This window comes from Triticum urartu, chromosome 5, assembly GCF_003073215.2.
Source record: "Triticum urartu cultivar G1812 chromosome 5, Tu2.1, whole genome shotgun sequence".
Classification (NCBI taxonomy): Eukaryota; Viridiplantae; Streptophyta; class Magnoliopsida; order Poales; family Poaceae; genus Triticum; species Triticum urartu.
The window spans coordinates 462,834,230-462,906,318 of NC_053026.1; positions in this window are offsets into that span (position 1 = coordinate 462,834,230).

Here is a 72,089-nt window from a genome sequence, read left to right on the forward strand (position 1 = left end):
TGGTAAATCCATAAAAGCTCCTGGGGAACTCCGAACCCAGGTTAGTAAAAGGTATTGCTTCTTCACATACTTGCTTTGCATCTTAAATGCCTTACCCGCCGTGATCTTCTTGGCCTCCTGGATCTCCTGGAGGGCGGCCTAGGCCTCATTCCGTGCGGTCTCCGCGCTCTGACGAGCCTTGGTGAGTTCGGCCCCTTGAACCAACGCATCATGCTCCAAGGCCTCGCATTTTTTCACCGCATCCTGGAGCTCCTGCTGGACTTCCTTGACCCGGGCCTTGAGCTTCTTATGGGCGGCTTGCTGCTGGACAACCTTCTCCTCGGCCTCGCCCAGCCTTCCTCAGAGCCTCGACCTCGGTCGCGGCTCCTGCACATATTACGACACCATGGTCAATATACAGCGCCTACTCCTTCCGAACACACAACAAGTCGTTACTCACCTTGCTTCTCCTGGAGCCGAACCCTAACCTCACCGAGCTTGTTCTCGGTCCGCTCCAGCCTCTACCTCAGTTCAGAGACTTTGGCAGCATGCGAGGTTGTGGCCAAAAGCGATGCCTTCTTATCCATCCATATTACGTTAGTCTCCTATAACAAAATATTGATCCTCAGTCTGGTTCCTCTTGCCGAACACTGGACAGTGTCTCAGGGGCTACTGTCTACACAGGGTTTTTCACTTTCTTACCTCAAAACCTGTCAACAGGCTGCTGCAGTCTTCAGTGGACTGAATCTTCTCGATCACTGCACCCATAAGGACACGGTGCTCGTCCACGACGGAGGCGCCTCGAAGCGCCTCCATCAGGTTATCCGGCGCCCCTGGATGGACAGGGGCCACCGGTGGAAGCGGTGCACCCCCCCTCCTTCAAACGGGGCTGCTCGCCCGACTCCGGAGCCGTATGGGTCTCCGGAATCATATTCGGCTGAGGGCCGAACTATATGCGGCCCTTTTCGCCAGTCTCCATGGGGATCGGTTCCCCCATGTGTCCGGCAGTGGAGGTCTCGCCTTGTGGCGCCTCCCGGACGGTGTCCTGGGCTCCTCCTCGGTTCGGAGCGGCCCTTCGGGATAACACTTCAGTGTCGTCCCTGGCCTCGGGGGAATAAGCAGGCGGTGGCGACATGCTCACATTCTCCAATGGAGCCAACGAACCTCTAGATGAGGATCGCTGGATAAGGTCACGGGCCGGACTGCAATAGTACAGTTAACTATGTCAAAATAATGAAGAGAATGGGTCGGATGTGTGCATGAGTGAGCCATGTCACTTACGATGCGACCCGGGGCTTAGTGCGAGGGCGTCATTCCGGACTGCTGTCAACGTCCCACGCGGTATTGACCGCTGGGACGCCCTTCCCCTTCTTGGGTATTTCCGCCTCCAGATGCGCCGAAGCCGCCCTCTTCTTCCTCCTCTCCTCGGGGGAGGGTTGTTTTCCTCGTCCTCTTCCTCGCCATTGTCCTCAGGGACAGAGGAATGAGCTTCGTCGTCTTCAGACATCACGTCCGAAGTGCCCTTGCGACGGGGGCCACTCTTGGCCCCCTTGTCCTTCTTATTGGCCTTCTTCTCCAGCGCCTTATAGGGCGCCTGCTACCTCTTGAGCACTGCGTTGGTTTTCCCTGAAGAGGAAGGGATGATGCAGCAAAGTAGCGTAAGTATTTCGCTCCGTTTTTGAGAACCAAGGTATCAATCCGGTAGGAGGCTACGCGCGAGTCCCTCGCACCTGCACAAAACAAATAAATCCTCGCAACCAACGCGATAAGGGGTTGTCAATCCCTACACGGCCACTTACGAGAGTGAGATCTAATAGATATGATAAGATAATATTTTTTGTATTTTTGTGATAAAGATACAAAGTAAAATAAAAGCAAAGTAAAAAGCAAAGGAAATAACTAAGTATTGGGAGATTAATATGATGAAGATAGACCCGGGGGCCATAGGTTTCACTAGTGGCTTCTCTCGAGAGCATAAGTATTCTACGGTGGGCGAACAAATTACTGTTGAGCAATTGACAGAATTGAGCATAGTTATGAGAATATCTAGGTATGATCATGTATATATGCATCACGTCCGAGACAAGTAGACCGACTCCTGACTGCATCTACTACTATTACTCCACTCATCGACCGCTATCCAGCATGCATCTAGAGTATTAAGTTAATGAAAACAGAGTAACACCTTAAGTAAGATGACATGATGTAGAGGGATAAACTCATGCAATATGATGAAAACCCCATCTTGTTATCCTCGATGGCAACAATACAATACGTGCCTTGCTGCCCCTACTGTCACTGGGAAAGGACACCGCAAGATTGAACCCAAAGCTAAGCACTTCTCCCATTGCAAGAAAGATCAATCTAGTAGGCCAAACCAAACTGATAATTCGAAGAGACTTGCAAAGATAACCAATCATACATAAAAGAATTCAAAGAAGATTCAAATGTTGTTCATAGATAGACTTGATCATAAACCCACAATTCATCGGTCTCAACAAACACACCGCAAAAAGAAGATTACATCGAATAGATCTCCACAAGAGAGGGGGAGAACATTGTATTGAGATCCAAAAAGAGAGAAGAAGCCATCTAGCTACTAACTATGGACCCGTAGGTCTGAGGTGAACTACTCACACTTCATCGAAGGGGCTATGGTGTTGATGTAGAAGCCCTCCGTGATCGATGCCCCCTCCGGCGGAGCTCCGAAACAGGCCCCAATATGGGATCTCGTGGATACAGAAAGTTGCGGTGGTGGAATTAGGTTTTTGGCCCCGTATCTGATCGTTTGGGGGTACGTAGCTATATATAGGAGGCAGGAGTACGTCGGTGGAGCAACAGGGGGCCCACGAGGGTGGAGGGCGCGCTTGGGGGGTAGGCGCCCCCCTACCTCGTGGCCTCGTCTTTTGTGTCTTGACGTAGGGTCCAAGTCTCCTGGGTCTTGTTCGTTGAGAAAATCACGTTCCCGAAGGTTTCATTCCGTTTGGACTCCGTTTGATATTCCTTTTCTTCGAAACCCTAAAACAGGCAAAAAATAGCAATTCTGGGCTGGGCTTCCGGTTAATAGGTTAGTCCCAATAATAATATAAAAGTGGATAATAAAGCCCAATAATGTCCAAAACAGTAGATAATATAGCATGGAGCAATCAAAAATTATAGATAAGTTGGAGACGTATCAAGCATCCCCAAGCTTAATTCCTACTCGTCCTCGAGTAGGTAAATGATAAAAACAGAATTTTTGATGCGGAGTGCTACTTGGCATAATTTTAATGTAATTATTCTTAATTGTGGTATGAATATTCAGATCCGAAAGATTCAAGACAAAAGTTCGTATTGACATAAAAATAATAATACTTCAAGATACTAACAAAGCAATTATGTCTTCTCAAAATAACATGGCCAAAGAAAGTTCATCCCTACAAAATCATATAGTTTAGTCATGCTCCATTTTCGTCACACAAGAATGCTCTCATCATGCACAACCCCGATGACAAGCCAATCAATTGTTTCATACTTTAGTAATCTCAAACCTATAAACTTTCACTCAATATATGAGCGCGAGCCATGGACATAGCACTATGGGTGGAATAGAATATAATGAGGGGGGGTTATGTGGAGAAGACAAAAAGGAGAAAGTCTCACATCAACGAGGCTAATCAATGGGCTATGGAGATGCCCACCGATTGATGTTAATGCAAGGAGTAGGGATTGCCATGCAACGGATGCACTAGAGCTATAAATGTATGAAAGCTCAACAAAAGAAACTAAGTGGGTGTGCATCCAACTTGCTTGCTCACGAAGACCTAGGGCACTTGAGGAGGCCCATTGTTGGAATATACAAGCCAAGTTCAATAATGAAAATTCCCACTAGTATATGAAAGTGACAAAACAAGAGACTCTCTATCATGAACATTACGGTGCTACTTTGAAGCACAAGTGTGGCAAAGGATAGTAACATTGTCCCTTCTCTCTTTTTCTCTCATTTTTTTCATTTGGCCTTTCTCTTTTTTTTTATATATGGCCTTTCTCTCTTTCTTTTTTTATAATTCCTCACTTGGGACAATGCTCTAGAAAATGATGATCATCACACTTCTATTTATTTACAACTCAATGATTACAACTCGATACTAGAACAAAAGATGACTCTATATGAATGCCTCCGGCGGTGTACCGGGATATGCAATGGACCAAGAGTGACATGTCTGAAAGAATTATGAACGGTGGCCTTGCCACAAATACTATGTCAACTACATGATCATGCTAAGCAATATGACAATAATGAATGTGTCATGATAAACGGAATGGTGGAAAGTTCCATGGCAATATATCTCGGAATGGCTATGGAAATGCCATAATAGGTAGGTATGGTGGCTATTTTGAGGAAGATATAAGGAGGTTTATGTGTGAAAGAGCGTATCATATCACGGGGTTTGGATGCACCGGCGAAGTTTGCGCCAACTCTCATTGTGAGAAAGGGCAATGCACGGTACCGAAGAGGCTAGCAAGGATGGAAGGGTGAGAGTGCGTATAATCCATGGACTCAACATTAGTCATAAAGAACTCGCATACTTATAGCAAAAATCTACAAGTCATCAAAAACCTCGGCACTACACGCATGCTCCTAGGGGGATAGATTGGTAGGAAAACACCATCGCTCGTCCCCGACCGCCACTCATAAGGAGGACAATCAAATAACACCTCATGTTTCAAATTTGTTACATAACGTTTACCATACGTGCATGCTACGGGACTTGCAAACTTTAACACAAGCATTTCTCAATTTCACAACTACTCAACTAGCATGACTTTGATATTATTACCTCCATATCTCAAAACAATCATCAAGCATCAAACTTCTCTTAGTATTCAAAACACTCATAAGAAAATTTTACTAATCTTGAATACCTAGCATATTAGGATTTTAAGCAAATTATCATGATATTTAAGACTCTCAAAATAATGTAAGTGAAGCATGAGAGATCAATAGTTTCTATAAAACAAATCCATCATCGTGCTCTAAAAGATATAAGTGAAGTACTAGAGCAAAACTATCTATACCTACTAATAAAGCAAGCTGCGTTTCTCCAAATTTTTCATCCGTTCACCATCGATTTTTTTCTATTCGAGGTGACTAAAGTTTTGTCCATTCGTCTATTAGAAAAGGAAAATGCTAGATTATGTACATGGGCCGCTCGAAGTGTGGCATAGGAAAGCCAGCCCAGTTATTTTCGTGTCCATGTAGATAGGAAAACCCTATTTATCGCCTCGAGCGTTAGATAGGGGCAAATTCGCCCAGCGGGGCCAAGCTGGGCTGGCCCGTTTGCTTTTTTATCTTTTATGGTATGTTTCTATTTTTATTTTTCGTTTCTTTCTCTTCTTCTTTGGTCCTTTTTCCTTTCAAGTTTTTTCCCATTTTTGATAAATTTTAAATTTTTAAAAAAGTTCATAATATCATAAAAATTTGTATTTTCAAAAAAAAAATCAGAATTATAAAACTTATTCTTTTTTTGTTTTATGTTATGTTTCTTTTTTTCTTTTTCATTTCTTTCTCTTCTTCTTTGGTCGTTTTTCCTTTCATGTTTTTTTCCTTTTTTCATAAATTCAAATTTTTCAAAAGATTTCAAAATATAATATATTTTTTTACTTTTTTAAAAAATGTTCCGAATTATGAAATTTATTACATTTTGAAAAATGGTCAGAACATTAAATATTTGTTCCTATTCCAAAATAGTCAAAATTCGCACTGGGCGGCCAATCTGGGATGAACCGGTTTGTTTTTTTGTTATGTGTTATGTTTCTATTTTTCTTTTTCCTTTTCTGTTTATTTTTCTATTCGTAATATCAAAAAAATCGATTTCTTTAAAAATGTTCGGGAATTTAAAATATATACTGTTTTGAAAATTGTTAAGAACATTAAATCTTTCTTCTCATTCAAAAATTGGTTTGAAATTTTAAAATAATGTTCCATTTTTCTTTGTGTTTTCCAAAGTTGTTCGAGATTTTTCAAAAAAATGTATTTAAAAAATGTTGCAAATACGAAAAATATTCTTGTTTTAGTGAAATGTTCGCAAATTCAAAATAATGTCAAGAAACATATTTTCAACAATTGTTCTGAATGTACAAAATATAATTCATTTTTTTAGGAAAATCACAAATTCAAAACATGTTCATGTGATTATAAAAGGTTTATGTTTTCAAATAAAATTGTGAATTTTGAGCGTTTCATATTTTGTTGTGTATTTATGAAAATGTAAAGAATTTCAAAAAATGTTTGGGATTTTCAGAATTATTCATGTTTCCAGGAATGTTCAACAATTTATATTCTTTTAACAGTTCAAAAAAATCGTTTCCAATGTGACCTTGGGGTATGATCTTAAAGGTTTGAGCTGGCCATTGGTTGGTAGAACTTGTTTCTTTGAGTGGCTAGCAGCACGTAGTCGGGCCTTTGAGGGCATGATTTTGATCCCTCAACTCATCATTTTTTTGAATTTTTTCGTCCCTTACTAACACAGGTCGTCTTGGGACCTACCAGTGTGCATCCCATGCGCTATTTTACGCAACTAGCATCATATAGTAGCCCCATGCAGTTGGCCCAAGAAAAAAATTGCTCCGTCACATAGGCTGTATTATGCCTCAGCTGCACTCCCCTATTGGGTCGTTCGAGGGAGCAATTTTTTTTCCTTGGCCCAATAAAAGAGAATATGCTGGTTTGGCTTGAATAAAAAAATTATGGGCACGCGAGCGCTAAAATAATCAAAGAGAATAAACCCTAATAGAGAAGGGACATTGGTGTCTGGTTATGCGCTAAATATGGTACTGAAACGGGATTTATACGCTACAATTAGTAATCCATCTGGTTATGTCATCGTAAGAGAGAATGGTCGAAGCAACTATGCCCCGAAGGTCACCGCATAGCTACCAAATGAGGAGGCAGACACAACCCCTAGGCAGAGGCGGACCCCAAGGGAAAAAAGGCACGAGTTGGATGGTTGCCGCCACACCGACTAACCCCACCACTATCAAGATATCGCGGGACAAACATGACCCGCGAGATGATCACAACTCCTCTCTCTATTGCACCACTATGGGGATCTTTTTGGTGGAGACATCAATTATCTCTCCCATTGCTTCTCCAAAGAAACATCTCTCTCGTTACAACGCACAGGCATATGTGCTAGTATAACTCAAAAGATATAAGCGAAGCACATAGAGAATTCTAACAAATTCCAAATCATGTATGGCTCTCTCAAAAGGTGTGTACAGCAAGGATGATTGTGGTAAACTAAAAAGTAAAGACTCAAATTATACAAGACGCTCCAAGCAAAACACATATCATGTGGTGAATAAAAATATAGCTCCAAGTAAAGTTACTGATAGAAGTAGACGAAAGAGGAGATGCCTTCCGGGGCATCCCCAAGTTTTGGCTTTTAGGTGTCCTTAGATTATCTTGGGGGTGCCATGGGCATCCCCAAGCTTAGTCTCTTGCCACTCTTTGTTCCATAATCCATCAAATCTTTACCCAAAACTTGAAAACTTCACAACACAAAACTCAAAGTAGAAAATCCCGTGAGCTCCGTTAGCGAAAGAAAATAAAATACCACTTCAAGGTACTGTAATGAACTCATTCTTTATTTATACTGGTGCTAAACCTAATGTATTCCAATTTCTCTATGGTTTATAAATTATTTACTAGCCATAGATTCATCAAAATAGCAAACAACACACGAAAATAGAATCTGTTAAAAACAGAATAGTCTGTAGTAATCTGTAGATAGCGCAATATCTGGAACCCCAAAAATTCTAAAATAAATTGATGGACGTGAATAATTTATCTATTAATCATCTTCAAAAAGAATTAACTAAATATCACTTTCCAAAGAAAAATGGCAGCAGTTCTCGTGAGCGCTAAAGTTTCTGTTTTTTAGAGCAAGTGTAACAAGACTTTCCCCAAGTCTTCCCAACGGTTCTACTTGGCACAAACACTAATTAAACACAAAAAAACACAACCTAAACAGAGGCTAGATAAATTATTTATTACTAAACAAGTTGGGTTGCCTCCCAACAAGCGCTATGGTTTAACGCCCCTAGCTAGGCATAACAAGCAAGGATAGATCTAGGTATTGCCATCTTTGGTAGGCAATCCATAAGTGGCTCTCATAATAGATTCATAAGGTAATTTAATTTTCTTTCTAGGAAAGTGTTCCATGCCTTTCCTTAATGGAAATTGGAATCTAATATTTCCTTCCTTCATATCAATAATTGCACCAATCGTTCTAAGGAAAGGTCTACCAAGAATAATAGGACATGAAGGATTGCAATCTATGTCAAGAACAATAAAATCTACGGGCACATAATTCCTATTTGCAACAATAAGAACATCATTAATTCTTCCCATAGGTTTCTTAATAGTGGAATCCGCAAGGTGCAAGTTTAGATAGCAATCATCAAAATCACGGAAACCTAACAAATCACACAAAGTCTTTGGAATCGTGGAAACACTAGCACCCAAATCACATATAGCATAGCATTCATGATCTTTAATTTTAATTTTAATAGTTGGTTCCCACTCATCATAAAGCTTTCTAGGGATAGAAACTTCCCATTCAAGTTTTTCTTCATAAGATTGCATCAAGGCATCAACGATATGTTTAGTAAACGCTTTATTTTGACTATAAGCATGAGGAGAATTTAGCACGAATTGTAACAAGGAAATACAATCAATCAAAGAGCAATTTTCATAGTTAAATTCCTTGAAATCCATAATAGTGGGTTTAGCAACATCTAGGGTTTTAATTTCTTTAATCCTACTTTTATCAATTTTAGCATCAAGATCAAAAAATTCTGAATTCTTGGAACGCCTTCTAGGTAAAGGTGGATCATATTCAGTCCCATCATTATCAAGATTCATATTACAAAACAAAGATTTGATAGGGGACACATCAATAACTTTTATATCTTCATCTTTATTTCCATAGCAACTAGAAGAACATGCTCTTATAAAGGCATCTTTCTTAGCATGCATCCTAGAGGTTCTTTCTTTGCACTCATCAATGGAAATTCTCATGGCTTTGAGAGACTCATTGATATCATGCTTAGGTGGAATAGATCTAAGTTTCAAAGAATCAACATCAAGAGAAATCCTATCAACGTTCCTAGCCAACTCATCAATCTTAAGCAATTTTTCTTCAATCATAGCACTGAAACTCTTTTGCGTAGTAATAAATTCTTTAATATTAGATTCTAAATCAGAGGGCATCTTATTATAATTTCCATAAGAATTGTTGTAGGAATTACCATAATTATTAGAGGGATTACTAGGATAAGGCCTAGGATTGAAATTTCCTCTATATGCGTTGTTACCAAAATTGTTCCTACCAACAAAATTCACATCCATAGATTCATTATTATTCTCAATCAAACTAGACAAGGGCATATCATTAGGATCCGAAGAAACACTCTTACTAGCAAATAATTTCTAAGTTTGTCCATCTTTCCACTCAAAACATTACACTACAAAAAATACACTTCCGTGATGATACGTGTTTGTCACAGTAGGTCGCGTTTTTTGTCATGCATGTACATCCATGAAGATTTTATGACAGAATCAAGATAGTCATACCTATGCTGTCGTAGAAGTGTTCCATGACATTACCAAAATTATCATCATGGAAGTGTCCACTTCCATGATGATAAATCGCGCGTCACAGAAGTGCTTTCGTCAAGGGTGACCGACACATGGCATCCACCGTAACGGAATGCCGTTAAGCTATCGGGTCGGGTTTAGGATCCGATAACCCGTTAACAGCCGCGACCAATGGGAAATTTCCACGTGTAAAATTCTTATTGGCCGGACGAAACACGTGTCAGCTCGTGAGTGGGTTAGATAGGCGCCTATGATATGTCGACACGTGCCACGGCCCACCACTGGCCCATTTAGCTTACAAAGCCAGCCCATTTGACTTGGTCAAAAGTTAACGGGCTGGCCCATGAAAAGCCTGTTAACGGTCTCTTCACAAATATCCCATTTTACGGCCCGTTAACTTACGGCCCATTAGGCCCTAAAGGAAATCGGCCCAACAACATCATGTGGGCCGTCGAATATAACACCACGCCCCATGTATGGCCCACGACGTCTTTCGGCCCATATGAGGCCTTCGTATCTTTCGGCCCTTTACAGGCCCACGGTGACTCTAGCCCATAATGAATAGTAATTTTTTTATACCCGTTAACGGCCTGTTATTTACATGGGCCGTTTCCAGCCCGTGTTAGCTTTTGGCCTATTGACGGCCCATACGTTCTTGGGCTCCTTTTCGGCCCTCGATTACTTCCGGCCCGTTACTGGCCTGTTCCCCTAATGGGCGAAATTCGGCCCATGGCAAGAGTCAGCCCGTTACTGGCATGTTACCCTAATGGGCCAAATTCGGCCCATGGCAAGAGTCGGCCCATTTCTGTCATGTTAACCCGTTGCGCCGTTTCCAGCCCGTCCTATATTCTAGCCCATTAATGACTCGTTATGCTTGTGACAGAATTAAGCCTTTGCTGTCCTACGGCCTGTTAATGTCATGTTACCGTGCTGGGCCGATACCAATTATGCCCGATTACGGCCCATGTAGACCCATTTATCCGACGGCCCGAGGCCCACTGATTACAGGCCCATTTATCGACGGCCCGTAGGAGACCCATGGATCCCACGGCCCGTATATGGCCCATGGTAGTTGCGGCCACTAGCAAACCAGGGAAAAAGAATACTAGGAAATAAATAAGGCCGAAACTAACGCTAGGCCATTAAGGCGATTGCACAGATTACATCCACTCGGCATCAAAGATCGCCACCAGTGCAAATATAGGGAACACCCTACACTATACAAAAATGGCTTGCTGTTTTCTTTAGCCGGTGGCTGCACGTTAAGAATAAATTTTGTATCGCACCAAAACAAATTACAACTATATAACAAAAGGAAGGTTGGCATAAAACTTAACAGTCTAGCAGATAAATGCACCGCCAGAAGTTCAGAAGCTTAGTTCATTTGACCTGACTGTTACGTTTTCATGATGTATTGTCCGATGGAGCACCATAACCCTCGCCTTCATTTCCCCTAGGCTCTTGAACAACATAGCAATTGTCTGATAGACTGGTTTGAAAACCATGGATATCTTGACGACATTGAGTAATGTTTCTCCTTGTTTCACAAAGGGTCTCTGTTAGGGAATGGACTTGTGTCTGGAGCGCAGATACAACATTGCTTTGAGCTTGCATATCTTGATCATGAGGCGGTTTGGACGATATTGCCTTAACAACCAACCCAGTATTACGCAGGAACGTGCTTTTGGCACTGTTAGTGGACAGGTACTGACCCACTGCAGCAAGAGCTGACATTGCGGCGGTTATAGTTGCCTCGCCACCTTCAGAAGGTGGCGGTTCCACCATTTTTTCCATAGCTCGCTGAAAAGTTGAGGTTTTACATTAGTAGTATCAGAATAGAAGATATTAAGGAGGCAGCAAAACCAAACAAAATAGCTTTGGTCTATATACATAACTTATTCTGGTGAACCCATGTAAAATATCCGTTGTATTTTATTGCAAAGTACATAATAAAACTAGGTTCCAAACATATGACCATGTACCATCGCTAATGTATTGTCTATTTATTCACATTGTATTGAGAGCTAAGGATAAACAGACGAAGTTTATAATACGGTAAGCATAGTATGACATCATTCATATCACAAAACAACCGAGAACAGACAAACAAGCAATTGTAACGTTGTGTGGGCAAGTCCAGCACGGAACTAGATTACGGGTCAAGATCAAAGGAACATCACTCCTCTCTTTGAAACCTTGTAAGGTGCAATGATACGCTAAGACAATTGTGTATAAAATTGAAAAGAGTAATAGACATTGGCTGCAAACCATGTAGTTCAAGGCACAAGTCAGAGTAAGTAGTAGTTAAAAGGCATGAGGATTGAGGACTTACAACAGCGGCTTTGACTGGTGTAGTCATGCCCTTCTTCTTGCTGGTGTGACATTCCTTGAAGATTTCCACAGCATTTGGTTCAGGTACTTTTTGGTCCTTGCGGGCTTTCCTCTGCATTTCGAACAAGTCAATATAGATCTGATAATATGGTACATCGAAAAGAGTGAAACAACAGCTAATTACAAGAGCCTCACAGTGTGCAATATAGCTACGAGATCCTCTCGTCTGTTGGAATTTCACTTTCGTACGGTTGGCCTTGTTCTTTGAACAGTTCGCCTACAAGAAGATAGATTTGTGTGGCACATGCGTAAATAGGACTTCAACATGTGATCTGGTCACATATATATAATGTACCTGATACTTCGGATCAGACCAGTGTTTAACAAGGCCCCTCCAGTCTTCATCCGATATATTTTCCACTGGAGATGTTTGGGAAAGTTCACTGTTAGCCTTGCCTTCAAAGTGAGTTTTCCTCAAGTTATACCGATACTGTCGCAGAGCAGACTTGAAAACATGGATGCAAGCTTGTCTGGTTGCATCATCTTGGCTATCCAACTTGAACCTCATCTGTTGAAAATTATGGGAGTCTCATTATCAGCAACCTAGAAAGTATGGGACAGAGCAAGATGATATTACTAGTTTCCATACATAACCATACTTACAGATAAATGGTCGAGGAAGGTGTTGAACTGGGTTTCATCTTTGTCATTCCTGTACTGAATCCATGTTGGGAGGATACGTACATGACACCTAACGGCAACCGCTGCCTCTGATACTAACTTGGCTGACTCTGTAGCATCACGTGGCCTTTTTAAACCTGCCTCAAAACGGATCTCCATTCTTCCTCCTCTAGATTTAGTTAACCTATCGAGAATTATCCCTGATGTTTGTTTCCTCTTGCGCCTAGGTGCTAGTCCAACAACGAACATAGGAAGTGTTAGTGTACATCAAACTGTGAGACTACATATAAAGAAGCATGCAACTGTAATTTGACTCCAGCAACTACCTTCTTGCTGTTGAAGCTCACAAGGTTCATCTGATATTGCCAACTCATCTTGTGTCAAGAGTGCTTGGGAAGTAGTGTCAGGTGGCAAGGGAGCTTGGGAACATGCTGCTAGCTCAGTTGACGCACGAGTAGGTCATGTAGCTGGTAGTACTATGGTAGGTGTTGCAAGAACTAGGGTTGTCTCTGCTTGTTTGGTGGCAGCTATTTGTTTCTGTTTGACTTTTTTTGCAAATCGTGTAGCATGGGATGCCGTGTTTGTAGAATTTTCCGCTGGACTTTGACCTTCTATTGCACCATCAGTACCAGTAGAATCTGCAGGATTCATCCGCTTCTCATTCCCTGCCATTCTATGTTTCTTCCTCTTTCTCTGTGCCATGTTAAGTCAAGCCGACAAGAAAAACGAATAACAATTAGTTCTTTAGAACAAATTGATGAGTGATGCAGACGAACTGAACTTCGATGTTAGACAACCACATGATAGGAGGATGTAATATGTATGAAAAATAGGACGGAAGAGATAACTAGAACTATGATGTGTAAACTAAGAAGAAGACATTTCACCAAATTAGAAGCAATGCAATGGAAGGTAGACACCATATGAAAGATGCTACAAATATCGCTCTGCCAAGTTAACAGTGTCTCATCATAAATGGCGTTTAAACAAATGTGAAGCAGTACAAGAAATAAATCATATGCAAGATGCAAACAACGTCACACTACCATGTTAGAGGTCTCTCATCATTAGTGCCATTGAATATTCACAGCATTGCATATTCACGACTTATGATGTGTAAACTAAGGAGAAGGCATTTCAAGAAATTAGAAGCAATGAAAGCTAGACACCATATGAAAAGATGCAACGAATATCACTCTACCAAGTTAAAACTGTCTCATCATAAGTGCCATTTCAACAAATTAGTAGTACAAGCTAGAAAAGAATGTGAGATGTAACCTATATCACACTCCGAAGTCAAACATGTCTTATGATAAGTGATTGTTGCAGGTTACACAACAGTAGTAATTTGATGTAAGAACATGGTGTGATAGACAGATATTGTATGTTCTAGAAACAGGAACACGTGTCTTATTCAAGTATAATGTGTAAAGTAAGCAGATGGAATTCAACAAAATTAGAAGCAATACAAGCTAGACATCACACATAACATGCAACCACATATAACAGTGCCAAGTTAGAGGGAGCACCGGTGATGCCGCACTAGGGGAGACGGGCTCATCATAAACATAGCTTTGTTGAGTGTCTATGCATGTGTTGTCTTGGAAATCATCTTGGGGTGTGGAGGAATATAAACTGTAGAGGCCCTCCGTTCGGAAGGAGCACCTTTAACCACTGCCTTGCTAACTTCCTTCTGCTTTATTGATTTTGAATTGTCAAGTAAAACCGACAAGAAAAAGTAATAAAATTCTCTCTTCAGAACTCATTCATGCATGATACTAACAATCACTACTTTGATGTAAGGCAAACACATGATACCAGGATGGAATATGTATGAAAAACAGGACGGCATGGCATGTTCACAACTGTTTGTGTAAACTAAGCAGAAACCATTCCAGCAAATAAGAAGCAATGCAAGCTAGACACCACATGAAAGATGCAACCAATATGACTCTGCCAAGTTAAAAGCGTCCCATCATAAATGGAATTTCAACAAATTAGAAGCAGCGCATGCTATAAATCATATGAAAGATGCAACAAATATCGCACTGCATATACTAAAGGTGTCTCGTCATGTTGATTGATGCGGGATACAAAAAAACAATAGTTTTATGTAAGGACATGCTTAATAGACAGATGTACTATGTACTAAATACAGGAAGGCATGTCACATTAACAGGTATAATGTATAAGCTAAGCAGACTAGCACATGCAGTTTAACCAGATTGGAAGAATTACAATCTAGACACCATATGCAACATGCAACCACATATCACGCTACCAAGTTAGAGAAAGCACCTGCGATGCTAGTGTAGGGGAAATGTTGTAATCAACTACAGAGCTACGTTCACTATCTTCATCTAGCATTTCTGTTTCTTGAGAATCATGTCGGGAGGCTGACGCTGCATTCTTTAAATGAGGAGTAGTCCCCTTTCCTGTCTGCCTTGTCATAAGTGATTAATGAGGGATACACAAGAACAATAGTTTGATGTAAGAACATGGTTAATACACAGATGTACTAGTATGTACCAAAAACAGAAAGGCATGTCATATTGAAAGGTATAATGTGTAAGCTAAGCAGATGCAATTTAACCAAATTGGAAGCAATACAAGCTAGACATCTGCTGGAGTGGTGAGCATGATCATCTAGGACCTGAGAGCCTAGTGGGAGGCGGGCTGCTTCGCCACCATCGCAGCTTTTTAGTTGGCTTCCAGGTGATGCCTATCTTTGTTGGGCTTGTCACTGGCTCGGCCAGTGCCCTGACTAGCTATTTGTCTTCTGGTGCTCACGGGATGGTGGTTCATGTAAAAAAAATATCTTTCCTTATCTTACCTACTTCGGCCTTTCGAATACAAGCTAGACACCATATGGAACTTGCAACCACATATGACACCGCGAAGTTAAAGCAAGCACCTGGTATGGTGGTTCATTGTGAGCGAGGTCGTCAACTCCAGAGCTACGTTTACCGTCTCCATCTGCTGACACTGCACCCTTTATAGCGCTGTAACGTGTCTTGCCTACCCGCATACGAAGCTAGAGCGACTTCTCTCTTTTCTTCTTGGATTCTCTCATGGCAGCAGAGTCTGAAATACCCTTGCATAAAAACACAATAGTGAGAGTAAGGGTGAAGTGTGTGCAGAACTAGTGCACTGTAAAAGTAGAAAATATCAGGTGGCTGAAAAATAAATGACAGGAGACATATGATAGCTCTACAACATTGCATGGCAAACAAAATTAGATTCTACGCCATATGATTTTGTAATATATGAGCACAGTAAATGCAGGTACTCCTCCAGCACACCACCACATGTGGTCATATCTAAGATAACAGTCGACTGAAAATAAATAGGTCAGTCGATTTTTTAATGAACCGTCCGATCTATAAGGAATGGGAAGATGGCCTTCGTCTACCTCCCGCCAGTCACTGTTGACGATCTTTCTCGAACCGCCAGCGACCACCGCCCAGACCCCTGCCTCCGTTGCCCCGCCCTCCCATCGACTTCACACCACCGCGGTGCTTGGCAGCGCCCCAGTCCATCCCTTTAATCCCGGCCGACCTCCAGATCGGGCGCCAATAGCTCTAGGCCGCACACGCCCCTAAGATAAACACCCAGGCGCTGCTTCCCCGGCGTAATAGGCGTACTAGCGCCTGTTATGCCGGGGAATGCTTTCGTTAATTGGGAATCAACTGGCCAGAAATTGAAATTCAGGGGGGCGACGGACCTCTAGCTAAGGTGAAATAGTATATGAGGGGAAACCTTATGCATCGCGAGTTACTAGGAACATCTAGTATCAAGAAGAAGCGGTCAACTAGTGTCTTCTGTGGGATGAATACCGTGCAAGCAGAGACGTAAGATTTTCATGAATAAGGGAAGAGGAGTACCTTTTTCGGTTGCCGGTGTGGTCACCTCCACATGTCGCGCCGATCTTCTTCTTTTTACCGGGGAAACCGATGTTCTGGAGGGTGCAGGCTTGGACGAACCCATGTCCAAATTGTTGACTGTGTTGTCATGGCCGTATGTCGGCGGAGGGGGAGCAGATCCGAGGTGGCGAAGGACGACGTAGCAGGAACAGCTCCGGTGCGGTGGAGGGTGGCGAAGTTGGAGCGGCAGCGGTGAGGCGCAGGACGGCATGGTTGAACTGGCTCGGCTACGGACGGCTCGACCTCGGCTTCAACTACTAGCCGTGGAGGGCGTTGCGGTTGAGGTTGCGGTGGACGACGACATCGGGGTATCGGCTCCGGCGTGATGGAGGAGGGCGGCGGTTGATGGGTGGGATGGGGTGGCGGACGGAGGACGCCGGGGTTTCGTGGCTGGTGGAGAGGTAGTTTTGGCGCCCACGGAGTACGAATGGGGAATCGGACGGGTGGGGGGAACCATGTTTCGGTCTGGGACGCGCTTGTTTTTGGCTTTTTTTAACAGAAGATGGGACGCTCTTGTTTGAAATTTGGGGAAAGTACAAACTTTGCCCTCCTCTTAAATTTCGGACCTACTGCGGGTCGGGGGTAGGATGGTAATCCCAGGTGTCCCAAATAGTGGGCGGGAGCGATTTCGGTCGCGTGCATGTGTGCTTAGGCGGCCATTGTGTATGAATGTTTTTCGGATGCGGTTGTGTGGCGTCTAGATGAAGCTACAAACCTACCCCAGTTTAGACCTTTGGATGTCGGGCCAGTAGGTTTCACGGGTCGGAGTTATTAGAAAAGTAATTTCCTTGTACTACCAAACATTGGTCTCACGCGGTTTCGGGCGAGTAAAGGCTCCTTTGGCGCTTCGTCCAAAATTTTGAAACACAAGCATTCACGTTTAGAGTACTCTTGAACTATGAGGATTGACCTAAATAGAAAACGTTATATTTGACCTTGTATGTTTCAAAACCTCATTAAATTATCCGCTTCTTTTTGAAATTTTGACACTTGAAAATCCTATAACTACGATTATTTTGGAATGGAGGAGCTAAGTTTTAATCTATTTTGTACACGACTACATATGCTATTATGTAAAAAATCAGAGCAAAGATTGGTGCCCCCATAATTTAGGTATGGTTTACAAATGCCATGATATCAAATTCAAATAATTGATGGACTTCATGTTGAATTCGATTTTTTTAAACCACCTTAAGTTGAATTCAAATGTATGCTAGTTCATAGGTATCTATTTATAATGTCCATTGTGTAACTTTCGTATGTATAATGTGCTTTACACACACAACATGAACTATACTCATGTTTATATTCGATTGCTAAAGCGATGCATTGTCTGGAGTTCAAAATACTAACTATGTGGATCAATTGTGTCGAATAATAACATAGACATGCTCAAATTCAATAGAATCTAGATGTCTGATGGATCAATGACCGCTCCTTACGCGAATTGCAAATATCATGATCCCATCCTAATATTTGGATACAATTTATATCTTTAATCAATGTGTAGAGCAGTATTTTACGTGTAGTTTCACTCTCCGTCGGTGGTCTCTCACACATGCTCACACACTCTCTCCCGAGGTGTCTTTCTCGCACACATGCTCTAGATATAACCGTTCCTCCCTCTCGTAACCATTTACAACTGTTTTCACTAACCTTTATCACAAGCACTCTTCCTCACGCAAACATACACACGCACAATCCTCATCGACCCTTTCTATATACATGGACCTGCCTACGTGTCTCATGTACGCACATTATCTTTACGCCTGTCTCTCACGCATTGTCTCACACCTCTCTTCCTAATCGACGAGTATGATTCTAGCAGAGCATTCTGTAGGATGCCCCTTAAAGTTAGGTTGGATGAATAGTAATATCAGAGATAAAGGGGTTACCTTAGTCCGAGAACCTAGGGTTACAAATCCTAGCCGGCTTTGTCAGTGGACACAGAGTCCTTCATAATTCTGCTATCTTTGTCTTGTACGACTAGTCATCCATGGGTCTTCCTAAATGCGTCACGGGGCCAACCAATGTGGCGCAGGACGGAACCGAACGAAGGGCCTCACCTCGACCCACCGGACCTCACGCGGTGACACACCCTCTGCCCCCACGTCTCATTATCTTCTCACACCCACACATACCAACACAAACACCACACACATAAAAAATTTCTCCTGGTGCCTCTATTCCCTCCCCCCTTGCATATACACACTCAAGGGAATGGAATCTCTTGTCATGACGTCATATTCATCTCTCTCTCTAGACCACTCTCATTTCTCATGCTATCTCTCCCACGCCCCCCCCTCCGTCGGCCCCTCTATCCATGCCTCTCTCGAATATGTAATACACACACATACCTCTCTAGGCCCCGCCAAATGCATCAGCTACACATTCACACATGTTACATCACGTACCCCATTGATCTAAAAAGCCCTCTCTTCATGTTTATTTCGCATACAACATTCCTTTTGAATAAAGTGTGGACAAAAAATTATTTTAGAGTTTCTACATATATACAACATTACAAAGTTATATGGAGGAGTACGAACGCTAATTTGCATTGCATGGTGCCCACAATGATATTTATTCCGCACTGTGAATTTGTATATTTTTATACTATATACAAAGTTAGTCATAATAAAGAGAAACGAAGAGCATCTCTCTCTTCATCGCATACCCCCCTGTACGCCTCTTTCACGTATGCACACAAAACTATCTCCAGGTCCTCTAAAAGTAAGCCCCCAGAAAATTCACGCATGTTTCATCTTTCTCTCGCGATATATGCAATGATGATCATTGTATTTGAAGCGAAAGCACAATACGTACATTGGACTTCAGAATCCACTCATTACGGTCACCATTTACGTTTAGTGATTATTATACAGTCATGGGCTCACCGTACAACTCTGTATTTTCTCATGACATGACTAGTTCACCAGTTGAACGCTCCACATGGCACCTCTAGTGTTGCATCACATTATCTCACTACCATCGTGCCCACCTGTCGACTTGTATCTACTCTACATCTACACTCTTATAAAATACATAAAATACACTCTTATAAAAAACAGAGTTGGTGATGATGGTGTGCCTGCCATCCTGCAATATAGGCCGTCCGATTTATATCTGACGGATAGGAAAGAAACTATGGCAATTTTGCAAAAAGGTACCCGCACACCTCTCCACATTTGCAAATAAGGTCTTCCCTCGTTCATCCTTTTCTCTCACAAGATAAACAAGTCATACAAATGCATCTTGATGCTACATGCAATGCACGGGCATCTTGCTAGTAAGAATGAAAACAAACGACAAAAAAAATATTTGGACGGTGGTTCGAAGTCATGACCGCGGGCACAGCGGACAAGGTGGCCTTGTATTGGTATGCTGAGCTGTCTGTTTTAACACACAGGAGCTAGTGTGGTGATTATACACACACGCACGCATGCACACTATCGGATTTCGGGTTCCGGCAGACCCTTGAGGTTCGAACACTGGGGTGCGCGCGGAGATTTCGCCTCCTACCTACCTGCAACCCTCCGCCTTGCTAGGATCTAAACTATCGAAAGAACAACACAAGAGACACAGGGTTTATACTGGTTCGGGCCACCGTTGTGGTGTAATACCCTACTCCAGTGTATGGTGTGGTGGATTGCCTCTTGGGCTGATGGTGATGAACAATACAAGGAAGAACAGCCTCGTGAGGGTCTGTTCTTGGCTGGGGCGATGAACTGCTGGGAGGAGTTTAGTCACCTTTCTCTCTCTCTCTCCCTTTCTGATCGAAACCCCTCTCTAAAGAGCCTCTTCCTTCCAGCCCCTTGCTCTGTGGGTGGCTGGTCCTATTTATAAAGGCCCTGGTCCTCTTCCCAAATATCAAGCGGGAAGGGAGCCAACAATGGCGGGCTAATTTGAAGGGGGACATCTAGTATCAGCTATCCTGACAAAAGTAGTCTTCGTCTGCACAAAGCTCTGGTGATGACGCCGTCTCGGGCTCCACGATGACCTCCATCTTGTAGTCCTCCTGGTCTTGGTCTCGTTGCACCGAAATGGCAACCTTTGCCTGATGCCTCGGTACTCCGCGGCTGCGCTTGCCCCCTTTGCACCAAAGAGGAAAGGAGGACACTGCGCGGGCTGGCACCCGCCTGGCGCCCTTGGTCGTCATGGCTTGCGTCACGGGCACCTCGTGAGGTACCCCGCCTTGATCTCTCCGCCTCCTCGTGAGCCAGCCTGACAAGGCCGCGCCTGAGGAAGCTCCATGTCGTTCGCCCCGCGAGGCTTGGCCCCTCGCGAGGGTCTTGGGTTTGTGTTGGTGAAGATGGGCCGCGCTAGGCCCTCTTTTGAGCCACGCCGCAGGCCGCAGGCAGGCAAGTCTGGGACCCCCGTTCCCAGAACGCCGACACACACGAACTGCATCCACGCAACACTCACACAAACACATGCACCCACGCACGCACGCAACACTCACACATACACACGCAGCCACGCACGCACGCAACACTCACACGCACGCACACAACACTCACACGCACACACGCACGCATGCATGCACACACTAGTACACCACACGACCAACACACACTCTCACGCTCAAGTGCTCAACCTACACGTGCATGCACACACATCAGGCCCTGACAGACACATACACAGCCAGGTGATTCCCGCGCACGGGTTGGAGCCTTGTCGCGCCTGCGTAAATTTGTGTTTATCTGACCTTTTGCCTATGCAAACTAACAGGTGGGATCCACAAGGAACGTCGTCAATTTAACTAGTCAACATGGCGCCACGCAAACTATTTGGCCGGTCAACAGAGTGCAATCCGATGCTAAATTGTGAGCAAGTGATTGTATAATCACTGCAAAACATATATAGTGACCGTAATCAGCTTATTCTGAAGTTCGGTGACCGTATTATGCTTTTCTCTCTGTAGGCCCTCCAAAACTACATCTCTACACGTTCTCGCATGTTACATCTAACAACTATGCAATACAACACTACTACACTCTAACACAATAAATCATATGTGTTTTTAGTTTTTACTAGATATCATATTGTTACTTATAATTATTCAGTTTGCATACATTAAAATTGCCTTTTAAATGTATGGCCAATATCATCTACCGCGCGGGAAAAATCCCGCCATTTCCTGTTTAATCGGGTTTGTATCGATGGATCATGCAAAACAACAAAACTATAGTACTATACAGTACAAGTGACAGTTCACTGGGCCGTCGTGTCGCCTACTCCTCCGTCGTAAGAGTGGAGCGCTCGCTTTCATAAATCTTCTAGTCCCTTTCGGCGACATGTGGGACATCAAGCTACCGGGTCCACGTGCCATACCGGAATATAGTGCAGAGCAGCCAGGGTGAAGCACCCCAGTCATGGCGCTGGCGTAGTAATGAGCAATGAGGCATCAAATCACAAAGCTGCACCTTTCCCGTAGTTAAGTTGTAGGGACGAAGCAACCATCATTTCACTCGTTGTTGAATCTGCTTCTCCCTCATCCTGTTCAACTTAACCACGTGTTGCTTCTGCCGTTGTTCTGCCTCATGTGGGACGCAGATCGGCTTGGTAAAGCACTGACACGTGGGACCGCATGTTAGCAAACCGCTAGGACAACGTCCTCTGAAAATAAGAAGCCTAATCCTAGACTTACAAAGGGCAACGTAGCTGCTACGTATACTTTCCATCTAATCTATATATGTCCCCCTGATTTTCAAGTGGGGTGGGCCTAATCCTCTCCTTTAATCCAATCAAATAGTCCCACATCACATCAGTTCGTAACTTTACGTAAACCATTACGTGGATGTAGCATTGCTCAAATAAGAAACCTCCTCCACCATCCGCGCGGCAAAATCACCTCCTTTTTACTAATCTTGATTCTATAATTTTTTAGATCAATATAATAGAGATTTGTATAGATAGCACACAGGAGCAAAACCAAGTGGTACGGTTAAGGGCATCCACAATGTGTAGCCAAATGTGAAAATAGATTTTGGCATCATGGGAACCATTGTGGACGGTGTTGCCAAATCCAAAAAAAATGGAACTGAAGCTCCCTGATTGATTGATTGATTGAAGGAATAGAAAAATGCAACGTCTCTCCTCTTTCTCCCATGCTTGGACGCATGTAGTACAGTATAGAGCACAGAGTCTACTCCCCTGTCCCTTCTATCACAAATCACAAAGCAGTGAGGCATCAAATCACAAAAGCACGGACGAAGCAACCATCATTTCACTCTTCGCTGACTCCGCTTCTCCATCGTCTTCTTCGAGAAACCATCTCACCGCACTAGTACTCCTAGTAGTACTAGTAAATGACTTCCTGGATGCAAATAATGTTGTCTCGGCTTGCAGGCGGTTGTCTCGGCTTGCAGGCGGTTGTCTCGGCTTGCAGGCGGTTGTCTCGGCTTGCAGGCAGCACTTGCGAACGACTTACCGTGGTCTCCCTCAATGGTGTTCTCCGTCGAACGCACTTCACCAAACCACCAAAAAAATATCGTCGACGTCACCGCAATGGGGAAGGAAGTCAAATATAGTTACTACCTCCATTTTTTTGTACACAAGGCCAGTATATCAAAATTACAATTTGCAAAGGGCCACTAACACTAATCGAGGCAAAATTGATGGGGTTAGCAACCAAGGACATTAATATCCCCTACATGCATGCGGAAGTGAGAAGGTTGGTTTGCATGGCGCTGCAATAATCAAGCGATGAGGAGTGAGATGGTTAGCTCTTTGGTCTTTGGAGAAAAAAATACGCATTAATTGACACGTGAAACGAGGATTTGTATCGATTAAATCCCGCGAAGGAAAACCCCGCCTTTCTTTTTTAACACTAGTACTCCTAGTACGTACGTACTTATCCTGTTTGGGTCTAGGCCTTGCATTGCCAAACTTCGCCACACATTTTTGCCAAGCTTGCCTAAAGTTTTCAAAATGAGAAGGAGGTACACTTGTGCACGGCTGTCGCGGTCGCACCACACCCTCACATGGTCGCTCCTGCACGCTGCGGTCGCACCGCACCCTCACACAGTCGCTCTTGCACGCAACAAACCCAACCAAGGGAACGCACCCTCACTGACACGTGCCATCGCATGTGAACAAACCAAACTCAGCCATCCTATCGCTGACACATAACTTTCTTCATAGAGTATGTTTATCCAACCGCATGTTGGGGAGTATCCGTACGGCCCGTGCGGTGGTATGTTGGGGAAGAAGAAGAGGTGAGGAAGAAGGAAAGAAGGGTTAGGAGACGTAGGATATCCATCCAACCGCCTGAAATGGTAGACTGGCCCAAGTCAGGCGACTTGCATAACAAATATATGTTTTACACAGCAAAAGATCCATAAAACAACAACATAAAGAAAAACTATCACTGCTCGCGGAAAGAGACGGCCTCGTCGTCTTTGGCTGCCGGTGCGAACCAGCCGTCGCTGCCGACGTGTGTCTCCGCACCGTGGTTGTCCTCGGCCTCCAGCTACTCGTTCAAGCGGAGCACGCGGGTGCTCTGCACGGATGAGAGCACAGCCCGGTTCAAGTCCAGGACGTCCAGTTCCGCCTGCAGGAGGGCCTCGATGGCAGCGGTATCCACGCGCTCCGCGTCGAGTCGAGCCTCCGCCGCCCGGTTCAAGTCCAAGACGTCCGGTTCCGCCTCTAGGAGGGCCTCGATGAGAGTGGCATCCGCGCGCTCTGTGTCGAGTCGAGCCTCTGCCGCCCGGTTCAAGTCCAGGACGTCCGGTTCCGCCTGCAGGAGGGCCTCGATGGCAGCGGCATCCGCGCGCTCTGCCTCAAGTTGAGCCTCCGCCGCCCGGTTCACATCCACGACATCTGGTTCCGCCTGCAGGAGAGCCTCGATGGCAGCGGCATGCGCGTGCTCCACGTCGAGTTGAGCCTCTGCCTCCCGGTCCTCCTTTAGTATCGCCATGTTGAACCGCTGGTCCGCCTGCACCATGGGGGACTCGGACGCCAGCACGAAGTCGACGTCCATCGTCTCATACCCATCGGGGGCCTTCTACGCCGCGACCTCCGCCATGAACACTGGATCGGCTTCCTCCTCGTAGCTTGGCTCCAGAGAACTCGGGGATTGGCCCGCCGCAAAGCGAGCTTGGGAACGAAGGTCTGTGGCACCGACCGCCGCCGCGATTTCTGCGTGGCGCTCCGGCGTCAGCATCTTGTAGTAAGTGATCTTGCGTCACACCATGGCTTTCCGGCGAACTAGGGGACGCTTGATGCGGGCTAGGGGATCGAAAGGTGGGGGAATGGGCTGGAGATTTGGTGTGGTTTTAGGGCAGTGGCTAGCGTAGGCCGAGCAGCGAAGGTTCTGGTGTGAATAGTGGTTCCGGTGACGACCGGTCAATCAGTTTTGACTGTACATCGCTCTTGTCGCGTTCGCATTGCAGCCCGGCACGCCGGACCCTCCACGTCGTTCACCGAATGGAACGCGCTTTGTCTTGCGTTTTCACTCGCTTGTGGGACCGTGTTGAGAGCAAACCGACGTCCCTCCCCCTCCCCCGCCCGCATCATTTATTATACCACCACTCCCTCCGTTTTATGCGGAGTAAATAAAAACAGAGGGAGTATACTATGGATGAGGATCCCCTGACGTGGCTGAACCCATTGAGTAACTGACATGCGGGGCCTAGCAAGTATGGGGTCCGCCAGTAAGTGACCGAAAGGGAGGGTAAGGCAGGGATACCTACGTCAGAGGATCCACTTCCACTATACTACATTGACCAAATGTTAGAGTAATAATATATGACATGCAACTTACACAAATGTTAGAGTAATAATATATGACATGCAACTTACACAAAGCATATAGGGTCTAATGCATTTTTCGAGGCTAACTTTGACCAAATGTTAGAGTAATAATATATGGCATGCAACTTACACAAAGCATACGGTCAAATTCGTATGTGAAAGGAGTTTCCAATGATATAATTTTCACATTATACATCTCATGTACTATTAATCTTGTCAATAGTCAAATTGGAAACCATCTCGAGTACAAATCTAGGAGTACGTACGAATCTAACAATATTGATTGGGCGTTGTTGAATGTTGATACCTTTTTGATCAAAGTAGAGATACTTTGACTACACATAAAACTTATATGTAAACTAAAACGGATAGGAGGGAGTATATTGTACGTTCAAAAATGAAACGAACATTGAATACCCTTTATATATGATTTGCGGATGCTATGATCACCGGTTCAAAATTTTGAATCCGCCTTAGGTATCACGTGCCCCCACTCGTTCCCTCTCGATTTCATCTCGGGGTCCGGAGATCTATTGAAAGAGGACTAGGGTGGGTACATGTGAATGATACTCGACGGAATGTTCAAATGAGGCATGCGGGAGGATGGACTCGACTGGAGGGCGACATGATCGATGGAGAAGAGGGTTGGAGAGGAATGAGAAATAAGAAAACGCCACATGATTATACTTGAACGTCTCAAATAAACAATAAGTTGTCTCGCTTGGCCTACATAGTGAAAGGCCTAATGCGCAACGCGGAGCACTAACACTCGAATATGGCCGGGAAAACCGGGAAACCGACATGTGGGGCACACCCGTCGGTACAACGTAGCGCAGGCTAGTCCAATGGAGGAGCTGGCCCACGACCTCCTCGCCACCGACAACCATTCATGTGGGTCGTTGGGGCCAACAACGAGGCGCAGCTCCAGCACCGCCTCTGGACACGGCGACCGCGGTGAGCGACACGCTCATATCGTCGCTAGACACGGTCGGTTTCAGTGTGTCGAGGGTGGCGTTAGTGTTGTGGCACGACCAACAGTATGTTTGGTTTGTGCCCAAGGTTGCCCCATCAAAGCATTGGGTAGCCAAAATTTTGGTTGAGGTATTGGTTGCCCATGATTTGGCCGACATTGGCAAGAAAAATGAACTAGAGTTGGCTAGAGTTCATTGGCATGCCAAAGAAATGGCAACCATTCAAACAAAGACCAATCTTTGGGTCATGACCAAAATTTTGGTTGAGGTATTGGTTGCCCATGATTTGGCCGACATTGGCAAGAAAAATGAACTAGAGTTGGCTAGAGTTCATTGGCATGCCAAAGAAATGGCAACCATTCAAACAAAGACCAATCTTTGGGTCATGACCAAAATTTTGGTTGAGGTATTGGTTGCCCATGATTTGGCCGACATTGGCAAGAAAAATGAACTAGAGTTGGCTAGAGTTCATTGGCATGCCAAAGAAAATGGCAACCATCCAAACAAAGACCAATCTTTGGGTCATGACCAAAATTTTGGTAAGGTGCACTTTGGCCACAATCCAAACACACCCCAACACCCGGCTCGTCGAGGATGCACGGGGCACCGCGACGCGTCCGCGGAGTGGTGTAACGCGGCCAACTGCATCCTCCGTACCTGAGACCATGCCGGGTCGTCTTGCTTTTTCAATGACATGCGGGGATCGCATGTGAGCAAAGGGCATCTCCAATGTTGCCACGACCGCAGCTGACTACCCTGGCACACCTAAACCCTCGTCCCTCGCGCCATCGCGTGGTGCGTTCCCAGCCGGTGCCAGCTGCCCGCATTCGTGCCGTCCGTTCGTATGTCGTCGTTAAGAGGCTCGGTGCCCCAGGAACCAACTCCGGCGACTTAATGACGCACCCGGACGCTTGGCCTCACCGGAATGCGCTACTTAAAGTGGCAACGCCCAGCTAACCTCCACACCATAGTGCATCATCCTCCTACCTCGCACCACATCCGCCATGACCGCAAGTGCGAACACTCTGCAGGAGAGCTTGTCTTCGGGGATGAAGCTCGAGGTCGCCGCCCTCGCTCAAGTCGCCTCTCACGACGCAATAGCGGCGTAGCCGGACGCGGACGCAACCGCACAAGCGGTGGCCACACTGGTGGCCGACGACGGGAGCACCGTTGGCCACGCGTCCTACTTGCCGCCGTCCAATGTCCGGCACCGCCGAGGTCGGGGACTCCTCCGAGGATGAGTAGGGCATGCGAGGCGGCAGGGCATGGTGTGCCAACTGGCCGGTCCGTATCCTGTGTTCTACTCTTCCTCGTCGGAGACCGCACCTTCACTTCACGGGTCTTGAACCCCACCCCCGTACATAGAGATCGCAGATGGAGGACGTCGGTCGCCGCCGTAGAATAGGTTTAGGGTCGGGTTTCTTTTATTTTTCTGTCCTATAAAAGTTCGAAATCTAATGAAAATCTGTCGTGTTTGCATTAATCTCGGCCGGTGTATATGACTTTCACAATAATATACATATTGTAGGAGTACTAGCAAGATGCCCGTGCGTTGCACAGAAGATCAAGATCTTGTGGGAGAAAAGGACGAACGAGGGAAAGCCTTATCTGCAAATGTGGAGAGGAGTGCGGGTAAATTGTCATAGTTTTCTTCCTATCCGTTAGATATAGATCGGACGGCCTATATTGCAGGATGACACGCACACCATCATCACCAACTCTGCTTTTTAGTGAACCGAGACAAATCTAACATGCGAAGTAAAATAAACACATAGGGTCTATACATACACAAATTATCTTAGGCACTCCAATAGTAAGTCCACTACACATTCACGCATTTCACATCTTTCTACATCTACGGGAACCTACGAAGGGTTAACGTAAATTGCCTCTCTCTCTCTCTCCTCCCCTAATTTTCATGGTGGTGGGCCCCTCCCTCCCCCAAATCTACAATCAACAGCTCACATGTTTCACATTACGTTAATTACGTAACTGGGATTACGTAGGTATAGCATTACTCATCCTAAAAAACCCAACTAAGCCAACCTCCCAGCATACCGCACGAGAAAAGACCCGGCCGCGCCGTTTTAGTCGGGATTACCGGATTACTAATAGTAGTATCGATGGATTGCGCGAAGCAACAATTTTTTTTGAGGGGGCGAAGCACCTAGTTTAAAAGGAAAAAAGGCGGTACACTCACAGCACTCCTATCGCGGTCGCATTGCACCCCACACATGTTCGGTCCTGCACACGGCTCATGCAAACGGAACGCACTTCGGCTTGCCTCTTCACTGACACCTAGGACTGCACTTGGAGAAACCGACCATGCGCCAAACTCCCCCCGCCCACCGCGCGAAAATCCTCCCCCCCCCCACACACACACCCAAAAATTCCCCCCAAATCCGATTCAACCGCCCTTCGGCCAACTAGCCAATAATATTCCCCAAACCCCCCTCCCCCCTGTCCCCCTCCACTCCATTCGCTCCGCCAAAGCCGCCCTCCCCGCCGCGCCGATACGTCGGCGCCGCGGTTCGGCGATCCTCTCGCTCCCACAGTACGCTCTCGTAGACTACCGTCCTCTAGCCTACGTTCTTGTGGAGACGCACGGCGGTCAGCGCCGCCACCGCTGGCGACGTTCGTGTGGAGACGCGCGGCGGTCAGCTTCTCCCACGGTACGCGCATTCTAGACTAGGGCCCCGTTCATGTCGGTGTAGCGCTGAATGTTAGCTGATAGACGCTGTTAATCTCACTGTTTGCCAAAGTAGTTTACTGTCAATATGTGATAACCCACAAGTATAGGGGATCGCAACAGCTTTCGAGGGTAGAGTATTCAACCCAAATTTATTGATTCAACACAAGGGGAGCCAAAGAATATTCTCAAGTATTAGCAGCTGAGTTGTCAATTCAACCACACCTGGAAACTTAGTATCTGCAGCAAAGTGTTTAGTAGCAAAGTAATATGATAGTGGTGGTAGCGGCAACAAAAGTAAAGACGGCAAAAGTAATATTTTTGGTATTTTGTAGTGATTGTAACAGTGGCAGCGGGAAAGTAAATAAGCGTAAACCAGTATATGGAAAACTCGCAGGCACCGGATCAGTGATGGATAATTATGCCGGATGTGGTTCATCATGTAACAGTCATAACATAGGGTGACACAGAACTAGCTCCAATTCATCAATGTAATGTAGGCATGTATTCCGTATATAGTCATACGTGCTTATGGAAAAGAACTTGCATGACATCTTTTGTCCTACCCTCCCGTGGCAGCGGGGTCCTATTGGAAACTAAGGGATATTAAGGCCTCCTTTTAATAGAGAATCGGAACAAAGCATTAGCACATAGTGAATACATGAACTCCTCAAACTAAGGTCATCACCAGGAGTGGTCCCGATTATTGTCACTTCGGGGTTGCCGGATCATAACACATAGTAGGTGACTATAGACTTGCAAGATAGGATCAAGAACTCACATATATTCATGGAAACATAATAGGTTCAGATCTGAAATCATGGCACTCGGGCCCTAGTGACAAGCATTAAGCATAGCAAAGTCATAGCAACATCAATCTCAGAACATAATGGATACTAGGGATCAAACCCTAACAAAACTAACTCGATTACATGATAAATCTCATCCAAACCATCACCGTCCAGCAAGCCTACGATGGAATTACTCACGCACGGCGGTGAGCATCATGAAATTGGTGATGGAGGATGGTTGATGATGACGACGGCGACGAATCCCCCTCTCCGGAGCCCCGAACGGACTCCAGATCAGCCCTCCCGAGAGGTTTTAGGGCTTGGTGGCAGCTTCGTATCGTAAAACGCGATGATTTCTTCTCTCTTATTTTTTCTCTCCGAAAGCAAATATATAGAGTTGGAGTTGGCGTCAGAGGGTCTCCAGGGGGGCCATGAGGTAGGGGGCGCGCCCCCACCCTCGTGAGAAGGGTGTGGTCCCCCTGGTCTTCATCTTTGGCGAGGATTTTTTATTATTTTTTCTAAGATGTTCCATGGAGTTTCAGGTCATTCCGAGAATATATTTTTTCTGCACATAAAACAACATCATGGCAATTCTGCTAAAAACAGTGTCAGTCCAGGTTAGTTCCATTCAAATCATACAAGTTAGAGTCCAAAACAAGGGCAAAAGTGTTTGGAAAAGTAGATACGACGGAGACGTATCAACTCCCCCAAGCTTAAACCCTTGCTTGTCCTCAAGCAATTCAGTTGACAAACTAAAAGAAAGAAAAACTTTTACAAACTCTGTTTGCTCTTGTTGTTGTAACTATGTCAAGCCAGCGTTCAAGTTTTCAGCATAGATCATAACTAACCACATTTGCAATAATTCTCAGGTCTCATAATTACTCGTATCAATAGCATAATCAACTAGCAAGTCATAATAATAAATCTCGGATGACAACACTTTCTCAAAACAATCATAATATGATATAACAAGATGGTATCTCGCTAGCCCTTTCTGAGACCGCAAAACATAAATGCAGAGCACCTTTAAAGATCAAGGACTGACTAGACATTGTAATTCATGGTAAAAGAGATCCAATCATAGTCACACCAACATAGATTAATAGTGATGAATGCAAATGACAGCTGTGCTCTCCAGCTAGTGCTTTTTAATAAGAGGGTGATGACTCAACATAAAAGTAAATGGATAGGCCCTTCGCAGAGGGAAGTAGGGATTTGTAGAGGTGCCAGAGCTCGGTTTTGAAATAGGGATAAATTGTATTTTGAGCGATATACTTTCATTGTCAACGTAACAACTAAGAGATGGCGATATCTTCCATGCTAAACACATTATAGGCGGTTACCAAACAGAATGGTAAAGTTTATACTCCCCCTCCACCAACAAACATCAATCCATGGCTTGCTCGAAACAACGAGTGCCTCCAACATACATCAGGTCCCAGGGGGAGTTTTTTTTGCAATTAATTTTGATTTAGTTTGCATAAAGCATGGGACTGGGTATCCCGGTGACCAGCCATTTTCTCGTGAGTGAGGAGAGGAGTCCACTCCTCTTGAGAATAACCCGCCTAACACGGAAGATAAGGACAACCTTGGTTGATACATGAGCTATTCGAGCATACAAAACAGAATGTTTATTTGAAGGTTTAGAGTTTGGCACATAAAAATTTACTTGGAACGGCAGGTAGATACCGCATATAGGAAGGTATAGTGGACTCATCTGGAATAACTTTGGGGTTTAAGGGATTGGATGCACAAGCAGTATTCCCGCTTAGTACAAGTGAAGGCTAGCAAAAGACTGGGAAGCGACCAACTAGAGAGCGACAACAGCCATGTACATGCATTAAAATTAATAAACATTGGATGCAAGCATGAGTAGGATATAATCCACCATGAACATAAATATCGTGAAGGCTATGTTGATTTGTTTCAACTACATGCGTGAACATGAGCCAAGTCAAGTCACTTAAATCATTAAAAGGAGGATACCACCCCATCATACCACATCATAATCATCTCAATAGCATGTTGGCACACAAGGTAAATCATTATAACTCATAGCTAATCAAGCATGGCACAAGCAACTACGATCTCTACTTGTCATTGCAAACATGTTTATTCATAATAAGCTGAATCAAGAACGAGGGACTCATCATATTTACAAAAACAAAAGAGGTCGAGTTCATACCAGCTTTTCCCATCTCAGTCAGCCCATCATATATCATCATAATTTCCTTTCACTTGCACGACCGAACGGTGTGAATAATAATAAGAGTGCACGTGCATTGGACTAAGCTGGAATCTGCGAGCATTCAATAAACAGGAGAAGACAAGGCAATACGGGCTCTTGGTTAATTCAACAATAATGCATATAAGAGCCACTTCAACAATTTAATTATGGTCTTCTCCTACTGACCCCCAAAGAAAAGAAAAGAAATAAAACTATTTACACGGGAAAGCTCCCAACAAGCAAAAGAAGAACGGGAAATATTTTTGGGTTTTCTTTTTAATTATTACTACTACTGCAGAAAAATAAACAACTACTAATTTTTTTGATTTTTCTTAAGGTTTAACAAACACACAAGAAGAAAGGAGGAAAAAGAAAATAAACTAGCATGGATATTACAGTGAAAAAGTATGAGCACCGACATCTAGCAATGAGTGTGTGTGAACATAAATGTAATGTCGGTGAGAAATACGTACTCCCCCAAGCTTAGGCTTTTGGCCTAAGTTGGTCTATGGCCACGGCTGGCCTGGCTGATATCCATAATAATAGTTGTTGGGGTCGTACTGTGATTAGGAAGAAGAAGGCTTTGATTGCCACTGGCTGGCAATCATCTCCGGATCCCACTGATAGTTAGATTGCCGTGAAGGATCAAATTGTGGTTCCGGTTCTGGCTCCTCGGCTGGGGCAGGGTTCCAATAGGCGTGAATAGCCGTCAACGGAACAAGATACGTGCCTACAGTCAAATCAAACAAAGAAGGAGAAGGCAAGGTAATAGTCTCAGGATGATGTTTATTAAAGAACAATTGATATTTAAGCTCCCCTGCCCTATTCTTAACAATAAAATCATATGCTACCATACTTTTATGATCTAGATAAACACGGGGCAGCACCTTTTCTTCCTTCTCAGCATGCCTAATAGGTATGTTAAAATGTGCGGCTAGGCGTGTTGCATAGATGCCTCCAAAGATGGGGCCCTTAGTACGGTTCATATTTAACCGTCTAGCAATAATATCGCCCATACTAAAAGTGTTATCACTGTATAAACCTTGGAGTAGAATAATTATATCAGGGATACTAAGGTTTCCACAGTTTCCGCGTCCAATTAAACAACGACTAGCAAATAATGCAAAGTAACGTAAAATAGGAAAATGTATGCTAGTGATTCGTGCATCGGAAACCTTCCTGGTTTCTCCTACAGTGATATTATTAATAAATCCCTCCACATCATCATGATGTGGTTCTTCTGTCTTGCCCTCAAAAGGGACTAAACAGATCCGACAGAAATCATAAAGTGACATCTCCTTATGCTCATCATATAAATGAAACTCCACCGTAGGTGGTGAGTTCCTAGAATGAAAATGAAAGTTTTGCACAAAGGTATTTGTGAGTAAGAGATACTGATCGCATTGGTCGTGGAGGAAAGCGGTGAGGCCTGCATTGTGAGCCAATTCATGAAAATCTTCATAGATACCGGCTGCTCTCAAGAAATCCTCGGAGGGCCATTCACATGCCCGAACCTCCGCGGTGCGAGGCAGATTATACTTAGGCTTGGGTGCCTTTTCCTTCGAGCTTTGGCTCGATGAGCCCCTCAAGAATCTCCTCATTATATTCTGAATTTTTTTGAAATTTTAGTAACCTCAAAATAAAAGTAAACCAACTTCAATAAAACCGATAGCAACTACTCCTACAAGTGTCTAGAGCCTATATCAAGCATTAGAACTACTTAGAACCATATAAATTTGACATGCAAGCTCAAGAACATGGTCACATATGCAGCACAAATTTGCAAAGAATAAAGCACTAGAACAAAAACTAATTGGACCAATGGAGGAGTCACATACCAAGGAACAATATCCCCAAGCAGTTTTGTGAGAGGTGCTTTGAGCAAGGAGATCGAAAATCACAGCAAAAGTGGCTGGAACTCGTGCTTGAGTTGGTTTTTCGGGTTTGTGTGAGACAGAGGAAGAAGATGGGTGCTGGGATAAGTGGAGGAGGGCCACCGTGGGCCCATGAGGTAGGGGGGCGCGCCCTAGAGGGGGGGCGCGCCCACCACCCTCGTGGCCAGGTGGCAGCTCCTCCCGCGGTGATTTTTGCACAGTAAATCCTCAAATATTCCCGAAAAAATCATATTAAATTGGCATGTCATTCTGAGGACTTTTTATTTTCGGGATATTTTTATATTGCACGGATAAGCCAGGAAACAGACAGAAAAATACTATTTTTACTTTATTTCTACTAATTAACAGAAAGTAAAAGTGGGGTACAGAAGGTTTGTGCTTCTAGTTTCATCCATCTCATGCTCATCAAAAAGAATCCACTAACAAGGTTGATCAAGTCTTGTTAACAAACTCATTCCGATAATCATGAAACCGGAGAAATTTCGAATAATACTAAGTTACCTCAACGGGGATATGCACATCCCCTATAATAAGTATCATATTTCTTCTTGACAATAGGAAGAGGAAATTCAAAACCTCCAAATATAATTGATGGAATTTTTCCAATGGAGTTGATACTATAAACTTGAGGTTGTTTCCTCGGAAAGTGTACCGTATGCTCATTACCATTAACATGAAAAGTGACATTGCCTTTGTTGCAATCAATAACAGCCCATGTAGTATTAAGAAAAGGTCTTCTAAGAATAATAGACATACTATCATCCTCGGGAATATCAAGAATAACAAAGTCCGTTAAAATAGTAACGTTTGCAACCACAACAGGCACATCCTCACAAATACCAACAGGTATAGTAGTTAATTTATCAGCCATTTGCAAAGATATTTCGATAGGTGTCAGCTTATTCAAGTCAAGTCTACGATATAAAGAAAGATGCATAAAACTAACACTGGCTCCAAGATCACATAAAGCAGTTTTAATATAATTTCTTTTAATGGAGCAAGGTATAGTAGGTACTCCGGGATCTCCAAGTTTGTTTGGTATTCCACCCTTAAAAGTATACTTAGCAAGCATGGTGGAAATCTCAGCTTCCGGTATCTTTCTTTTATTAGTAATGATATCCTTCATATATTTAGCATAAGGACTTGTTTTGAGTACATCAGTTAATCGCATACGCAAAAGGACTTGTTTTGGCTACTAGACCTAATCAGCAAAGCGCTCAAAATCCTCATCATCCTTTTTCTTTATTGGTTTTGGAGGAAAAGGCATGGATTTCTGAACCCAAGGTTCCCTTTCTTTACCATGTTTCCTAGAAACAAAGTCTCTTTTATCATAACATTGATTCTTTGATTGTGGGTTATCAAGATCAACAGCAGGTTCAATTTCTACATCATTCTCATTACTAGGTTGAGTATCATCATGAACATCATTATTAATATTTTCATTAGGTTCATGTTCATTACCAGATTGTGTTTCAGCATCAGACATAGATATATCATTTGGATTATCAGGTGGTTCAGCAATAGGTTCACTAGAAGTTTGCATAGTTCTATCATTTTTCGTTTTCTTCTTTTTAGAAGAACTAGTAACAACAATATTATTTCTCTGAGAATCTTGCTCGATTCTCTTAGGGTGGCCTTCAGGATACAAAGGTTCCTAAGTCATTCTACCAGTTCTAGTAGCCACTCTAACAGCATAATCATTTTTCTTACTATTCATTTCATCAAGCACTTCTTTTTGAGCTTTAAGCACTTGTTCTACTTGCGTGGTAACCATAGAAGCATGTTTGCTAACAAGTTTAAGTTCACCTTTAATATTAGCCATATAGTCACCCAAGTGTCTAATCGTATAAGCATTTTCTTTTAATTGTCTACCAAAATAAGCATTGAAGTTGTCTTGCTTAAACATAAAGTTATCAAACTCATCCCAGCACTAACTAGCAATTTTAGTAGGAGGAACTTCAGCTTTATCATATCTATAGAGAGAATTTACCTTTACTACCTGTGTCGGGATATCGGGGTCAGGAGGCTCTTCAATAAATAAAGAATTGAGATCATAAGTTTCTTCAACAGGCGGTGAATTAAGACCATGCATTTCTTCAATAGGAGGTAAATTCTTAACGTCTTCAACTTTAATACCTTTCTCTTTCATAGATTTCTTTGCCTCTTGCATATCTTCGGGACTGAGAAATAGAACACCTCTCTTCTTCGGAGTTGGTTTAGGAATAGGCTTAGTAATTGGAGCAGGAGCTGGCTCAGGAGGTGGCTCAGGAGGTGCCCAATTATTTTCATTTGTCAACATATTATTCAATAGAATTTCAGCTTCATCCGGTGTTCTTTCCCTGAAAAGAGAACCAACACAACTATCCAGGTGATCTCTGGAAGCATCGGTTAGTCCATTATAAAAGATATCAAGTATTTCGGGTTTCTTAAGAGGATGATCAGGCAAAGCATTAAGTAACTTGAGAAGCCTCCCCCAAGCTTGTGGGAGACTCTCTTCTTTAATTTGCACAAAGTTGTATATTTCCCTCAAAGTAGCTTGTTTCTTATGAGCAAGGAAATATTTAGCAGAGAACTAATAAATCATATCCTGGGGACTACGCACACAGCCAGGATCAAGAGAATTAAACCATATCTTAGCATCACCCTTTAATGAGAACAGAAATATTTTGAGTATATAGAGGTAACGTGATCTATCATCATTAGTGAACAGGGCAGCTATATCATTTAACTTAGTAAGATGTGCCACAACAGTTTCAGATTCATAGCCATAAAACGGATCAGATTCAACCAAAGTAATTATATCAGGATCAACAGAGAATTCATAATCTTTATCAGGAACACATATATGTGAAGTAGCAAAAGCAGGGTCGGGTTTCATTTTATCTCTAAGTGATTCTTTGTTCCATTTAATTAATAACCTCTTAAGCTCATATCTATCTTTGCAAGCTAAAATAGTGGCAAAAGATTCCATATCAAAAAGATAACCCTCAGGGATAACAGGCATATTTTCATCCTCACTATCATCATCGTATTCAGATTCAATAATTTTTTTCTCTAGCCCTAGCAATTTGTTCATCAAGAAATTCACCAAGGGGCACAGTAGTATCAGACATAGAAGCAGTTTCATCATAAGTATCATGCATAGCAGAAGTGGCATCATCAATAACATGCGACATATCAGAATGAATAGTAGAAGCAGGTGTAGGTGTCGCTAGCTTACTCATAACAGAGGGTGAATCAAGTGCAGAGCTAGATGGCAGTTCCTTACCTCCCCTCGTAGTTGAGGGATAGATCTTGGTTTTTGGATCTCTCAAGTTCTTCATAATGATAAGTAGATATAAATCCCAAGTGACTCAAAGAATAGAGCTATGCTCCCCGGCAACAGCACCAGAAATTGGTCTTGATAACCCACAAGTATAGGGGATCACAACAGCTTTCGAGGGTAGAGTATTCAACCCAAATTTATTGATTCAACACAAGGGGAGCCAAAGAATATTCTCAAGTATTAGCAGCTGAGTTGTCAATTCAACCACACCTGGAAACTTAGTATCTGCAGCAAAGTGTTTAGTAGCAAAGTAATATGATAGTGGTGGTAGCGGCAACAAAAGTAAAGACAGCAAAAGTAATATTTTTTGGTATTTTGTAGTGATTGTAACAGTGGCAGCGGGAAAGTAAATAAGCGTAAACCAGTATATGGAAAACTCATAGGCATCGGATCAGTGATGGATAATTATGCCGGATGCGGTTCATCATGTAACAGTCATAACATAGGGTGACACAGAACTAGCTCCAATTCATCAATGTAATGTAGGCATGCATTCCGTATATAGTCATACGTGCTTATGGAAAAGAACTTGCATGACATCTTTTGTCCTACCCTCCCGTGGAAGCGGGGTCCTATTGGAAACTAAGGGATATTAAGGCCTCCTTTTAATAGAGAACCGGAACAAAGCATTAGCACATAGTGAATACATGAACTCCTCAAACTAAGGTCATCACCGGGAGTGGTCCCGATTATTGTCACTTCGGGGTTGCCAGATCATAACACATAGTAGGTGACTATAGACTTGCAAGATAGGATCAAGAACTCACATATATTCATGGAAACATAATAGGTTCAGATCTGAAATCATGGCACTCGGGCCCTAGTGACAAGCATTAATCATAGCAAAGTCATAGCAACATCAATCTCAGAACATAATGGATACTAGGGATCAAACCCTAACAAAACTAACTCGATTACATGATAAATCTCATCCAACCCATCACCGTCCAGCAAGCCTACGATGGAATTACTCATGCACGGCGGTGAGCATCATGAAATTGGTGATGGAGGATGGTTGATGATGACGACGGTGACGAATCCCCCTCTCCGGAGCCCCGAACGGACTCTAGATCAGCCCTCCCGAGAGGTTTTAGGGCTTGGCGGCGGCTCCGTATCGTAAAACGCGATGATTTCTTCTCTCTGATTTTTTCTCTCTGAAAGCAAATATATAGAGTTGGAGTTGGCGTCGGAGGGTCTCCAGGGGGCTCACGAGGTAGGGGCGCGCCCTAGGGGGGGCCCTAGGGCGCGCCCCACCCTCGTGAGAAGGGTGTGGGCCCCCTGGTCTTCATCTTTGGCGAGGATTTTTTATTATTTTTTCTAAGATGTTCCGTGGAGTTTCAGGTCATTCCGAGAATATTTGTTTTCTGCACATAAAACAACATCATGGCAATTTTGCTGAAAACAACGTCAGTCCGGGTTAGTTCCATTCAAATCATACAAGTTAGAGTCCAAAACAAAGGCAAAAGTGTTTGGAAAAGTAGATACGACGGAGACGTATCAATATGCCCTGCTTAAGAAGCTTCCTTGGCCTGTTCTGCACTCAATCTGCTTAGCTGAGATGGCATGCCAAGGCCGATTAGTTGCTAAAATATCCTGCCATATATTTATTGTGACGTAGATTGCCATGGTCTAGTAGCCAATCTATTAGGTGAAATAGCTCTACACCGTTTTATACTCGATCTTTGTTGCTGCGATGGCCTTCGATAGTTTGATGGCTGTGTGCTTGGCCTCATTGACTGCTGAAACAGCCTGCCATAATTTGGCACTCAAATTTGTTTGCTGAATTAGCTTTACATATATTTTGTTACTTAGATCTGCTCGTCCAAATATCTTGCCATAGCTTTAGACATCGACCTAGGTATTTTTTTGGACTTCATAAAAAAGCATATATGTTTTTCCTGTAATATCTAGTAGAAGAACTAATTTTTATGTCCAACAGATGGACATGACTTGAATAACTTCTCCTCAAAGATTCTCCACTGCATATGTCGAGGGGGTTGAAAACTTCATGAACTTTATCAGAGTTGAGTACGGTGGTCCGAAATCAGATGTGCTCTGCCCGTGTAGCAGTTGTATGAATTCAGTTACAAGACCCCAGTTAACTGTGCAAAATCATCTACACTTGTATGGGATGTCGGTCACATATATTAGGTGGGTTCATCATGGTGAAACTATGAACGTCAATGTTATTGACTACGTGGAAGCAGCAGATCACCGTCTTGATCTGCCTGATGCTCAGGTGGAAGAGGAGGAGGAGGAGGTGGTGGTGGAGCCAGTGAGTTTGACCAAAATTGAAACAATGCTATGAAATGCTCATGCATTCCGTGAACTTTCTCCTGCAGAAGAAAAATGGTGGGCCCGCATGTTGGAACAATGCAACGTTGCTGTCACCCCAGGAAATAAGCTGCCAGTATTCTCAGCTATGGTCACCTTTCTTCAGGTGAAGACATCTGAGCGGATGACCAACAAATCATTCGATGCTATGTTGGCTACTTTCCGCAAATCTTTCCCAGATGCGTCTGAGCTGCCACACACCTACAATAAAATGAAGAATTTCCTTCGTGCGGTTGGAATTGGATATGATATGATCCATGTTTGTAAGAATAGTTGTGTTCTGTTCCGGAAGGATTATGCCAACTTAAGTGAATGCCCGAAATGCAAATCATCAAGATGGAAAGATGGCGATGCTGTGAAGAGGATTCCTCATATTGTTCTGAGACATTTTCCAATTACACCAAGATTGCAGAGGTTGTTTCATGATGCTGAAACAAGAGAGGATGTACTGTGGCATTCTAGGAACCAGGAGTACAGAGATCAGAATGTAATGAGCCATCCATCTCATGGTAGTGAGTGGAAAAGCTTCAATGATAAACACAAAGAGTTTGCTGCTGACCCGAGAAACATTAGACTTGGCTTAGCTTCAGATGGATTTAACCCATTTGGCCACTAGAGCGCCACATATAGCATGTGGCCAGTGCTTGTTATCCCTTACAACATGCCTCCAAATGTCTGCACCAAAGAATCAAACTACATGATGGCCTTGCTCATCCCAGGTCCAAAAAGTCCTGGAAAGGATTTTGATTTGTTCACGGAGCCTCTTGTGGAGGAACTTCAACAGCTATGGAAGGGTGTTCTCACTCGAGACCTATATAGCAGCCCACCAGCTGATTTCTTTCTGTGTGCTGTTATAATTTGGTGCATCCATGATTATCCGGCTTTGGGCACTATGTCAGGGCGAATGACACATGGTTACAATGCATGTGTTCGCTGTGACTGGAATCTGTTGTCATACACAATACTTAGCAAGATCTGTTACATTTGACACCGCCGTTTCCTTGCCAAGGACAAGCCACATCCTAGAAAATACCAAATACATGTGTTCAAAGCAAAGCATGAAAAACGTGATGTGCCAAAGAGGCTCATCGCCGATGAGTTGCAAGTGGAATTAGAGAAGGTCGGGCATATTATACCAGGAAACCATCCTAGTAATGGTAGCAGGAAAAGGAAGCATGGCAGGGTAGAAGAGAGATTATTGTTTACCCAGAGGTCCACTTTGTGGGACTTGGAGTATTGGAAAGATTTGGATCTGCGGCATAATCTTGATGTGATGCACATCGAGAAAAATATATGTGACAACATTATCGGCACACTTCTTAATATTGAAGGCAAGATGAAAGATACCTTAAAATCTAGGATTGATTTGACACACCTGGATATCAGAAAGGATTTGCAGGTGCAAGATTAAGGTAAACCACGGGATATGGCACCAGCTGTGTACGTCTTGGACAAGGTAAAAAGAAAAGAATTCTGCGAAGTCCTGCCACGTGTGAGATTCCCACATGGATTTGCTTCCAACCCTGAACGAAGAGTCAGTGCAGATGGAAACAAGGTACAAGGGTTGAAAACTCATGACTGCCACGTCCTACTTCAAAGGGTTTTACTTGTTATCCTTAGAGGATTGGGCCGGCCTGACTTATACAGAGAAGTTGCAGAGTTGGGACAATTCTTCAGGGAACTCTGCAGTAGGAATATCAGGATAGATGCTTTGGAGCGTCTTAGAGACAAGATACCAACTATCCTATGCAACCTTGAGAAGATATATCCTCTAGCCTTTGATGTGATGGTGCATTTGGCTGTTCATCTACCTGATGAGGCACTACTTAGAGGTCCAGTACAGTATGGCTGGATGTACCCTATTGAAAGGCGACTAGGCACTTTCAAGGGCTATGTTAGGAACAGAGCTAGACCCGAGGGTTCCATTGCAGAGGCCTACATTTCTACAGAAGCGTTGACATTCTGCTCAAAATACATTGGAACAGCTGATCAGCTTAGCAAAGAGGTGGGTGAAGACAATCCCGGGCTCAATGTTTTCGATTATTCTGTTCGAGTTACATGGAAGAGTCGACAAGAGGACAAACCTAAAGATTTGGACAAAATGGTTTGGTATGTGTTGACTAACTGTCCTGAGATACTACCTTATATCAAGTAAGTGCAGTACTGCAGCTTATACATCGTAATCTACTAAACTTGCAGCACATTCTTATATATTTAGATGTTTGACGTGATCACTATGTTGTGCATCATCTACAAAGAGGAGTTACTGCCGAAAAATCCAAGAAACATTGACAAACTGATTATGGCAGGATTTGCGAAATGGTTCAAGAACCATGTAAGCTTTTGAAGTGCACTGTCAGTTTTTTTAATATATTGAGTACATAAGATGATCAGCTTGTCTATTTTCTAACCATAGGTTAAGAAGATGCGGGAGGATGGGCAGGCAGTTGATGATGCCCTTTACTCACTAGCAATGGGTCCTGATACTCGGGTAAGACATTATGAATCTTGCGTTGTTGGATATGTGCGCTACAACACCCTTGCACGAGACGAAGGCAGGAAGACACAAAACAGTGCCATCATGAGCACGGATACGTATGACAAAGAGACAACTGAAATGTATGCTAACATCACAGACATTGTTAAGTTGCAGTATATCTCCAGTTTCGAGGATCATCGGTGTGTGGTTCTGTTGTGCTGTCGTTGGTATAACCTGTTTTCCAGGATCGCAAAACCCAGAGCTGATGATTATTTCAAATCCATCAATGTCAAGGCGGCGTACCAGACCAACGAGCCTTTTATTTTGGCAAATCAAGCAACACAGATATTTTTCTTGGAAGACACATTTGCATGTAGCGATGACTGGAGAGTTTTGCAAAGGTTTGAGCAGAGGAATTTGTTTAATGAAGTTGCACAACAAGATGATGCTTACACTGCTCCTGATGTACAAGATAACATAGATGTTCCTAATATCTTTGAGAACCATCACGTCAATGACGTCGGCGAAAAGATTGCCTGTCGTGCTATGGACATACAAGAATTGATCAAGAAGAAGCCAACGTTCGAGGACGTTGAGGACGAAGAAGAAGATGACACCGTGGGGAATTATGATTCAGACTGATACACATGGCGAAGATGTTGACGCTGCTACTGCGGATGATGATTACATTGCTTTTGTCGTATTTTCCTGTCAGAAGACGTTTTTTATCTACTATGTGAAATTGTGTTTGCTATGACAACTGAAACCTGATGAACATGTTGTTTAGTATTTTGCTATGAGAACATCACTTGTTATGTATGCTGATTTGTGTTTGGTGATTGTATGACAACTAAAACATGATGACATTATTGTTTAGTTGTACTCATATTTGGCTGTGAAACTTGAATTTGATGACATAGTTTGTTGTTGGACTGCAATTAGCTCGACATCTTCGAATGAGAACAAAGCTGACCCGACAGGGCCTCTGCTATTTATTTATTTATATGAGCAAAAGGGAATACCCCCTGATTTCCATTAATAGAAATCATTACATGTTCACAACACTATGCCCAGCCTTCTACACAGGTCTCATTCATTACTAGTTTCAGCAAAATGCTCATGTCGTAGCCACTGAATACATCACGAGTGCTACATACACTACACATAAAGAGACAATCATCCTACAGAGCACATCGATTTTGCCCATTATCTTCACAAGCTCTTTCATCTCCTCATTCCTGTCAAGGCCGTTCAGCAGTTGTTGCTTGGCCATGATCAGAGGAACTGCATCTTCAACCTTCTGCTCTGCATCTTCCTCTTCTGTCGTTCCTTCAGTTATTTGTCCAACACCCCAACCTGCTGGTATTGGGATTCCTCGGCTAACCAAATAATCAGCGTAGTTGCATTCCCCCACATCAGCAACTTCCCAGAAATACAAATCACACGAATCTTCCCTTTTCTGCGCGAATCAAATTGGAAGATCATCAACCAAACTATTAAAAAAATCAGCAACTGAAAGCAGCAGAACAACACTTAAACATATTATTACCCCATGATTCGGGCATTTGTAGAAGACTCGGCCAGGGTTGCGGATTGTAGTTGAGATGCGACGGATGACTCTGCGTGATTTGCAGCAGTGGCACCACACCAACGGCAGCGGGTTGCGATGAGCAATCGGCTACGGTGCGCGTGCCGGCGGGGGTGTGATGAGACCCACAGGCGATGGTACGGGTGGCGACTTGGCGCATATCTGGTTGTTGCCTGCTGAAGAGTAGGTGGACGAGCAGCCAATGGACATGGTTGCTGTGGCCAGAGCTTCTGATGCTAGGCAGAGTAAGTAGGGAAGAGGAGAAGCGAACGTTGGATATGTCAGTTTCATTACTTGCAGAGTAGCATAGCACCATATATAGTCATAGTATAGGTTTGGATTCGAACCAGCTACAGGAGCACGTCTTTCTTTTTTCTAAAACTCGGCAACGTCTGTTTACTGGTACACTAGCTTGTTCTGTATGCCATCCCAAGTCTTTGATTTTCTTTCCCTTTTTGCGAGGAAGGATGGAGGACAAAATTGAGAGTTCCTGGGACTCGAACCCAAGACCTCTCGGTTGAAAACCAAGGTTGCTAGTCACTTACGTGGCGAACGTTCCCTGTGAGGAGGACGGCAGACGAACGCATTTTCCTCGTAGTTTTCTTCCTATATATAAAAAAGTATGCTACTTGGTGTCCGCTTAGTCAACAAACGATTGTGACAACCTTGTCCGTTGGATTGACATTCAATGTCTGTCGCGTTTCTTCAGTCTCTTCTTCCTCGAGCCGCCAAAGCCAAACCAGCGCCAGCGGGACCGCCTGCTCCTGCCTCCCATGACTGGCTGTGATCTTCCCCGGCTCCTATTTGTTCCCGTCCGAGGCCTCACCATCGTCCTCTGCCTTGGTTCGCTCGCCACGGCGCCGCCCTCCGGTGTTGTCAACATGGTCAACAACCGAGAGGAATAAGGAGATGACTGTACATGGTGAGGATGACAGTAGGGACCCAGCAGCGCGCGCAGTAATTTTTTTTTCGGGACGGAGAAGGGTATCAACTGGGTTGTGCGGGACCCGTGGACCATCTAGCCCAGGATTTTATTTTATATGTTTAGCACATGACCAGCCCAGTTTGTTTTTTTCCTTTCTAAAAATGGCTAGCCAGCTATTTTGTTTTTTGCAGAATAACCAACGTAGGCCTACTTGCTTTTCTATGCCCTGCTGGGCCGGAAATCTTTCAAGACGAGGAGGGATGCATTTTGCCCAGAAAATGGGCTATAAGTAATAATAAATGGGCTGTAAAATGAAAAAATACAGCAAACAGGCAATTAGTTCCAAAATACTGTTTTCTTTCCGATTTTGATATTTTAAATTTCATTGTTTTTGTGTGGGTAAAATTTCATTGAATTTAAATTAAGGTATATTTATATTTAAAATTAATTTGAATATGGCTAGAAATTTCGGGCTGTATGCTGTTTGGGACAGATTTGGAGGCTGACTTGTGGGTCTACTAGGTTGACGTGTACTTTGGCTTTGTCAACTTAGTCCACAAACGATTCTAGCAGCAGTGACCGTTGGATGTTAATCCAATGGTCGTGCTGCTTCTTCAATATCTGATCTTCTTGCTCCAGCCGCCCAAACCAGCTCCGGTGGGACTGCCTGCTCCCGCCTCCCGTGGCCGGCTGTGCTGCCGCATAGGCCACACCGCCCCACCCTACTTCATTGCTGGCCAGGCCATTCCTCTACTCACCCACACCTCCTGTTATTTTCCGGTGACGGCAGCCGGACCAGTAAACCCTCGTACTCCCCACAGCGTGGGCAACCATTGCCGAGTCTTCCTCGGGTCCGTGTCGTTCCCTTCCTAGGCCTCGCCGTCGTCCACCGCCATGGTGCTCTTGGCGCAGCCTGTTCAACGTGGTCAACGAACGACATCCATCGGCCATGGACTGTACGCGCAAAACAATGATTCCTCCACCTGACAGTTGGGACCCACCGGAAGGGCCTCTGTATTTCGCGGAAAAAAAATTCCCCCCACTGACATGTCGGACCCACCAGCTATATCTTCACACGCAAGGAAGTGCCTCCTTATTACGCACAAAAAAATGAATACCCCCCTGCTAGCTGGGACCCACCATAGTGGGAGGATGACTTGTGGGCCAACTAAGTTGACGGGGACGGAGGGCTTTGTCAACTTAGTCAATATGAATGATTCTAGCTCTAGTGACCGTACGATGTCCATCCAATGGTCGTAGTGCTTCTTCAACCTCTGGTCTTCTTGATCCAGCCGCCCAAAGCAGCGCCGCTCATGCTGCATGCTCCTGCCTCCTGTGGCCGGCTGTGCTGCCGCGGAGGCCTCACCCCCCTACTATTCCCGCCGCTGGCCAGGCCCTGCGGCGACGGCAGCCTCACACCGCAGCCGAACCAGTGAACCCTCGTACTCCTCTTCGCGCAGGCTTCCACTGCCGCGTCTTCCCCGGCTCTGCGTCGTCCCCTTCCTAGGCCTCGCCGTCGTCCACCGCCGTGGTGCTCTCGGCGCGGCCTGGTCAACGTGGTCAAGGAACGACTTCCATCGAACGTGGACTGTATGTGGAGAGGCTGACAGCTAGGTCCACGGCCGCAGCAAGGAAGTGCCTCCTTATTACACGGAAAATAATGATTCCTCCACCTGACAACTGGGACCCACCGGACGGGCCACTGTATTTCACGAAAAAAATGTTTTCCCCTGACTGCTGGGACCCACCAGCTACATCTTCGCACGCAAGGAAGTGCGTCCGGGCAAAAAAACGATTCGCCCCCCTAACTGCTGGGACCCACCAGCTACATCTTCACAGGCAAGGAAGTGCCTGACAGTCGGGACCCACCTGGTCGAAGCGTACGTATCGTTGTCATTCTGGTCGCGAACGTGTACGTACATATATACTAGTGGATGTAGAGGCGCGCACGTGTCATAGTAGAGGCGTGTACGTGTCGTAGTAGAGGCGCGCACGTAGCATGTACACGTACGTACAATGGCCAGGGTGCAAGAAAGAAAATACGGCAACGTATGTGTACATACGGGCGGGGTCTCGAACACTTACTCGCGCATATGTACGGCCAGGGCTCGTGTACATGGCTGGGTCGGAACGGAGAAACATCACCGTTGTCGTGTTCATGGGGAGGCAACGGAATGCGTCATGTTCATGGGGAGGCAACGGAATGCGTCGTGTTTATCTGGAGGCAACGGAACGCGTGGGAGCCAACCGGCTGGGTCGGAACGGAATGCGTGGTCGTGTTCATCGGGAGGGCTTGGACGGAACAGGCGATGGAAACGAGGCCTGGCGTACCGCACAACGGAGGAAACAGACCTCCTATGTTTGGAACAGTGTCCTGTTGATTGGGAGGGGTCTGGCGTACCGCAAAACGGAGGAAACGGACCTCCTACGGTCGAAACGGGGGTCCTGTTGATCGGGAGGGGTGTGGCGTACCGCAAAACGGACGAAACTGACCTCCTACGGTCGAAACGGGGGTCCTGATGATCGGGAGGGGTGTGGCGTACTGCAAAACAGACGAAACAGACCTCCTACGATCGAAACGGGGGTCCTGTTCATCGGGAGGGGTGTGGCGTACCGCAAAACGGACGAAACGGACCTCCTACGGTCGAAACGGGGGTCTTGTTCATCGGGAGGGGTGTGGCGTACCGCAAAACGGGACTCCACGGGATACTGTTCATCTCCACCATCGACTTCCTCCAGCCTCCACGGGCTACCGTCGACCTCCTCCAGCCTCCACGGGCTCCTGTTCATCCAGCCTCCACCGCGCGCTACTCCACCGGCTACTGTTCAACCACCCCTCCACGGGCACCCCTCCACCATCTACTGTTCATCCAGCCCTCCACACAACGGGGTCCTGTTCAATCACCCCTCCACGGGCACCCCTCCACCGTCTACTGTTCATCCAGCCCTCAACACCACGGGGTCCTGTTCACCCAGAGGCAACGCCACCGCTCACTGTTCACCCACCCCCCCCCCCCCCCCCCCCCCCCCCCCCCCGGCAACGCTCACTGTTCATCCAATCGATCGGCTTCAGTTAGTAGAAGTAGCGAAGGAATCACTCGATCGGGTTCAGTTAACAGCCATCGATCAATCGATCGGGTTAAGTAACGCGTAGCCTGCAGTGCAATCGCTCGGGTTCAGTTAGAGCCCAACGCCTCGCTCGGGTTCAGTTAGAGCCAACGCCTCGCACACACGCGCGTACATGTATGAGAGAAACGCGCATCGCTCGACCCCCAACCTCCCACCGTAACCGGGAACTCCCCGAAATTTTCCTCCCCCTCGCTTCTACCATGGTTTTTTCGTCATGGACGGCCCAAAGAATGTCATGCAGCTGCGTCTCCGGCCCGCCCAGGACGAAAAGCCCATTTTCTATCATGATTTTTTGTCATAGAAGTAGGAGCCCACCACATCTATGATGATACCGGGTTTTGTCACAATTATCGTCATAGAAGTGTCATATGTATGATAGAAAAAAAATCGTTCAGCCCAAAATGTCACGGATGTGTCTTTTTTTGTAGTGTTAATTTCTTCTATCGCATGCACCTTTTTATTAATAGATCTTTCAGTATGCCATTGAGAATAATTAACCATAATATTATCTAGGAGTTTAGTAGCTTCTCCTAAAGTGATTTCCATAAAAGTGCCTCCCGCGGCCGAATCTAAAAGATTTCTAGAAGCAAAATTCAATCCGGCATAAAATTTTTGTATAATCATCCACAAATTTAAACCATGAGTAGGGCAATTACATATCATTAGTTTCATTCTCTCCCAAGCTTGTGCAACCTGTTCATGATCAAGTTGCTTAAAATTCATAATATTGTTTCAAAGAGAGATGATCTTAGCGGGAGGAAAATACTTAGAGATAAAAGCATCTTTGCACTTGTTCCATGAATCAATACTATTTTTAGGCAAAGACGAAAACCAAGCTTTAGCACGATCTCTAAGCAAAAAAGGAAATAGCTTCAATTTAACAATATCGTTATCCACATCTTTGTTCTTTTGCATATCACACAAATCAATGAAGCTATTTAGATGGGTAGCGGCATCTTCACTAGGAAGGCCGAAAAATGGAGCTTTCATGACAAGATTCAGCAAAGCAGTATTAGTTTCACAAGATTCAGCATCGGTAAGAGGAGCAATCGGAGTGCTAATAAAATCATTATTGTTGGTATTGGTGAAGTCACACAATTTAGTGTTATCTTGAGCCATCGTGACAAGCAAGCAAACTAACACACAAGCAAACAAAAAGCAAGCGGGCAAAAGAGGCAAATAGAGAAAGAGAGGGAGGATAGAGAGAGAGGGCGAATAAAACGGCAAGGGTGAAGTGGGGGGAGGAAAACGAGAGGCAAATGGCAAATAATGTAATGCGGGAGATAAGGGTATGTGATGGGTACTTGGTATATTGACTTTTGCTTAGACCTCCCCGGCAATGGCGCCAGAAATGGATCATTGTCGGGAGTCAAATCTTGACTTGCGCGAACCTCCCCGGCAACGGCGCCAGAAATCCTTCTTGCTACCTCTTGAGCACTGTGTTGGTTTTCCCTGAAGAGGAAGGGATGATGCAGCAAAGTAGCGTAAGTATTTCCCTCAGTTTTTGAGAACCAAGGTATCAATCTAGTAGGAGTCTACGCGCGAGTCCCTCACACCTGGACAAAACAAATAAATCCTCGCAACCAACGCGATAAGGGGTTGTCAATCCCTACACGGCCACTTACGAGAGTAAGATCTGATAGATATGATAAGATAATATTTTTGGTATTTTTGTGATAAATATACAAAGTAAAATAAAAGCAAAGGAAATAACTAAGTATTGGGAGATTAATATGATGAAGATAGACTCGGGGGCCATAGGTTTCACTAGTGGCTTCTCTCGAGAGCATAAGTATTCTACGGTGGGCGAACAAATTACTGTTGAGCAATTGAAAAAATTGACCATAGTTATGAGAATGTCTAGGTATGATCATGTATATAGGCATCACGTTCGAGACAAGTAGACCAACTCCTGCCTGCATCTACTACTATTACTCCACTCATCGACCGCTATCCAGCATGCATCTAGAGTATTAAGTTAATGAAAACAGAGTAACGCCTTAAGCAAGATGACATGATGTAGAGGGATAAACTCATGCAATATGATGAAAACCCCATCTTGTTATCCTCGATGGCAACAATACAATACGTGCCTTGCTGCCCCTACTGTCACTGAGAAAGGACACCGCAAGATTGAACCCAAAGCTAAGCACTTCTCCCATTGCAAGAAAGATCAATCTAGTAGGCCAAACCAAACTGATAATTCGAAGAGACTTGCAAAGATAACCAATCATACATAAAAGAATTCAGAGAAGATTCAAATATTGTTCATAGATAGACTTGATCTTAAACCCACAATTCATCGGTCTCAACAAACACACTGCAAAAACAAGATTACATCGAATAGCTCTCCACAAGAGAGGGGGAGAACATTGTATTGAGATCCAAAAAGAGAGAAGAAGCCATCTAGCTACTAACTATGGACCCGTAGGTCTGAGGTGAAATACTCACACTTCATCGGAGGGGCTATGGTGATGATGTAGAAGCCCTCTGTGATCGATGCCCCCTCTGGCGGAGCTCCGGAATAGGCCCCAAGATGGGATCTCGTGGATACAGAAAGTTGCGGTGGTGGAATTAGGGTTTTGTCTCCGTATCTGATCATTTGGGGGTACGTAGGTATATATAGGAGGAAGGAGTACGTCGGTGGAGCAACAGGGGGCCCACGAGGGTGGAGGGCGCACCTGGGGGGTAGGCGCGCCCCCTACCTCGTGGCCTCCTCCTTTGTGTCTTGACGTAGGGTCCAAGTCTCCTGGGTCTTGTTCATTGAGAAAATCACGTTCCCGAAGGTTTCATTACGTTTGGACTCCGTTTGATATTCCTTTTCTTCAAAACCCTAAAATAGGTAAAAAAACAGCAATTCTGGGTTGGGCCTCTGGTTAATAGGTTAGTCCCAAAAATAATATAAAAGTGGATAATAAAGCCCAATAATGTCCAAAACAATAGATAATATAGCATGGAGCAATCAAAAATTATAGATACGTTGGAGACGTATCAGCGCCGGCGCGAGCATCTTCGCCATACGCGGGATGACCGGTTCTTCGGGCAGCGGGGCCAGACACTAGATCCGCTTCGCCCTCTCCATCTAGTCCTGAAAAGGAAATGATAAACTCACACATCATCCTCAAAAAAATTAAGTTGGGGATACATAAAAAATAGCATACCTCGCTGGCGGGGTGTTTACAATCGTGACCACGGTCTGAATCTGTGGCTGGTGGCTTCTTGTTGCCCTTAAAGAGCAGCTTCCAGGCATCTTCGTCGGTGGTTTCGAAGAGCATCACCAGGATTTGATGCTTCTTCGGATTTAAATCCCACAGAGGGCGACTTCTGCGCTGGCAAGGGAGAATCCAGCAAACAAGCATCACCTGGATTACATCGACGAGCTTGACATCCTTGGATATCATGCTCTGGACGCGCGTCTACAATGCTATCAGCTCATCGGGTGAGCACCAGTCCGGACTCTTCTCAGCCCAGGAGGTGAGTCGCATGGGAGCACCGAAGCGGAATTCGGCAGCCGCGGCCCAGGTGGTGCCGCGGGGTTCTGTGATGTAGAACCATTGTCTCTGCCACTCCTTTACTGTCTCCACAAAAGTGCCTTTCGGCCAGTAGACGTTGGGTAGCTTGCTCACCATGGCTCCTCCGCACTCCGCGTGCTGGCCATCCACCACCTTCGGCTTCACATTGAAGACTTTGAGCCACAGCCTGAAGTGGGGATGGATACGGAGGGAGGCCTCACACACGACTATGAAAGCCGAGATGTTAAGGAAGGAATTCGGGGACAGATCATGGAAATCTATCCCGTAATAATACATCAACCCGCGGACGAAAGGGTGGAGTGGAAACCCTAGCCCGTGGAAGAAATGGGGGATGAACACTACCCTCTCGGTGGTCTTTGGCGTGGGGACGACTTGTCCCTCGGTCGGCAGCCGGTGAGTGATCTCATTTGCCAAGTATCCGGCTGCCCGAAGCTCAGTAATGTCCTCCTCCTTGACGGAGGAGACCATCCACTTGCCTTGACCTCCGAATCCGGACATGGCCACTTGAGTGGAAAGGAGATGAGAACTTGGGCGCTGGAGCTCGAGATTGGAAAGGCGGAGACAGAGAGAGGGCGTGAGAGAGGAAGAGGGAATCCTTATCCCCTTATAAAGGCAGTGAATATTAAATGCCTCATCACTCGCCTTAAGATTCGCCTATTCCCAAGGGTTGTATAAACGGCACGGTTGGGTTACCCATGCCCGCATTTATGAGAATCCCGCAATAAGGGGACACGATCTCTGCTTTGACAAGACATGCCAATGGCAACCGCGTCTCGGGACGTGGGGCGTCGAAACATGAAAGCGGTTCGGAATTGTGACCGGGCACACGTGATGTCATGTTGTAAAAAGCCGTTAGCAGATTAGACTCGTGTAAAAATATATTCTCTCTGCGGTTATGTATGGTGTGTGTGTGTGTGACAGGTCCGGATACTATCATCGCATCCGAAGACTATCTTGAAGTTCGGATAGAAGGGAACCCGCCTTGCAATGCCGAAGACAATCTGTGCGCCGGACTCCTCGTCATTGAAGCCAAGTTCAGGGGCTACTGAGGGAGTCTTGGACTTAGGGGTCCTCGGGTGTCCGTCCTATTATCCATGGGCCGGATTGATGGGCTGTGAAGACATGAAGGACGAAGACTGTACCTGTGTCCGGATTGGACTCTCCTTGGCGTGGGAGGCAAGCTTGGCGACCAACTATGAAGATTCCTTCTTATGTAACCGACTCTATGTAACCCTAGATTCCCCCCCCCCCCGGTGTCTATATAAACCAGAGGGGTTAGTCTGGAAAGGACACTCATTACCATAGTCATACAGGCTAGGCTTCTAGGGTTTAGCCATTGTGATCTCGTGGTAGATCAACTCTTGTAATACCCATATTCATCAAGATCAATCAAGCAAGAAGTAGGGTATTACATCCATAGAGAGGGCCCGAACCTGGGTAAAACATTGTGTCCCCCGTCTCCTGTTACCATCGATCCTAGACGCACAGTTCGGGACCCCCTGAGGGAGTCCTGGGCTAAGGGGTCCTCGGGCGTCCGGCCAGTTATCCATGGGCCGGACTGATGTGCTATGAAGACATGAAGGCCGAAGAGTGTACCTGTGTCTGGATTGGACTCTCCTTGGGGTGGAAGGCAAGCTTGGCGACCGACTATGAAGATTCCTTCTTATGTAACCGACTCTATGTAAACCCTAGATCCCCTCGGTGTCTATATAAACCGGAGGGGTTAGTCTGGAAAGGATACATTCATTACCATAGTCATACAGGCTAGGCTTCTAGGGTTTAGCCATTACGATGTCATGGTACATCCACTCTTGTAACACTCATATTCATCAAGATCAATCAAGCAGGACGTAGGGTATTACCTCCTTAGAGAGGGCCCGAACCTGGGTAAACATTGTGTCCCCCGTCTCCTGTTACCATCGATCCTAGACACACAGTTCGGGACCTCCTACCCAAGATCCGCCGGTTTGACATCGACATTGGTGCTTTCATTGAGAGTTCCATTGTGCCGTCAACGAAAGGTTCGATGGCCCCTTCAATCGTCTATAGTGACGCTGTCCAAGAAGAAACCTTCCTCCCTGGACAGATTTTCGTGTTCGGCGACTTCGTACTGCGGGCCAACTCGCTTGGCCATCTGGAGCAGATCGATAGCTACGCCCCTGGCCACCAGGTCCGATTTGGAAGCTTGAACTACATCGCGGATATCCATGGAGACTTGATCTTCAATGGATTTGAGACCGCAGCGATCGCTCCTCCTCACCTTGATGAACATGACTTAAATCTGTCACCGGATCACATCTGCAACGGCCTTAGAACCGGAGCAGATCATGCCATCCGAGGCCATAGAGTCCGTGGCGTTGGATCCGCACACGGACTTGGCACCCCGTAATATTTGCGTCAATGGAACTCCGAACTCGTCTCCAGCTATAAGTCCCGGACCGGGTACGCCTGCGGACACCGAGCTGGATCGGTTATCGATTCTCAAATTTAGCATCGCAGACATCTTCCAACACTCACCTTTGGGTGATGTGCTAAACTCTTTAAAGAACTTGTCCTTGGAGAAGGACTCACTGATGAACTATGTTCGGTTTGAGCCAGAGGCTGATGATGGGAAATTTCGCTTCCCACCCGCCACCCACTTCATAGCCACTGTCGATGACTTAACCAACATGCTTGATTACGGCTCCGAAGACATCGATGGTATGGACGACGGTGCCGACATGGAGCAAGGCCAAGACCCGCTGTTCACTGGACGTTGGACGACCACCTCTTCGTATGATATGTACATGGTCAACACACCTAAAAAAGCTAGCGACGATGAAAAAGGAGATCCAGTTGCGAATAAACCTTCTGAGACACAATCCAAGCGCTGGTGCCCTAAACGCCGCTCTAAGCCTCGTCGCTCAAATGATGGCAACACTGGCACCGGAGAAAATAGTACTCCGGGCGACGCCGAAAACAATGAAGACCCTGTCGGGGTGATACGTCCATTTTGCATCATGCTTTTATATCAATATGTATTGCATTATGGGCTGTTATTACACATTATGTCACAATACTTATGCCTATTCTCTCTTATTTTACAAGGTTTACATAAAGAGGGAGAATGCCGGCAGCTGGGATTCTGGCTGGAAAAGGAGCAAATATTACAGACCTATTCTGCACAGCTCCAAAAGTCCTGAAACTTCACGGATGATGTTTTCCAAATATATAAAAAAACATTGAGCGCAAAAACTTCACCAGGGGGGCCACACCCTGCCCACGAGGGTGGGGGCACGCCCTACCCCCTGGGCGTGCCCCCCTACCTCGTGGGCCCCCTGGTGGCCCTCCAGTGAACATCTTCTGCTATATGGACTCTTTCGATGGGAAAAATCATAAGCCATCTTCTTAGATGAAACTCCGCCGCCATGAGGCGGAACCTTGGCGAAGCCAATCTAGGGTTCTGACGGGGCTGTTCTGCCGGGGAAACTTCCCTCCGGAGGGGGAAATCATCGCCATCGTCATCACCAACGCTCCTCTCATCGGGAGAGTGCAATCTCCATCAACATCTTCATCAGCACCATCTCATCTCAAAACCCTAGTTCATCTCTTGTATCCAATTCTTGTCTCCAAGTCCGGGATTGGTGCTAGTAGGTTGCTAGTAGTGTTAATTACTCCTTGTAGTAGATGCTAGTTGGTTTAATTTGTGGAATATCATATGTTCAGATCCTATATGCACATTAATACCCCTCTGATTATGAACATGTTTATGCTTTGTGAGTAGTTACTTTTGTTCCTGAGGACATGGGAGAAGTCTTGCTATTAGTAGTCATGTGAATTTGGTATTCGTTCGATATTTTGATGAGATGTATGTTGTCTCTCCTCTAGTGGTGTTATGTGAACGTCGACTACATGACACTTCACCATTGTTTGGGCCTAGAGGAAGGCATTGGGAAGTAATAAGTAGATGATGGGTTGCTAGAGTGACAGAAGCTTAAACCCTAGTTTATGCGTTGCTTCGTAAGGGGCTGATTTGGATCCATATGTTTCATGCTATGGTTAGGTTTACCTTAATACTTTTGTTGTATTTGCAGATGCTTGCAATAGAGGTTAATCATAAGTGGGATGCTTGTCCAAGTAAGGGCAGCACCCAAGCACCGGTCCACCCACATACCAAATTATCAAAGTACTGAACACTAATCATATGAGCGTGATGAAAACTAGCTTGATGATATTCCCATGTGTCCTCGGGAGCGCTTTACATCATATAAGAGTTTGTCCAGGCTTGTCCTTTGCTACAAAAAGGATTGGGCCACCTTGCTGCACTTTATTTACTTTTGTTACTTGTTGCTCATTACAAATTATCCTATCACAAAACTATCTATTACCACTTATTTCAGTACTTGCAGAGAATACCTTGCTGGAAACCGCTTATCATTTCCTTCTGCTCCTCATTGGGTTCGACACTCTTACTTATCGAAAGGACTACGATAGATCCCGTATACTTGTGGGTCATCAAGACTCTTTTCTGGCGCTGTTGCCGGGGAGTAAAGCGCCTTTGGTAGGTGGAATTTGGTAAGGAAAAATTTATATAGTGTGCTGAAATTTACTGTCACTTGTTACTATGGAAAGTAATCCTCTGAGGGGCTTGTTCGGGGTACCTTCACCCCGACCAGTAGAGCAAAGAGTTGCTCCTCAACCTACTGAACCTATTAAAAATTAAAATGCTTGCTTTGAAATTCCTTTGGGTATGGTAGAAAAACTGCTAGCTAATCCTTTTTTGGGAGATGGAACAAAACATCCTGATGAGCATCTAATATATGTGGATGAAGTTTGTGGATTATTTAATCTTGCAGGTGTACCCGGAGATGTTGTTAAGAAGAAGGTATTCCCTTTATCTTTGAGGGGAGATGCATCGACATGGTACAGGCTATGTGATGATATGGAGTCTTGGAATTACAAATGATTGAAATTGGAATTTCATCAAAAGTTTTATCCTATGCATCTTGTTCATCGTGACCGCAATTATATATATAATTTTTGGCCTCGCGAAGGAGAAAGCATCGCTCAAGCTTGGGGGAGGCTTAAATCAATGTTATATTCATGCCTCAATCATGAGCTCTCAAGAGAAATGATTATTCAAAAAATTTATGCTCGGCTTTCTGATAACAATCGCACCATGCTTGATACTTCTTGTGCTGGCTCTTTTATGATGAAGACTATTGAATTCAAATGGGATTTATTGGAAAGAATTAAACGCAACTCCGAAGATTGGGACCTCGAAAATGGTAAGGATTCAGGTATGACACCTAGTTTTGATTGTGTTAAATCTTTTATGGATACCGATATTTTTCGTAAATTTAGCACTAAATATGGACTTGACCCTGAGATAGTAGCTTCTTTCTATGAATCTTTTGCTGCTTATGTTGATCTCCCCAAGGAGAAGTGGTTTAAATATCATCCTCCCATAGAAGTAAAAGTAGCAGCACCTATTAAAGTTGAAGAAAATACTATTACTTATAATGATCCTATTGTTCCTACTTCTTATGTTGAGAAACCACCTTTCCCTGTTAGGATAAAGGATCATGCTAAAGCTTCAACTGTGGTTCATAAAAGCAATATTAAAACATATACACCTCCTGAGCAAGTTAAAGTTGAACCTAATATTGCTATTGTTAAAGATCTCTTGTCCGATAATATAGATGGGCATGTTATTTGTTTCTGTGATGAAACTGCTAGAATTGCTAAACCCCGTGATACAGATAAGCCTAGACCTGTGGTAGGTATGCCTGTTATTTCTGTTAAAATAGGATATCATTGTTATCATGGCTTATGTGATATGGGTGCTAGTGCTAGTGCAATACCTATTGACTTATACAAAGAAATTATGCATGACATTGCACCTGTTGAGTTAGAAGATATTGATGTCACAATTAAACTTGCTAATAGAGATACTATTTCACCAATGGGAATTGTTAGACATGTTGAAGTCTTGTGTGGGAAAACTAAATATCCTGCTGATTTTCTTGTTCTTGGTTCCCCACAAGATAGTTTTTGTCCCATTATATTTGGTAGACCCTTCTTAAATACTGTTAATGATACCATAGATTGCAAAAGAGATGTTGTTACTGTCGGTTTAGATGATATGACTCATGAATTTAATTTCTCTAAATTTAGTAGACAACACCGTGAAGAAGAATTACCTAGTAAGGATGAAATTATTGGTCTTGGTTCTATTGCCGTACCTCTTAGTGATCCTTTAGAACAATATTTGCGAGACCATGAAAATGATATGTTTATGAATGAAAGAATGGAATTAGATGAAGTATTCTTTAAACAGGAACCTATTCTGAAAAACAATTTACCTGTTGAAATCCTAGGGGATCCTCCCCCACCCAAGGGTGATCCTGTGTTTGAGCTTAAACCTTTGCCGGATACTCTTAAACGTCGACTACATGACACTTCACCATTGTTTGGGCCTAGAGGAAGGAATTGGGAAGTAATAAGTAGATGATGGGTTGCTAGAGTGACAGAAGCTTAAACCCTAGTTTATGCGTTGCTTCGTAAGGGGCTGATTTGGATCCATATGTTTCATGCTATGGTTAGGTTTACCTTAATACTTTTGTTGTATTTGCGGATGCTTGCAATAGAGGTTAATCATAAGTGGGATGCTTGTCCAAGTAAGGGAAGCACCCAAGCACCGGTCCACCCACATACCAAATTATCAAAGTACCGAACGCGAATCATATGAGCGCGATGAAAACTAGCTTGACGATATTCCCATGTATCCTCGGGAGCGCTTTACATCATATAAGAGTTTGTCCAGGCTTGTCATTTTCTATAAAAAGGATTGGGCCACCTTGCTACACTTTATTTACTTTTGTTACTTGTTGCTCGTTACAAATTATCCTATCACAAAACTATCTGTTACCACTTATTTCAGTACTTGCAGAGAATACCTTGCTGGAAACCGCTTATCATTTCCTTTTGCTCCTCGTTGGGTTCGACACTCTTACTTATCGAAAGGACTACGATAGATACCCTATACTTGTGGGTCATCACGGGGCTGCATCCGAACAGGAGGAACAAGACAACGGGCAAGATAACCCTGATAAACAGGCCATGCCCAATGACCCAGACGATGATAGTTATCGTCCAGTCTCCGAGGATGATGAGAGCCTCGGCAATGAGGACTTCATCGTGCCTGAAGCACCCCTCCAGTAGGAGCACTTCAAGCGCCAGCTAATAGCCAGTACAAGAAGCCTGAAGAAGAAGAAGAAGAAGCAGCTCCAAGCTGATCAAGACATGCTCATTGACAGGTGGACTGATGTCCTGGCAGCCGAGGAATACGGCCTTGAGCGCCCAGCCAAGAGTTACCCAAAGCGCAAACTACTGCCTCAGTTTGATGAGGAGGCACCAGATCCCATACCTCCCTCACGCAATGCGGACCGACCACCACGTGGTCAGGACAGTATGGTGGACCGACCACCCCACGATCGGGATAAAACGACAACTCAAGCCGAACAACAGCCCGCCCCACCGCCTCACAAAAACAGGGACAGAACAGCTCGGGACCATCCATACGACCTTGGGCAGGAGATGGACAGTAGAGCAGGGACACACCAGATCAATCTACGGATCGCGAGGATGCTTCCCGACTCGGGATGACGGCTACCTATTCGGACGTGACAAACCTTGTCACACCCGGGCCGATTACTGCAGACGGACTTCATCGGAGGAATGCAGTGATGCGGCCCAATATAGAGGCGCCGCACACCCTCTCTGCTTCACAGATGAGGTGCTGGATCACGAATTCCCCGAGGGGTTCAAGCCCGTCAATATTGAATCATACGACAGAACAACCGATCCTGTAGTATGGATTGAGGACTTTATTCTCCACATCCACATGACCCGTGGAGATGACCTCCATGCCATCAAATACCTCCCACTAAAACTCAAAGGACCAGCTCAACACTGGCTAAATAGCCTGCCCGAGAATTCCATTGGCAGCTAGGAGGACTTGGAAGAAGCCTTGCTTGACAACTTCCAAGGTACATATGTCCAGCCACCCGATGCCGATGACTTAAGCCACGTAGTTCAACAACTTGGAGAATCAGCCAGAAAATTCTGGACTAGGTTCCTAACCAAAAAGAACCAGATCATTGACTGTCCGGATGTCGAAGCCCTAGCGGCCTTTAAGCATAGCATCCGTGACGAATGGCTCACCCGCCACCTCGGCCAAGAAAAGCTGAGGTCCATGGAAGCCCTCACGACACTTATGACCCGCTTTTGTGCGGGAGAGGATAGTTGGCTGGCTTGCAGTACAAACACAGCCAATGAAGCAGGCCCCTCTGAGGCCAAAAATAGCACCAGCAAGCTCTGGTGCAACAGACACAAACGCCGAAGCAATGGCGATAACACCGATGACACTACAGTTCACGTCGGATTCAGTGGCTCCAGGTCCGGCCAGCGAAAGAAGCCCTATAAAAGGAAGGGCGGAGGACCATCCAGCTTGGACCGCATACTCGATCGTCCGTGCCAGATACATGGCACCCCAGACAAACTGGCCAACCATACTAACAGAGACTGTCGGGTCTTTAAGCAAGCCAGCAAGGTAAATAGCGGAAACAAGGAAGGGGAATCGCAAAGCGAGGACAAAGACGAGGATCCCTGGCAGCCGAACACTGGGGGCAGAAAAAAATCCCGCCTCGAGTCAAAACGGTGAACATGATATATGCTACATGCATCCCCAAAAGGGAGCACAAGCGCGCACTCAGGGACGTTTATGCGGTAGAGCCAGTCGCCCCAAAATTCAACCCATGGTCATCATTCTCGATCACCTTTGATAGTCGTGATCATCCAACTAGCATCCGTCATGGCGGTTCGGCCGCATTGGTACTCGACCCAATCATCGACGGATTTCACATGACACGAGTCCTAATGGACGGTGGTAGCAGCCTTAACCTGCTCTATTAGGATACAGTACGCAAAATGGGCATTAATCCCTCATGAATCAAGCCCACAATAACTACCTTTAAAGGAGTTATACCAGGCGTAGAGGCCCGTTGTACGGGCTCGATCATGCTGAAGGTGGTCTTCGGTTCCCTGGATAACTTCCGGAGCGGAGAGCTAATCTTCGATATCGTCCCCTTCCGCAGCAGCTACCACGCACTGCTCGGACGAACCACGTTCGCTAGATTCAACGTGATGCCACATTATGCTTATCTCAAGCTCAAGATGCCCGGTCCACGCGGCATCATTACAGTAAATGGAAACACGGAACGTTCCCTCTGTACAGAGGAGCATATCGTCGCCCTAGCAGCAGAAGTACAGAGCGGGCTTCTCAAGCGGCACCATAATCCGGCCGCCGAGCCCCTGGACATCGTTAAGAAGGTCCGGACTACACTACAACAGGGCAGCTCGGTTCGTCAAGAGCTGAATTAGTAAATTCGGCCTCCGTCCCAGTCCCGATGAGGAAATGGTATCTGCACCGCGCGTACATAACTACACACTCAAAACCCCACGGGTACTGATGGAGGCATAACTCGCTCGCGATCCATAGTGCGGCTTGACCCGACCCTGGGATTCACATGCCTTTATTTTTTTCTTTTTATTACGGGGTTTTTCTCTTTTCGAGGTCTATGCGGACGACCCGTTTGCAGAACACACCAAGGAGGCAAGGAGCTCTGGCATACAAGGGGATCCCTAGGTGGTCTCTATTAAACGATTTCCATACTTGTTTTACATACCCACACGCAGCTCGCCCTTGGTTGCGGCATGTTAAATAGCTTTACTTGCTTATCGCATTACTTGCACAAAGTACACCTCGACGTACTAATTACATCACAATGGTGAATAACTGGTGGCGTCAGCTTATTACTTAATTTTCCTGTTTCCTCACCTTTGTATATATTACTTATTGCACACGTACACCATGGTACGTATTACTGCGCCAGGGGCTTCATTACACCCTGCATTACGGCAATAAAAGTCCGAACACTTTTTCAGTATAGTTTGGCACCCCGAACTTATAGCATTATATGCATCAGCTCTGAATCATGTCTTTGGTCAATAGTTGGGTTGCCCGGCTCCTGTGCTTACTACCTTATGTTCCACCATATTGGCTAGGGTAGTAAAGGGAGAACTACTGTGATTGTGTCCCGGTTCTTCTGGACGAGCACCTCGGTAGAGAAAGCCAAAAACTGACTGTCATGATGCGGCGAGAGTTGGTCAGCTATTCAAGAGGTTCCAAATCGTTAGAGATTTTTTCCGCTTCTTGCGAAGAATCGGTTCCTCTGATTAGGCGTGTATAACACCCCTAGTTCGGCCTTCCGAATACCAGGGGCTTCGCCAACTTTCTTAATTTTCAAACTCCTATGGCTAAGTGAGGGCGGTAAAGGATGCATAGTATGATTGCCTTGTTTGTTGCGCTAAACACCTCCTTTAAGGACCAGAATGTGGAGTAAAGAGTGTTTAGATTTATCCTGAACACCCCCGTACTATCTACATGGGGGCAGAAGCCAACGACTGGTCAACCCTCAGATTTCATAAAACGGCCGCACAGGAGGTAAAATGTAAATCGCAAGCATTATAATACATAACATCATTGTTCCATATTATAGGACAGGATAATACAAATGTTCTCATGGGAATATGACATCCTTCGAACATTGCTCTGCCACAAGGCGGGACCCCTCCAGGACGCCATCAAAATAGTGCTCGGGTCGACGATGCTCCTTGCCCTCCGGCGGCCCCTCGGTCATCAGCTTCTTGGCATCCAGCTTTGCCCAATGCGTCTTGACGCGGGCAAATGTCATACGAGCACCTTCAATACAGACCGACTACTTCACGGCTTCGAGCCGCGAACAGGCACTTACAAGCCGCTTAACAAGTCTGAAGTAGCTGCTAGGTATAGGCTCGGCAAGCCATAGCCGTACTATCAGATCCTTCATGGCTATCTCTGCCGACCTGTGCAGCTCGACCAACTGCTTCAGATGGTCACTGAAGGACAACGGATGTTCGGGTCCAAGATATTGGGACCAGAATAGCTTCTCCGTAGACATTCCTTCTTCGGCTCTATAATGCTCGGCAGCATCTGATATACTGCGCGGCAGATCCGTAAACGCCCCTAGAAAACTCAAATTCGGATAAGTACAAGGAACGTTTCTTCTACATACTTGCTTTGCATAGTGAAAGAATTACCCGCCGCAATATCCTTGGCTGCCTGAATTTCCTGGAGGGTGTTCTGGGCTTCGGCCCGTGCATCCTGTGCGCTCTGGCGGGCCATCGCCAGTTCGGATTCTTGCGCCTTACAATCGTGCTCCAAGGACTCACATCTCTCGACCGCGCCCTAGAGCTGTTGCTGCGCCTCGCCAATCCGGGCCTTGTGCTTCTCGCACGCGGCGCGTTCCTTGGCCGCTTTGTCCTCAGCCTTGGCTAACGCCTTCTTGAGGGCTGCCACCTCTTTCGTGGCCCCTAATAAAGTTTATGACACCTTAGTCCGGACGGACTATTCATTTTTTCTTAAAAAAACCGCAAGTTACTGCATACCTTGGCTATCCTCCAGCTGCTTCTTCATGAGGCCGAGCTCCTCCTCGGCCCGCTCCAGTTTCCGCTTCAGTCCAGAGACCTCCGCAGCATGAGCAGTGGCAGCCTGCAGCGATACCTGCTTATTCACATAGACAACTTATGTTAGACTCCTACGATATTTCTTCTTGATCCTCTGTTCGGTTTTTTCTTTCCGAACACCAAACAGAGCATCAGGAGCTATTGTCTATACTGTGATATTTTTCCTACAAACGCATTACTTACCTCAAAGCCCGATAGAAGGCTAGTGCAGGCTTCGGCCAGTCCGCTTTTGAAGAACTGGACCTTCTCTATTACCGTGCCCATAAGGGCACGGTGTTCATCCACAATAGAGGTGCCTCGTAGCGCCTCCAGCATATTATCCAGTGCCTCTGGTTGGATAGAGGTCACCGGCGGAACAGGCACATTCCCTCCTTTTAGGGAATGTCGTTCGCTGGACTCTGGAGTCGCATAGATCTCCGGAATGGTATCCGGCTCAGGTCCGAAGGGAACTCGGCCCCCATCTCCAGTCCCCATAGGGGCTTTTTCCCCCATGTGTCCGGTGACTGAGGAATCGTCCTGGGGCGCCACCCCGACAATCTCCGGAAGCTTCCCCCGGCCGGGGAAGGTCTTCTGCGACACCACCTCGTCGTCACCCTTGGGAGAGACGGAATGAGCAGGTGGCGGAGACATGCTAGCCATCTCCTTTGAGTCTAGCGATCCCTCCGTCGAGGATCACGTGGAGCCATCGCGTGCTGGACTGCAAAGTTTAAGACATATCAATATTACAAACCGGGAAGGCCAGACGTTTTCGGATTCTGGTACTTACGAGACGGCCCGGGGCTTGGTCCGGCGAGGTCGCTCTGGACTGCTATCAACATCCCACACGGAGTTATCCGCGAGGGAGCCTCTAACCCTCTTAGGCGCTTTCGCCTCCGGATTCATGGGGGCCGCTCTCTTCGTCCTCCCCACTTTAGGTAGGGAGTCGTTTTCTTCTTCCTCTTCGTCGTCGTCGTCAGCGGACGAAGAGGAAGTCTCGTCTTCGGACGTCACGTTCGGAGCGCCTTTTTGGCGAGGGCCCTTCTTGGCCCCTTTGGCCGCTTTCTTGGCCGTCTTCTCTGGCACCTCATAAGGTGTCGGAAAAAGCAATTTCGTCAATAATGGGAATTCTTTGTCTTTGGGCAGCGGAGCCGGATAGTTAATCCCCTCCGCTATCTTGATCCAGGCCTGAAAACATGGGTAGGAAAGCTTAGGCTTTCTCTCAAAATATGCTAGTAAAGGGTACGCCTTGAAAACATTAAAAGAACTTGCCGGGTTAGCCTGGCGTTTTAAGCTAAGCCCGCGATCTTCGGTTGTGGGCGGTGGCGTCTCGCCGGCCTTGAAGAGCACTCTCCAGATTTCTTCGTGCGTCGTGCCGAAGAGCTCTAGTAGCGTCTGGTGCTTGGCTGGATCGTACTCCCACAGATAGCAAGTCCGGCGTTGGCACGGAAGGACCCGACGAATGAGCATGACCTAGACCATGTTGACAAGCTTGATCTTCCTATCTATCATGTTCTGGACGCACGTCTGGAGCCCAGTCAGCTCGTCCGAGGGACCCCAGGTAAGGCCCCTCTCTTGCGAGGAGGTGAGCACCATTGGGATTCCTGACCAGAATTCGGGAGCCGCCACCCAGTTGGCGCCACATGACTCGGTGATATAGAACCACCCTGATTGCCACCCTTTCACCGTCTCCATGAACGAGCCTTCGGGCCAGGTAACATTGGGCATCTTGCCCACCATGGCGCCTCTGCACTCTGCTTGTTGGCCGCTCACCACCTTCGGCTTCACATTGAAGGTCTTCATCCATAGGCCAAAATGAGGCGGGATACGAAGAAAGGCCTCGCACACGACAATGAATGTCGTGATGTTGAGGATGAAGTTGGGAGCTAGGTCATGGAAGTCTAGCCCGTAGTAAAACATCAGTCCACGGACAAATGGGGTGAAGATGGAAGCCCAGCCCGCGGACGAAATGTGTGAGAAACACAACCCTCTCATGGGGCTCTGGAGTAGGGACGATCTGTCCCTTGGCTGGGAGTCGGTGACGATCTCCTTAGCCAGATACTCGGCCTCCCGGAGCGCCTTGATATCCTTCTTCTTGGCAGAGGAGGCCATCCACTTACCCCCAGCTCCGGATCCAGACATCTTTGGAGTGCTTTCTCGGTCGAGGGAAAAGCTAAAAGCTTGGGCGCTAGAGCTCAGGGACGGAAGGACTGAGGAGGAGCTGAGGTGTGGGTGAAGGAAGGGAATCCTTATCCCCTTATAAAGGCCACGAATATCAAGCGTCTCCCCACTCGCCTTAAACTCGCCTATTCCCAAGGACCATGCAAACGGCACGGTTGGGTCACCCACACCCATATTGATGAGAATCCTGTAATAAAGGGGCATGATCTCTGCTTCGACAAGACGTGCCAATGGCAACCGCATCTCGAAACGTGAAGCGGCAGACGAAAAATGGTTCAAAATTATGACCAGGCAGACGTGATGGCATATTATAAAAGCTGTTAGCGGATTAGACTCGTGTGTGATTATGTATGGTGTGTGTGACAGGTCCGGATACTATCACTGCATCCGAAGACTATCTTGAAGTTCGGATAGAAGGGAACCCGCCTTGCAATGTCGAATACAATCTACGTGCCGGACTACTCGTCATTGAAGCCAGGTTCAGGGGCTACTGAGGGAGTCCTGGACTAAGGGGTCCTCGAGCGTCCGGCCTGTTATCCATGGGCCGAACTGATGGGCTGTGAAGACATGAAGGCCGAAGACTGTACGTGTGTCCGGATTGGACTCTCCTTGGCGTGGAAGGCAAGCTTGGCGACCGACTATGAAGATTCCTTCTTATGTAACCGACTCTATGTAAACCCTAGATCCCCTTGGTGTCTATATAAACCGGAGGGGTTAGTCCGGAAAGGATACATTCATTACCATAGTCATACAGGCTAGGCTTCTAGGGTTTAGCCATTACGATCTTGTGGTAGATCAACTCTTGTAACACTCATATTCATCAAGATCAATCAAGCAGGACGTAGGGTATTACCTCCATAGAGAGGGCCCGAACCTGGGTAAACATCGTGTCCCCCGTCTCCTGTTACCATCGATCCTAGACGCACAGTTCGGGACCCCCTACCTGAGATCCGTCGGTTTTGACACCGACACCCCCTACCCAAGATCCGCCGGTTTTGACACCGACACCCGGGTCTACTTTACATCATAGAAGTTTCCAATCTATAATTCTAGTTTGCTATTTATTTTGCAATATTTATTTTCCAATCTACCACAAAAATACCAAAAATATTTTCTTATTATCTTTATTAGATCTCACTTTTGCAAGTGGCCGTGAAGGGATTGACAACCCCTTTATCGTGTTGGTTGCAAGGTTCTTATTTGTTTGTGCAGGTACTAGGCGATTTGCGTGTAGTCTCCTACTTGATTGATATCTTGGTTCTCAAAAACTAAGGGAATTACTTACGCTACTTTGCTGCATCACCCTTTCCTCTTCAAGGGAAAACCAACGCATGCTCAAGAGGTAGCAACCACCTCCATCACCCCTACCATTTTCCCCCAAATCCCCTCCCTGCCGCATTGTCTTCCTCACCCCCACCGGCGTCGTCTCGCTCTCCTCCACTGCCTCCACCGCACCATCTCGCTCTCCCCCACCACATCCTCTTCCTCACCTTCATCGCCTCCATCTATCAGATGGCCGACGCTCCTGGCGACGTCGGCGCAGCGGCCAGAGATGTGGTGGAGCTGCAGGGTCAGGGCATGTGACCGCGGATGTCAGCGACGTCCACGGCGGTGCGGGGAAACTCGCAACCGCTGTGGATGTGGCGGGCTCTACCTCATCGCTACAGAAGGTGACGGCATCGAGCGGCGCAGTCCATGCTGATGCCCCCTATGCGCCGCCTGTCGTGGAGCAGCAGGTATTTGCACTTGCTTAGCTTGTAGAGTTAGTTGCTCCCTAGTTGCATTGGTTAGATTATGATTCATACGGTAGTTCAGATGGTTAGAGTAGTTGGTTTGACGGATGGGCCAGGGTTTTTTGTATGGGTTAGGGGATGGGGTTTTTTGGACTAGGGTTTGTTGGATAAATTCGTTGCAAAAATGCTAGATGTTGTGAACTATGATTTTAGGTGCTGCAATGATTTGGGTTTTTAGATTTGTTTTTAGATTTGGATAAATTCGTTGCAAAAATGCTAGATGTTGTGAACAGATGCATGCTTATTAGATTTGTTTTTAGTGCTCACAGATTGGGGTTTTTAATGCTACTCGGATTCGTTGCCTTAGATTGGGTCCCTATTAGATTTGTTTTTGAATGCTACTCAGATTGGGGTTTTGAATGTCATATGCCCAAATGGAATCCATTGATTAAGAAATTAGTTATGTTTAGAATCACAATCCTACCGTATGAATCACAATATAAATTTTAATGTCATAACCAAAAGTAACCCTTGATTCATTAGTATATAAATCTTGTCCACAATATGTAGTTATATTAGCTCTGTTGTTCAGTTTGTGTGCATGAAAATGGAAAATGCAAAACAATGATCATAGTATATTAGGAGTATATTAGCCCTATGATCAATGTGTCATGTGTGCATATCTAAATTTTCAATTGGCTTCCGTATTTACTAGTGATGGATGTAATTGTATGTTCAGGAGGATGACGGTTGGGGGTAGAAAGAGGAAGCTGGCCCAGTACCACCCGTATGATCCAGAGGAAAGTGATGATGAAGATTATGAGGTAAGCCTACTTGAAATTTAGTTTTTTTCATTTAGTTCCTTTGACATAGTGTATCCATGAATCTATAATGTATTAATGTAACTCATTCATGTGTGCAGTATGATTCTGAATATGAAGTGTCCAAGGGCAACGTCGCATCCTTCACAGCCAAGGAGGTGGTGAAGATCAAGGCCAAGGGAGTTTCTTCCTTCTACAACCGCAAGACCAAGAAGTGGCACTGCCCCTACTGCACCACCAAGCCAAAGCCAAGGGATGGCTGCTTCGATCACCTTTTGTCTCATGCGGAGGATGTAGTGATTCGCGGGGAGGACTACATGATCAGGGGCAGCATGCCGCCCTCGTGAAGGCCCTGACTCCGGTGTGATGTGATCGATGATGTGATGATGTGAACTGAATCTTTAAGTTTATCTGTTGGGTTACTTTTGGTTTGTTGAACTGAATCTCGTTGGTTATGGTTTGTTGAACTAAATTTAGTTTTCATGAATTTGGTTATGGTTGGCTATGTTGATGCTAGTAATCTGGTTGCTATCTATATTTTCTGTCCTTAAATTTGCCTGTGGTATATTTGTTTGTCCTGAATCTATGGTTAGTTATGTTTAGATGTTGTGAAATATGATTTTAGGTGCTGCAATGATCACACATGTTGTGTAGGAAATCAAATGCATGCTCTAAATGAGATCATGTAAACCTTGGCAAACCTGGACAGTATAAATTCAAGAAAATGCAAAAACAAGTAAAACCTTGGCAAACTATCTATGTTTGTGTAGGAGATCATGTGTGCAAAATTTGAAGTGATTTAGAGGAGGTCAAATAAATTTGAATTTGAGAAATGTGCTCCAAATGAGCTCCGAGGCTAGGGTAAACAGCCCATTTGTAATCAAGTTTTTTTGGACCTACTCTAAATGAGCCAAATGTTTTTTATTAACACATATTCACTTTCCATAGTGTAGATTCAAAGTCTCACTATTTTTGAATTAATCTTCATATTTTTACATTTTGTTTTGAAAACATATGCTTTAATATAAAAACTATTAAAAACATGTTTGAAATATGAAAATGGAAAACTAACTTCAGATCCTTCTTATTCACTTTGAAATAAAGCTTGGTGATTTTTTTTATTTTATTTTATTTTTCAAAAACAGAAGGTAACACTACCTCCTCTCCTTGAACTCTATGAAATCATGTACATGATAGCTCATATGTGTGAAGGTTTTCTCATGAAAATGACCATAGACCAAGTTTATGATTTTTTGTTGGTAACTGTCACATAAGACAACGGTGTGTGCAGGTTTTATATTTTTTTGATTTTTTTTTAAATTAATGGTGCTCATTTGACCTAGATCGTGCCAGCTAGGGTTTTTTCATGAAAATGACCATACACCAAGTTTAGTATATTTCCTCATTAGTTATGCTCAGTCAAAGCCTTCGAAACCCTGTTGACCAGCTCAAAACCCCTCTAAACCCCGCGGGGTTTTGCCTAACCCTAGCTCCCAACGTCAGACGTCCGATCATACCCTCGCGCCAAGCGACGGCCCTCAGATCTGGTCTTCTAGAAGGAATTAGGTGGGGTTGGCTGCGTGCAGGCTCCGCGCTGTTGGATCACAAGAACGGCTCCGCATCGTTGGATCATGGGGTGATCCGCGAGAGGCGATCCTATTGGTTGTGCTCGGCTGCTCGCCCACCACTGACTCCGCGAAAAAAACGGTGTTATTGGGCCCAAAAGGAAACCAAGCTCTGGTTGGGTCGTCAAATTGCGTCGTTTTTTTTGCATCGTTTGCTCTGTTTTTTGTGAACGTGTTGGCTCGGTACTTTTTGCATCGTTTGAAATTAATTGACATTGCATAGCAAAATTTAGTTCTTTTTGTTCTATACAAATGCAAAATGAGCAAATTTTTAAGGGTCAAATTTACTTTTATCATGCAAAATGGCCACAAACTATTCAAAATTTGTCTCTTTTTGTTCATATAATATATATGACCACGGATTTCGACGCGTGCAATTAGCTTCTTTTTCTTCTTCTTTTTCAAACCACTGTTTCCCATGCGTGTACACTCCCGATGTTGTGGTGGGTTTGACAATGGGCTACTTCACATTTGACCCCGTTATTGCCACGACCAAATAACACGTAGCACTACGGCTATTTAAGCCACCCTCTTCCTCTGCCATCCCTCATCCATCTCCCATCCTCTCTGCCATCTGCCCTTCTTGCTCTTCGACCACTTCTCCTTCTTCTAGCACATCATCAGCCATGCAGTACACCGGACCAACCTACCACTTCCCACCCACCGTGTCAGAGAGGCTCTACCCTCCCGGCGTGTACGTTGAGCGCACACTACGTGTGTGGGCGATATCAAGGTGGAGGATTGCAAGGAACTTCACCGAGTTCTTCCTCGCGTCCGGCTACCACCACCTCCAGTGGGGATCTCCAAGGATGTTCCGTGTCGAGGAGGTCATCCAAAACGGGGTGGTGGTTGCTCTCCTTGCCCACTTCACCAACACACTACTAGGAAAAGGGCTATAGATGGAATTGACACTAATGGTGCACCAGAGAAGTGGTGCGCCACTACTATATACTAATGGCGCACCATGTGGAGATGCAACACTAATGGCGCACCAGGCACACAGTGCGCCACTAGTAACAAAATGTTTTTTTTCATTTTTTCAAACATACTAATGGCGCATCCGGGCAGAGTGCGCCATTAGTAATTAGAACTACTAATGGCGCACCAGCCATAGAGTGCGCCACTACTATATTTTTTTACTTTTTTGCAAAACTACTAATGGCACACCGTTGCATAGTGCGCCATTACTAGTTTAAACTTCATGGGCACTTTTTTTTTACTTTTTGATATCATGAATATTTTTAAATTTCATGGGCACTTTTTGAATTCATGAATATTTTTTCAAATTTGATGATATTTTTTCATATTCCATATGAAAAAATATTGAATATTCATGAGGACACTCGATCTCAACCCCCCTCCCTCTCGATAGCTATCCCCCTCGCCAGATCCCCCTCGCCGCCGAGCACCCCCCCGCACCCTCCCCCCGCTCCACCGCCGCCGCCGCGACCCCCCGCACCCTCCCCCGCTCCACCGCCGCCGACGACCCACCGCACCCTACCCCGCTCCACCGCTGCCGCCGACACCCCGCACCTTCCCCCGGCCCGCTCCACCGCCGCCGCCGACACCCGCACCCTCCCCCACTTTTTGAAGATATTTTTAAATAAAAAATTTGATGATATTTTCAAATAACAAATTTGATGATATCTTCAAATAACAAATTTGATGATATTTTCAATTAAAAATAAAAAAACAAATTTGATGATATTTTCAAAAAAAATTGATGATATTTGATGATATCTTCTGTTCTAGTCCTCATGAAAATAACAAATTTGATAAAAACAAATTATTAGATGCAACAAGAAATAATGAAAAAAAAGTTACTAATGGCGCACCAGAGGAGGGTGCGCCATTGCTGTCAGAAAAAAAGTTACTAATGGCACACCAGAGGAGGGTGCGCCATTGCTATCAAAAAAAACTACTAATGGCGCACCAGAGGGTGGTGCGCCATTGCTGTCGTCGTACTTATGGCGCACTATGGGGAGGTGTGCCATTGCTAACCCTCCCCCCACTCCACCTATTCCCCTCTGGCCTCTCTCCTTCCCTCGCCAGATCCCCCACTCGACCTAACCTCGCCGCAGTCGCGCGCCCACGCGCCCCCGCCGCCTCCCTCTCCCCTTCGCCGCCTCCCCCCCGAGCACCGCCTCCCTCGCCTCGGAGCTGCCCCACGTCCACCAGGAGAGGAGGCCCCACGTCCACCAGGAGAGGAGGCCCGCGACCTCCCCGCCGTCTATCCCCGCCTCCCCAAGCTCGCCGTCTCCGTCCTCCGTCATCTCCGCTCCAGCCACCACCTCATCGTGGTCAGGTAACCCTCCTCCCTCTGCCTCTCTTCTCCTCACTTCCTCCTCTCCTCCCTCCCGGCCATGCCCTCTTCTTCTCTCTTTTGCTAGGTTTAGGTCAAATCCCTCTCGAATTTAGGTCAAATTAGGTTCAAAAAATTGGTGGAGTAGTGCCTAGCAAACATGAATAATTAGTACTCCATGTGCATTAGGTACACCTAATGTATTGGGCATGAACCCTAACCACTTCCCTCTCCTTTTTCTTTTTTCTGCAGTTTATGTTTGGTAGTAGACCATATCAGTAGCTGCAGTTCATGTTTGTCCATTTTTTGGTCGCTTTTTTAAAAAAACTGAGGAAAATAGATGAGTATATGTAGTGTTCTTTTTATGTGTTCATTTTCTATCTTTTTGAAATAGGTTCATTGTAGTTGTTGTAATTCTAGCAGGGTTTTTTGCTGACAGTACAGTTCATGGAAATTTGTTGTAGTAATTTGTACCCTGCACCGTGCCTGTTTGTTGTTGCTGCTTGGTACTAAGTACTTGCCATGAGACTAGTTAGGTTGCATGTGTTTTGTGCTGAGTTGCTTGCTTGCTCTCTTGCTGCAATCTTTCATCCATAGTAGCAGTAAGCAATTCGGTTAGCCGAGAGATTAGCTTCAATTCTGAA